General features: G+C 41.2%; 6 protein-coding genes across 10 annotated transcripts; 4 read left to right on the forward strand and 2 right to left on the reverse strand.

The window, feature by feature from the left end:
• Positions 1–3,855: 3,855 nt before the first annotated feature.
• Positions 3,856–17,376, forward strand: LOC137187769 (ceramide synthase 2-like). 3 transcript variants are annotated; one of them, XM_067596921.1, is made up of 11 exons: positions 3,856–3,961; positions 4,754–4,930; positions 7,657–7,774; positions 9,386–9,504; positions 10,858–10,915; positions 11,122–11,172; positions 12,901–12,993; positions 13,827–13,955; positions 16,243–16,349; positions 16,758–16,914; positions 17,002–17,376. In XM_067596921.1, exons 2-11 carry the CDS (start codon positions 4,755–4,757, stop codon positions 17,200–17,202), a joined length of 1,209 nt encoding a protein of 402 aa, XP_067453022.1. In that variant the 5' UTR covers positions 3,856–3,961; position 4,754; the 3' UTR covers positions 17,203–17,376. The 3 variants fall into 3 exon arrangements, with proteins under 3 accessions (XP_067453022.1, XP_067453021.1, XP_067453020.1); XM_067596920.1 differs by having other exon boundaries at positions 3,914–4,058; XM_067596919.1 differs by lacking the exon at positions 3,856–3,961 and adding an exon at positions 3,970–4,145.
• Positions 17,377–19,031: 1,655 nt separating this feature from the next.
• Positions 19,032–21,397, reverse strand: LOC137187768 (kelch-like protein 23). 2 transcript variants are annotated; one of them, XM_067596918.1, is made up of 4 exons: positions 20,351–21,397; positions 19,801–20,212; positions 19,474–19,636; positions 19,032–19,165 (listed from the first exon to the last, which is right to left on the reverse strand). In XM_067596918.1, exons 1-4 carry the CDS (start codon positions 21,318–21,320, stop codon positions 19,055–19,057), a joined length of 1,656 nt encoding a protein of 551 aa, XP_067453019.1. In that variant the 5' UTR covers positions 21,321–21,397; the 3' UTR covers positions 19,032–19,054. The 2 variants fall into 2 exon arrangements, with proteins under 2 accessions (XP_067453019.1, XP_067453018.1); XM_067596917.1 differs by having other exon boundaries at positions 19,032–19,636.
• A 141-nt stretch (positions 21,398–21,538) lies between these two features.
• On the forward strand, positions 21,539–23,687 carry lsm7 (LSM7 homolog, U6 small nuclear RNA and mRNA degradation associated). Its single transcript, XM_067596922.1, has 4 exons — positions 21,539–21,666; positions 21,926–22,016; positions 22,134–22,205; positions 23,174–23,687. The coding sequence occupies exons 1-4, from the start codon at positions 21,661–21,663 to the stop codon at positions 23,314–23,316; spliced, it is 312 nt and encodes a 103-aa protein (XP_067453023.1). The 5' UTR covers positions 21,539–21,660; the 3' UTR covers positions 23,317–23,687.
• Positions 23,688–24,593: 906 nt separating this feature from the next.
• On the forward strand, positions 24,594–32,992 carry tmprss9 (transmembrane serine protease 9). Of its 2 annotated transcripts, none has more exons than XM_067596916.1 (16): positions 24,594–24,742; positions 25,979–26,205; positions 26,386–26,513; positions 26,595–26,662; positions 26,753–26,928; positions 27,080–27,124; positions 27,379–27,492; positions 27,584–27,749; positions 27,927–28,201; positions 28,806–28,948; positions 29,431–29,716; positions 29,827–29,940; positions 30,016–30,184; positions 30,376–30,641; positions 31,292–31,428; positions 32,076–32,992. In XM_067596916.1, exons 2-16 carry the CDS (start codon positions 26,061–26,063, stop codon positions 32,235–32,237), a joined length of 2,394 nt encoding a protein of 797 aa, XP_067453017.1. In that variant the 5' UTR covers positions 24,594–24,742; positions 25,979–26,060; the 3' UTR covers positions 32,238–32,992. The 2 variants fall into 2 exon arrangements, with proteins under 2 accessions (XP_067453017.1, XP_067453016.1); XM_067596915.1 differs by lacking the exon at positions 24,594–24,742 and adding an exon at positions 24,768–25,167.
• timm13 (translocase of inner mitochondrial membrane 13 homolog (yeast)) lies at positions 32,852–35,260 on the reverse strand. The gene is made up of 3 exons (XM_067596923.1): positions 35,012–35,260; positions 34,558–34,626; positions 32,852–34,190 (listed from the first exon to the last, which is right to left on the reverse strand). The coding sequence occupies exons 1-3, from the start codon at positions 35,129–35,131 to the stop codon at positions 34,092–34,094; spliced, it is 288 nt and encodes a 95-aa protein (XP_067453024.1). The 5' UTR covers positions 35,132–35,260; the 3' UTR covers positions 32,852–34,091.
• A 4,005-nt stretch (positions 35,261–39,265) lies between these two features.
• On the forward strand, positions 39,266–51,407 carry enc3 (ectodermal-neural cortex 3). Its single transcript, XM_067596924.1, has 4 exons — positions 39,266–39,572; positions 40,849–41,883; positions 41,986–42,761; positions 49,857–51,407. The coding sequence occupies exons 2-3, from the start codon at positions 40,861–40,863 to the stop codon at positions 42,730–42,732; spliced, it is 1,770 nt and encodes a 589-aa protein (XP_067453025.1). The 5' UTR covers positions 39,266–39,572; positions 40,849–40,860; the 3' UTR covers positions 42,733–42,761; positions 49,857–51,407.
• Positions 51,408–55,555: the final 4,148 nt, after the last annotated feature.

A 55,555-nucleotide genomic window follows, 5' to 3' on the forward strand; every position in this document is an offset into this window, starting at 1 on the left:
TTGGTACAGACTGAAATATCTAAACAGATGTTCGATGGATTGCCATGAAAATGTGTTCAGACATTCATGTTCTCCAGATGATCCTTACTGACTTGGTGATCTCTTGACTTTTCCTCTTTTCCTCCTTTTCTCTTGACATTTGTGGCATTGAGTGAAAACTTTCACTTATTTTAGATGGATTTTCATAAACATTTTGTTTGAGACATTCATGTTCCCCATAGGATGTGATCCCCTGACTTTTTATCCATTATCGGGTCAAAATGACAATGTGTCCAATACTCATGACTAACACACTGAACTAAGGTGGTGATCATAGTAAACATTGTATCTGCTAAACGTCGGCTTGTTAGTACTATCATGCTGATGTTAGCATTTATCTTATCCTCTCACATCTGTCTCAGTCTTGTTTCACTTTATTTACCAGGGATCACTCTGTCTTGCTGTATTTTTAAACACATTGTTTTTGCATGTTGTAGCTCCCTTGTTGCTGCTGGTCACGCCAAGAACAAACTGCGTACACACAGTGTATAAAGCAGAGGTGAGCCAAGGCCAGAATTGAACACAGGCACAAAATAAAGTTGTTAAGGACTCCGTAGGGAACAAGAAAAAGCAGAAGGAATTCAGTGTTTCTGAACATGTACACAAATACTTTACCCATGCAGACTAGGCAACTTTTATAAACACTTTGAACGAATTCAAAGGGTTGTTCTGTATGTCCAGTGTTGATTAATATTTAGCACGTTACCTGCTGTGCAGTGTTTGTGCATTTGTTTTTGTGATTGGCTGTAAAACAAGAAATGAACTCATTGCTTGTCATACTTGTTGGTTTGGACACCAATGTTCCACTCATTACAACAGTTATATTGCAGTTATCCAACACATACACACACACACACGCACACACACACACAAACACACACACACACATACTGACACCAACCTCCATGAGAAAACAGCCCTATAAAATCATATGATGTCATTTCAAAACCAACACTGGGTTCACTTTTTTTTTGCATTACTTTGCAATATTCATTAAATTCAAAGGGTGTCTGTTCTATGTTGTGCTCGTCTAAATGCAGTAACCTGCTCTTACTCAAGACAGCCCACATTTCATCTCTGGTGTTAATAACAAAATTACATCTCACTGACTTGCTGATACTGAACTTTAATGAAATTCATTATCTTGTGGTGGCAGTGCACACAGTGAAAAAAGGTAAACCGAAGGACGTATATGACAAGGATGTAAAAATGTGTTGCATTTATGCATATACATGCATGACTCCATATGTGTGTTTGCGTGCGCATACACATTTATACAATCAAAACATGTTACAGGCCTGCACGTGTGCTTGTGCGAGCATGTAGGAAAGCATGTTGTCCCTCAAGTATAAAAACATAAAAAAGCACTAGCTCTAGCATGTGAGTCAAGCTGGCCAACACAACAAACATGCAGTGATAACAGAACACACCCAGCTGGAGGAGGTGGCGAGGGGGAATGTCCTTACCCTCACTTGATGATATCGTCATGGCAACATAGTTACACCTGTCAGCCAGAGTACTTATCAGGGTTTCCGTGGTGCAAAAACAACACACATTGAATTAATCATTTTCCTGACTGTAAATCTCTGACTGTAAATCACTCTCTGAGGCCAGATGAGCTGTGTGTATTTGTGTGTATAGAGTGTACGCTCACTGGTTGGCGCCAACATTACAGTATATTATCGATTTCTTGCAGGATCTGTCACACTTATCTCAAGAATTCCACCACGGCAGACAGAAAAATCTCTCCATCTCTCCATCATAGCTGCCTCTTCAGTCACATGTTCTGTCTGCATCATACTCAACCCCATCACATGTTTAAATGTGAACAAGTCCTGCAAACGCAACAGCATACTTGAGGGGGAAAAAAAGAAAGACATGTGAGGGTTTAGAGAGATCACAAATAGGGAGCCATGCATTCTAATTAAAGCAAATGTTAGACATTGCAACCATAGGTCTATGAGTCTACTTCAGAGTTGCCCATTCACCCCTGTGGGGCATTTCTCTGAAGTTTGAGGTGAATAACTTGGGTAAGTAGTGGTTACAGGATCTCTCTGTAATCACACATCTTGGGTTACAGGGCATATTCTTGACTCTACTTCCTTCAGGCTTTGCCCTCCAGGTTCTATACAAAGTAGCAAATCGGGCAGAGACGCAGCAACCTAATGTTGCCTGTAAAGAGATTTATAGCAGTTTAACTGACTGATCCCCGGGATAACTAACGGGAGAACTGTATCAAGGGGTCAAAAAGGGGTCAAACATTATGTGACATAGGGCTTTATTTCGTAAGATCATTACATCTACACATTCATATAGACATTCAAGTGAATGGATTGAACAATATGTGACTCTAGCAAGCCAGGACTATACCTGGCAAACAGGAGAGTATATCATCTATGTATCTATGTATGTATTTTATCTACATAAACAACTGCTGGGTGTAAATTTTCCTCCTTCCTTCTTCATGTGTATGTGGTTGTGTGTGTGTGTGTGTGTGTGTGTGTGTGTGTGTGTGTGTGTGTGTGTGTGTGTGTATGTGTGTGTCATGTGTTGGTGTTGTTAGAGTATGACTGGTATGAAAGGCAGTGTCATGTGAGCACGACTCTAAATCTTATCAGCTTTCTCAACGTAATGAATGACATCAGTGACAGGAAATATCCCCATATAGTATTTCTTTCTGCCCCAACTTTGGGCTTGTTTTTGGAAACCACCCAGTACTGTGAAAATATGTTTCCTCTATGGTGATAAATACTTTGAACAAACTTAACTTTACTTGTTGAAGTGTGTGCCAGTGTTCCCTACGGCCATGAATAACAATAAATTAGCTGGCTATGACAAGCATGGTTGTTAAAAGTTCCATGTCCTTGTAAATGTTCAGGTAATATTTCCTATTGTCATAAATATGTCTATTGTAAGTGTACAATCTATCTACTGCACAGCTAAAAGCTCTATGTCCTATTATGTTCCTCTCTGTTACTTGTATGTTGGTTCTGCAAAACCCTAATACACTGTGTCCACTCTTTGAAGGGTGAAAGATATTCAGAGTTATTAAGAGTTTTCCTACATCTGTCGGTGCACCATACAGTAAGGAGAAGCTTTGAGGATGGGCAAACATATGTTGATCTTTACTGTTTCCTTTATATTCTTGCACTCCAATTTCTCTGTTCATCTCCGTCTGCTCACCTTAGGAAGTCGAGCAAGAAGAAAGCAGGACATAATTCGGGTTTCTGTGATTTTCTCAAGAAAATTCCCAAGGTATTGCAAATAATCAAAAATACGTAATTGAAATAACTTTTTTTTTAAAGGGAAGGGTGGGGGGGGGGGGGGGGGGGGGCTTTGCAGCTCATGCAGTTTCAGCAGGTTAAAACACAAATTAGTGATTCACCTAACACGGATAAAAGTGTCTTTAAAGAGGCGGAAAATCTGCAAGTGGTGTGAGAAGCCTTACTTCACTGCTCCCAACCAAAGCAGCTTCAGGAGATTTTTATCAGGCCTACATTCAAATGTTCTCTGGAAAATGACAAGAAGAATTGTGCAACTGCATTAATGAGCCAAACACTTTTTTTTTCTTTTTTTCAGAAGACTGTGATTTTTTGTTTATAACAAACTATTCGGGGATTTTTTTTTTTGCTGTAAACACCAGCACATTGTCACATTTTACGCTCTAACTATTAAACTTTGCCTATTGTCATTATCATGACGATCGGCTCACAGATTATGTTTTGGCGGGGAGGAAATAAAGCCATTCATTCTTATCTCACGCAGGGTGCCATAAAATCTAATCAGATGATGATGATGATGATGATGATGATGACAGCGCGTCCCTCTCTCCGCCCTCAGCAGGAGCAGGTTGCGTCAAAACGCTCCTCCTCTCCCATTTGTCGCTGTGCGGTTCCCATCCCCATCACTGGAGCGCGGACAGGTAACCGCAATGTCGCACTTATATTCTCGTATAACACAACAATGAAGCGTTTCTACTGGATTTCCGGAGTATACAATAGATACATTTGATTAAAAAGGTAGGCTGTTTGTTGATGGAGCTGTCCAGTCCGAGGCTGTTCGGCTGTAGCGGGATGTGAGAGGTGCTGCGCGCTGCCAGACTTCATGTGATTATTATTACTAATATGTTGCGTGTTGTTAATTGATAACGTCATTATTTCTGTCTGTAGAGAGGTAGTGTTTCCACTGTGTTTCTGGCTGCACCCAGGGTGTTTTGGTTTATCTTGCCAGAGGCTGCATGGAGGCTTTGACATACGCTATCATGCTGCACCGCTATAATCAATATGTCAATCAGTGTGACGCTATAGGAAGCAGCTTTTAAACTCAAACCGATCAGCTTTGAGCATGTGATTTCATAATTGAGGAAAGAAGTGTGTGTTAATGTGTATGTGTGTTTATGGATGCATGTGTGTGTGTGTGTGTGTGTATGTGTGTGTGTGTGTGTGTGTGGCTGTGTGGTTCAGGTTTTGTTGGGATACACACAAAACAATCCCGCTTAGATCAGAGCCCATAATTCTTGTTGGATTTCCACAAGTCATTTAGATGATTGTTAAATATTAACATTCAATATGCTGCCTCATTTGTCTGTTTTCATTTCTAATCTTGAGGGTCTCAACTGCTGTTTGGCATTAATATGAATAAGGCATCAATGATTTAACAGGTCAGGTCTGCTCCTGACAAAAACCCACATGAAACACTGTTCTCCTCTCCTCAGGATGGAAGCCCTGTTGAATGAGTGGTTGTGGCAGGAGGAGTACTGGCTTCCTCCTGGCATCAGCTGGCAGGACATTGAGATGAAGGAGGACGAGGGCCGCTTTCCTCTGCCGAGAGATCTCATCTACACCTTGCCGCTGGCCTTCGCCTTCATAGCCTTCAGATATGTCTTTGAGAGGTGAGAGGAGATATAACCCAGACTCCATCACAGTTGGACCGTGAAATCACAGATGCAAGATCTGCTTTTTCATTGTTGCCATTAACTTTGACAACTACTGCTGTGCTTGACTCGCTGGAGCAATACGTTTTCAATATATTCACAGCAGACCTGCAAGTATGATGTTAAATTATATGGTTGGAGTCTTTTGTTGGGTCAGAGCAAATGTTTAGAAATATTGTGTCTCGTTTCCTTGTTGACTTTCACTGGTCATGCTGTCTGGTTTGCTGCCTGCTATGCTGCCTGCGTAGCTCAGGATAATGGCTTAATTAGTGTTCCTAGTAGATGGAGGGTGTAGATCAGACATGCAGTGGCAGGCAGGCATTACGAGTAGGCAGTTTTAGCTGCTGAATGTGTGAAAGCTGTTTCTCCTCCTAGATGGACTGGGTCCAACCTTATAAAAATGTGATGTGTTTGTGTTTTTGAGGAAAAAGAGGATAATAACAGTGATATGGCAATGATGGTGGTAGTTTCTTTATAGTGGATGAAGGGCTATAGCAAACTCTAGTTAGTAGACTTAACTGAACTTTCAGATGTTGCTCTAATGTGTTACTGATGCTGTGCGGATTCACTTTACTAATTGCCAGAAAAACTGATGGCCTCTGCAAGCTCTTATAGAGAGACACCAGCCACTGAGTGCTGACTAGAGAAAAAAACAAGTGATGGGAAGGTTTAATGTATATTCCCAGTTGTGCTTATTATAAAGATTCTGGTGAACCATCTAGAGACTGCTTAGAAAGGTCAAAACATGTCTGTGGTGACGGCAAGAGGGAATTGAATCTTGTCCTCTGGAAGAGATAATGACATGACAGGCATACCTGATAAAAGTGTGTTTGTTTGGTTTTTGAATATTCGAGCGACAGGAGGTGGATTTTATTCATTTTATGAGGCACTTAAAAGCCTTTTAAAGTTATGCTCATATCCAGAGTAGAGATGAAACAATAAGTCGATGTGTTAATTGAGAGAAAATCAATCAGCAACTATTTGATAATAGATTTGTCATAGTTCCAGCTTCTTAATTATGAGAATTAGACCCTTTTCTCTCTTTTATATGATAGTAAACTGAATATTGCACCTTTGGTTTTATGAAATTGAGAAGGCCAATTTTCATTTCTTTCTGACATTTCATAGACCAAACCATAAATTGATTTGAATTGATTATTTAGAAAATAATCATCAGATTAGTCAATAATGAAAACAATGGTTTGTTTCCCTAATCCAGAGCTACTTAAAATGGGTAAGCATGTACAGGTTCATTGTCCTGCTCACACATGTTAAGACAAAATCACAGCAATCAAATATGTGATCATTTGGTTTCAAGACACTTTCTGCTCAGGCCATGCCACATTTCTGCACCATTTAACTGATAGAAGGTGCTGTCATATAATATGTAACACAGGAAATAATGCAACATTTGTCATGTCATTTAAATTATTCATCACATACTCAGCTGCTCGCTTTTCTTATAAGTAGCAGCAAGTGTTGAAAACAGGACCAAGTGGCTTTGGAATTCACATAGATTCTAAATTGGCAGAAAACAAATGAGTTAATGCTCTCTTCTCTGTTTCTCAAGGTTCAGAAGTTCAGAAAAAAGTTCAAGCAAGGCAGCTTAACAGGGAAACTCGCCTGGACACTTGACTAGTTCTGCTGGTTGATCGCTGGTAGCAGGACAAGAGTCGAGGATGACGGAGGCAGGATGTAAAGACATGTGATGGATGAACTGATAGGAGTCCTGTTTTTGCATGCTTTTCCTTATCAGCTACTATATTATCTGTCCTTATGCTCACAAGTTTTGTGAGCTTGTTTGACAAGACCTGTCTAAGATCGGTACGATTGTTATGCTCAAGCTTTGTTTGAACCTTCATCAGCTATTCATTAGCAGAGTAGTAAGTTTAACATGAGATGTATTAGTAGCAGAGGAGGAATCTGAATACCAGCATGCACCTGCATGTGTGTGTGTGTGTGTGTGTGTGTCTGTGTATTCTGTAGTATTACTGTTAGTTGTTGTTGTGGATGTGCAAAGTTGAGTTTGAAGGTGTTGCTCACGTCTGAGTGGCTCTCAGTCAGCTGGAAGGTGAAAAGGTGTGTCTTCATTTGATCGTCTCGGGCCGCAGCTGTTTCCTATGTTGAAGTGGTGGTGGGGGTGTGTATGTGTTTTTATGGTTCCTGTAACCAGAGACTGTTTGTGTCTCTGAGTAAAGCTGTACTGACCTTCTCATTCTCTCTGATCTGTCCCTCCCTGCCCGTTTCAGGATGATTATCTCTGAGATAGAGTTACACACATGTGTTTATGCACGTGCATACACACACACACACACACAGACACACACATCTATCAAAGCATCTCTCCTGTGCTCATACTCACATTGTCCTTCTTCTTCTCTGTCACTCTGTCTGACTCCATCTCTCTGTAACACACACACACACAGATCAAGTGTCTCTTGATGCCGTATCAGCTAAAGACAAAGGCTGCGTGGCCAAATGTCACAATGCACCCATGGGAGCAGGTCTACAGGCTGTCAGGAGCAGTATAATGAGTTATCTTGTTGCCACTGTTCTGTACTGTACTCTGTAGGATCACATTGGACAGTTGTTGAAGTCATCACACTTGAATCCCTTTGGAATTTATCATATTATCAAGAATAAAAGTTTTTCTTCCTTGTCTCTTGTGTTCTGTGTCCTCTCAGGCTCATCGCTGTCCCATTAAGCAAACGTTTAGGTGTGAAGGACCGGATTCGGATTCGAGCTGCTTCTGTCCCAAAGCTGGAGACCTTCTACAAACAGAAAAGTCGGCAGCCATCACAAGTTTGTATTTCCGTTCTGTCCTCTCTTATATCAAAAATATCTAGGTTCAGTTGATTGCAAGCATCTTTTTTTGACAATGAAGTCACAACCTTGACATCAATGTGTCTCACCACTTCTGAAACCAAATCTACGCCCTTCATAACAGTTCTATGTGTGAAACTAGCACATGTTTTGACAGATATACTGTTTAACTTTGTAGAACAGACAGGCAAAGCCCGAAGGGAGTTCTCACCTGTAGAACTCTTGAGCCTCACACTCATGTGCCAAGTGTTTTTGTAATATATGAGAACACTGACGGAAGAAGGGCGAATGCATGTGGAAGTTTGCATAAATTTGCAAAGACCATGATTGATTGGGAGTTTTATTTGGATGAGTTGTCAACTTTCTTGGAACAAGGAACTGTTTAAAAAAGTCTGTATAAAGGTCCCAGAGAGATAAAGTGCTGGATACAGGAAATTAAAATGTTTTTTGGAAGGTTTGTTTGCTCTACAGGGTTGAGAAAATATTTCTTCCTTTAAAAGTCTATTCTCAGTTTTTATCATCACATTTCACATTTCATTGCCTCCTTTAATGAAACTAATAATCAGAAATGCTAGATAACGTCTGCTTCAAAAAATAGCACAACAATGTACAGCAATTACTATATAATTGCAATTGTTCCTTTGTGCAGAGATAGTTTTGCTCTTGTCCCTCGTCAGTGAGCAGGTGCAGACATGTAACAGAGAAGTTCAGGTTCACATGGAAATTCTCACCCTCCTTTTGGTTTTTGTCTGATGTTACGACATTGATGTTCTTATGCAGACAAGCAGGACTTGCCTGTCAGGACAAGACATGACTTGGCATATCAAATGAGAATGCACTAATCCATTTGCACTTATCTATGTCATGTGTCTGTGTATGTTTCATGCATGTGTGCATGTATACATACCACCATGTTTGTCGCTGTGTCCTGACTTACTTTATTTGCAAATTTCTTTGTGGCCTGAACAACCTGCAGCAGTAGCAAAAGGCCAAATACCAGGTCACAGTCTTCCAAATGATTGATCCTCTAAGAATTGATTGTGCTAAAATAACCACCACCTAATTTTTTAATACAATAAGCCAGCATAGCTACAAGAAAGAATGTTGTTTAGCTCTGACTCAGATTGACACACTCTTAAGTAATTAAGTTTCTACCAGCACAAGGATCTCTTCAAGAGAAACACAACCCTGTATAAAGTATCAGGGTGGAGAAAGAGAGAGCAGGGAACATCAGACAAACTGTATTATTGTTACAGACTCATTGGTGCAGAACAATTGGTTGGATTAAGCACATTTAACATTGCAGGAGTCTTCCATTTGACAGGTGGAACCTGGTACAATCTGCATTTTCCTCTAATGAAGAAGCAACATAACTGTCAGAGAGATCAGCAAGTAGTTTGGGCTTGTAATATATCAAATCTGAAATATTGTATCTCAGACAGTGAGAGTGCAGCCAGCAGCAGGCTGTAAAAAAACTACTTTGCCAAGAAATGAAGTGTTGTTAACTTAATCATAAAAATATTCTCAAGTGTGAAATTCATTTGAACCCTGCGTTTGTGTAAATATGTCTTTGTGTTTGTGTGTATTCAGAGTGAGGTGGTGAGTTTGGGGAAGCAGTGTGGACTCTCCCAGAGAAAGATCCAGACCTGGTTCAGGCACAGACGAAACCAGGACCGACCCAGCAACACCAAAAAGTTCTGCGAGGCCTCGTGAGTTGTTTTCTTTGTTCTTTTTCCTCAAACGTTGTTTTGCACGTGAATAAAAGCTGCAGTAGGCTAAATGTTTCGGAAGAGTTCATATTTCTAGGCAACATTAACTGGAGCTGTAGCAGAGCAGAGTGCCCAACCATTCAGTTTGAGATGGTGTAGATTTGCACTGTTTGGCAAAATGCCATAAAACTAAACAGCTTGAAGTGAGAGCTTTGTGCAATGGAAACTTTGTGCTTTCCTGTTACATGATGTCTCTCTTCAGTTTTAAACTCATGCTGCTACCTAGTTTGCCACCAATGTGCAAACAGCCTACTGCACATTTCACATCACACACTGCTTAAAGCAGCAATAATCATTATATTTGACGGTTGGTATATGAAAGGGGTCACTCATAGTGAGAAATCCTACAGAATTATCACCCAATTCTGCACCTTCCCTCAGCCCTACAGACCCTTTTAGCGACTTTCAGCTCATTGTTTTGGGTTTTCTGCCCCACAACTGTTTTGGTTTACTCTCACCACTCTTAAATTATTGTTTTTGGCTGCAGCAGGCAGCGGTTTTTAGCTCTAAAAATCAACTGTACCGTACGTGTCCAACCCCAAACAGCAGACAAACAAAGTTAGTCGCTAGCTGGTGAAGATAGCAAAGCAGTTAATGGCTGAAGATTTACAGATATTTCCCTCAGGTGTTGTTAGAGAGCAAAACAGTAAATATGGGACTTAAATTCATCAGGAAGACACAAACATAATTCCAAATAAATGCAAATGTTGCTCTGTATCTGCTTGATGTGTGAATAGGCAGCTGTTTGCTAACAAGTTTGTCATTTCAACTTCAAAGGTGATAATATACTTAAGTGTTGTTTCCATAACTTGTTTCGTTGCCCCAAAGTGGTCAAAAAAATCTGTTATCGGAGGTTTAATGTCTCTTTCATTCATTTTACACAGTGGATGGTGTATAGTTATGTTTTTACTAAACTTGGAACTTGATTTAACAAATTGAACAAACAATGATTTATAAAGTCACATTCTGATGTTAGAGGCTCTATTTCAAAGTATGAGGTTTACTTTTACAGAGTGACTGTTTTAATAAAAGCAAAGTACACAAATTTCTGTTTGAAGTTTGAGCCATCTATTGTTTGATGATTTTCTATTGTTTAAAGATTTTCAGGAAGTACTTTATTTCCAAAAGGGAATTACATCAGTGAAAGTTCAACATGTTGGAATGAAACCTTTCATGTTCATGTGAATATAGTACAGATGTAATGTACAACATGCATCTTTAATATTTCTTCATGTGTTAAGTTAATTTATACTGTTGCCACTAACAAATGATGGTTTATTTTTATCTATGCAGCTGGCGTTTTGTCTTCTACCTTGTAGCGTTCACAGCAGGGCTCGGCTCTTTAATCAATGTAAGTCTGTTAATCACTTTATTATATTTTATTTTAAACAGGCCAAACAATTTATACAGTGTGTGATTGGGTGTGAATGTGATAGATTCTTGTAAGATGTGAAGATAATGAGTATTTATTTCATAGTCCTGTGTGATATCATTGACACACACTGTATTATTTCTATTTGCTAAGACTCTGCTTCAGTTTTTCTTTTGATCTTCTAGACGCCATGGTTCTGGGATCACAGAGAGTGCTGGAGGGGTTATCCCAAACAGGTGAGGAAGAAACAGTAAGTTTTTGTCATTGATTAAAAAAAACTGCCATGTCTTGTTCAAGGAACAATCTAACCTCAAAAATGCTTTTCCAAAAAATTCCATTAAGAGGCGTCAGTCATTTCAAATGCTTGATTATTTGTTGTTGAAACTTTTTTTATGTAGATTCAACAGAATAGGGTGAGATACAAAATTACGTAGTTATACAAAATTGTGCTGAAATGACTCATTGATTAAGTTAGTCAGCCAACTGACAACTATTTTGATACTTGATTAATCCTTCAGGTTATTTATCAAACACAAATACCAAGTATTTGCTGTTCCCAGCTTCTCAAATGTGAGGATATGCTCTTTTTCTTTGTTTTATATCATTGTAAGTTAAAGATCTTTGGCTTTGGATTGTTGGTCAAACAAAACAAACAAACAAAAATCACCTTGGTCTCTTTGAACTTGTGATGGGCATTTTTCACTATTTCCTGACAATTTATAAATCATTTGTTGATTAATCAAAAAAGAAACTACAGATATATGATTATAGAAATATTTTTATATGCACGCCTAATACAAAATAGATTCTACATGGTCTCTGCTATCTAGCATTCTGGGACAACACCCTTTATGAAGCAGTGAGTAAAAAAACAAAAAAAACAATAGCTGCAAGGGGAGAACAAAACAAAGCCTTTAGTCCATGTAGAAGAATTTGTCCTCTGCAGATTTTGGCTTTCTAACACAGATTGGTCAGTACACTCCACCCACTTGCTAACTTTCATCTCCTTCACTTCCTTTACAGCAGAGTTTGGCTGCACACTTCTGTGTTTCTTTTTTTTTTTTCCCCTGAGTTTGGCAAGCTAATAACTCTGCTGTGTTGATGACAGTTAGGTATGCCTGCAGGTCGGCATTCCTCCGGGGAAGCCATCCTTTGCTCGCAGGGTCTCGGCCTCAAACGGAAAACACTAGAAAAAATGCAAAGCTCCGTCTCTCTGTATCTGCAGTTTGACTGATTACAGCTCCTGCAGGCAATATTGCAGCTGACCTTTTCCCTTTTCTGGGGTCATGTGGCCTCTGTCAGAGAGAAAGGATGTGTTTTTAGAGTTGAAATTCTTCAGTCAACTTCCTTTCATTGTGTTGCTGGAGACTTTGTATTGTTTGTGTGTTTTGATTCCAGATAGTACACCACCACTTTCTCTAGCTTCCTCCTTTTGAGAGCAGATTGACAGTTTATTGATATATTTACTATATGGGAATGTACAGGAGTTTTTACAGTAAGTGGCCATCCAGAGCTTAGGAAACACAAACATGTCCTCAGACAGCGTGAGACTGTAAATGCTCAGCCGTGTGGAATAGTTTGAGGACAAAGAGGCTCTTTTGGGGGTCCCATTAACTCCAAGGCCCCAAATCTTCAGATCTTTCTTAGCACACACATGCAGCAGGGGACAGTCAGTCTGCAATATCAGTCCACTCTACATGTTAAGCTCTGGAACCGTATGCAGCTGAACAACATATGTTTTTGCAAAATAAATATTTTATCACAGTAATTTACTGTTAAGGCGCCTGGCAAAAATGTGTGTTTTTCTTTGTTATCTAATGCTTCAGCATATGTCTACAGTATGTTTTCCTGAGGCTACTTCAGATAAGCAGCATGATGGAAATGCTTCTCTTGCAGTCACATACCACTGTATGTATCTGCAGTAAATTTTGACTCCTTGTTTCTCTCTTCCTCTTACCTTTTAGCCTGTGGCCGAGGTTCATCACTGGTATTACATCTTGGAAATGGGCTTTTATTTGTCGCTGCTGCTGTGTGTCTCTGTGGATGTCAAGCGAAAAGTGAGTGTGAGCCCCCCCCCAACCCTCACCCCCACCCCAAACACACACACACACATGCTTTTCAGAATGGAGGCTTTTCACATGGTTTCCTCTGCATTTCCCCTTATCTTGGGACTTAGATTTGAAAGCCAAATGGTCAAAACCAAAAGCTAAATGTCATCACTCAACCACTCAGTCTTGTTTTTTTGTTCCCCCCCGCTAGTGTAATCCAAATGTTGTTTTTCTCTTGCACGATTAAACTCAAACAGATTATGCACTGGATTATCTCCTGTTACATCATAACTTTGTGTACTTTGCATTTGCTCTCATTTTAAAACTGAACGTTGCAGGATTTAGAATATTTAATACATGTTAGCACTTTGTGCAAAATTCACTATTTGCATTAGTTCTATACACATATATCCAACAAACTTTTATGTGCTCTAAACGGACCAGTTGGACTTTACTGTATTGCTAAACTGTATTTTTACAAATAAATTACAATAAATTAGCACTGTAATTCACCTGTGTTCCATGTTTCATGCTTGATCCTGCAGCTTTTTTAGGCTCTATTTCCTAAATTTTATCCCAAAAAAAAAAAAAATGTTTTACGCAGCTGGGGACTGATTCACTGATTTGCTCCAAACTCCTGATTAATGATATTTGAGCTTCGAACGTAACAACAAATTACTCCAGACAGCATGTCCAGACAAATCTGTCATTAAAATCCTTGCACAAAACTGATTTACAGGACCACAGATGGAGAGCTGCTGAAGTTTGGGTTATGCTACTGAACATGTTTCTCATACTGTGTGGTCTGTGTGTGTGTGTGTGTGTACTCATGTGTGTTTCAGGATTTCAAGGAGCAGGTAATTCATCACATTGCCACCATATTCCTCATCGGTTTCTCCTACTGTTCCAACTATGTGAGGGTTGGCACACTTGTGATGCTGCTGCATGACTCCTCTGACTTCCTCCTTGAGGTAAAACACAACACCTGAAATTAAATATGTGTGAATTGATTCTTTCAACGATGTTGAGTAATATTTAATGGATTTACCCAAGCCGCCTCTTTTCCACCGTACACCTCCTCATTCCATTGCTATGAATGAGTTCAAGGAAGAATAAGGGCAGCAGGGCGGAATTTCACAAATCATGTGTACATTTCAGGTTTGGGAAAAAGGAAGGAGGAAATACAAAAAAAAGAAAACAAAAGCAGAATATGTATTCAAAGTTGAATGAAAAAACATTGCACTTGCTGTTCTATAGTCTGATTCTTCTTCAACTCTCCTGATAGTCATTTTGCACAAAGGTCACAGGGAACCTGACTTGAATACAGGCATTGTGTATTTATTGCGGAAGTATTCCCATTCTTACTCTAACACTTTATAACCCCTCACTCAGGGAACTAAGCTGCACATAGAAAAGCATTATGGTCCACAGTAAACATAAAACCTGCCCATTGTGGCTAAAATTCTTACCTGCAAGTCCAACAGTGAGACAATAGGTCCATTGTCCTTGTTTTTCAGGCTGATTTTCCTTGGTGTCATGTTTCACTGATAAAGGCTGAAAATCAATCTTGTCACTGTCATCTCAGAGTTAGAGGAAATATGTCGAGCCAGTCATGTGACCTCAGGCGTGACTGGGTGTCGGCTGGCGTAATAATAATAAGAATAACTATTTGTATAGCACCTTTCATACAAAAAAATGCAGCTCAAAGTGCTTTACAACAAAAGCAATTACATGCACCAAGTGCTGCACATCAAAAAAGACATAAAATGAACATTAATCATTCGTATTCAGCCAGTAACTCATCACAGCCAGGCATGTGTTTCTGTGAAGAGTACTGTTTGGTAGATGATAAATTAGTAACCTTAATATATTTAATAGTTACTGATTATTTATCACATTTGGCCTTTGAAAGTCAATTCTGAAACCAGTTGTCTAAATTAATTAATCTCTGTCTTGGCATTAATTTTATAATCACATTCAAACAATGGACGTCTAATTTTGAACAAAGATTTTTCAATTTCCTTTTTTTGTTAACACTGCTACTCTGATTTCTACGGAGCCCCCCAGGGGTCAAGGCAAGATTTTTTTTGCATTCCCTTGCAATATGTTTTGCGTTCTCTCACAATACTTTTGTGTTACCGCGCAATACTTTTCTTCTTCCATTCCTTCTGAGCCATATGTCTACTATTTCCACTCGCAACGCCCCAGTATGGATCAGCTCACTGAATTTTACTTTGAACTGGGCAATGATATGCTGATATAGTACTACTGCTCAATAGGCATGGTTATGTAATAAGTGAAAGTAAACTTAAACGAATTCTTAGATCAAGAGGTCTCTCCAGAAGAAAGCAGCACAGTAATCTGCAGGATGCTTTCGGTTTCATATGTGACCAGTTACTGTCCTCAGGACAACTGCACGGATACAGATGGATATATTCTAAATGTAGAGAATATGGCCTTCAAGTAAGAAAAGAGGATGTCCACCTGATTATGCTGGATCCCAGAGGGGTTTCACGGAGGAAAAGGAGATGTCTCCAGAGATAAGATCAAGATCATAAGAGTCAATATAGCAGATGAAATTTGTGCCCTTTGAGAAGTAATTCCGCCTCTTTCTGTTCAAAGTAAAATTCAATGAGTTGATCCACACTATGGCATTGTGCTGAGAGAAACTGAGCGTAAATAGACATATGGCTCAGAAAGAATGGTAAAAGAAAAGTGTTGCAAGAGAACGCAAAACATATTGCGAGGGAACGCAAAACATATTGCGAGGGAACGCAAAAAAGAAATCTCGCCGTGACCTTTGAGGGGCTACATAGATTTCGGCAGGCATGTTTGAAGTATATTTTATATTTAGAATAAAATGGTCTCAGTCCTTACATTTTTCCTTTGAACATTTGAACATTTACGTAGTTGAGTTATTGCCAGACATTTTCTATATTACCACAAATCAAAATTGATTAAATACAGTCATCATACCTCAACTGTTAAGGAGACTATCCAGCCCCTAAAAAGCTGTCCTATCCATTGACTTCTCTCAAAGCATCGTTTAACAGAACACTCTCTTTATTACTCACTGTTAGTTGCTCTGAAAACAGCACCAACTACAGGTCTTGTTTAACTATTATTTGTCATATGTAGAGATTATCATGTGTGGTGCTTGAAAATAGTTAATTATAGATGTAAGCTTGAGGAGTGTTTGTCACTAATATTCATTAATGATAACTAACAAGGACTTTTTGTTCCTTTTTCTTTCAAAAGTCTGCTAAGATGTTTCACTATGCTGAGTGGACGAGGACGTGTGACTCACTGTTTGTCATCTTTGCTTTGGTCTTTTTGGTCACAAGGCTGGTGGTGTTTCCTGGCAGGTAAGGCATTGTGGGAAATGTGGTACTTAATCTGTGGAGGGGGTTTTCAGATTTATGCCCGGTATTCCCCTATTTGGAATTGATGTTGTGCTACCAGATGTTGGAACTTCCCAGCAACAAATCCAGTAAATTCCACATAGGCTCAAATTTAGGAGTCACCAATTGTTTGATTCAAAATACACTCTGTTTTTTGTTATATATCCAGTGCCACGTTTTGAAAGTTGTTTTTGTTGTCCATTTAGTCTGTGCTAATGTTTTGTTCGACCTGTCAAGGATCCTTTGTGTCGGATCACCCAACTGTGTCCATGTCTTGTATTACCTCAAAATGACCTAAATCTTTCAAGAGTCCAGAGCGTTCAACTAACGCCTGACCTGCGTGAAAACTGTATTACTGTGTTTGTTTTCCAGAGTGGTCCATACAACCCTGGTGGTGTCTCTAGAATTCTTCCAGCCCTTCTTTGGTTATTACTTCTTCAACACACTGCTGTTAGTGCTGCAAGCACTGCATGTCTTCTGGGCTTACCTGATCCTGCGCATGGTCTACAAGTTCATGTTCTTGGGCAAGGTGAGAGGAGTGCATTGTTAAACCAGCAAATGAAGGGGAGCAGGGAATCAAACATTTTCATTTAATGTTTTTTTAATTTCTTTATAGGTGGAGCGTGATGAGCGCAGTGATGAGGAGAGTGAGGTGGATGAGGAAGAGGAGGAGCCTGAGGAAGAAGAGGATGAGTGTAGCTGGGAGCAAAGGAAGGGTGCAATCAACTCCAAACTGGCATCGCTGGCTAACAACTGTGTCCTGAACAACCTGACCAACCAGAGGAATATAAACAGCAGACTACCCAAAGCCAGATAGTGGAGAAACCCTCTTCCACATCTACCAAGCCTCACTGGAAGAAAAAAAGTTGTTTTCCCTTCTGCCTATCGAAGATGAACTAATTTCTGACATATGATACATACATACAGTATGGCTTGTGTACATCCAACACGGTCCATTGATGATTTCAGATCAGGGTAAGTTTGCATTCTGCTTTTCTTTAAAAAAAAAAAAAAAAAAAAAAAAGAGGGTGAAGAAGCACAAATGATTGTAAATCCACACACTTAGTGTGAGCTTAGGAAGCAACGCTATCACTACTGTCACCAACTCTACTGTGTATTGTAAAAATAAATTTGGCAAAACATGGAGACAGTGAAAATCCCATTACATAAAATCATGTTTTGTTTTGTTTTTTTGATTTTGTATTTATGCTGTTTCTTTTCATTGTATTATAATAAGTTGTTTGTAAATACATAAGGATACAAGTAGCCGGACTGTGCTATAATACATTTATGCTTTCTTAGGTCAACAAGAAAAACTGAATGTTTTTTATACAGAATCACAAAACTATCATCTAATATATTGTATAATATGTGTTAAACAAAGGAAACTAAAGCTAGAATTAAATAGTAATTCACTCCCCCAGCTTTGTATCCACATACACTGTATGATTGACTGTACATAGACTATTAATAACCTTGATTGTAGGAAATCTGTTGATAAACCACTTTATAGACTATTTTTTATGAACCATTTAGTCAACAGACAATTTTTATGTTATTATCTGTGACAGAATACAAACTTCTACTGCAGAAACCCCTTAGGGATGATAGAAGTTATATTTTTCCATTGACAGGAGCTGGTTTTGTCAGTTAAGCTCACCTCTTAGAAGAGATATGGTGCCCCCTGGTGCACAAAGAAGAACTTGTCCTTGTAGAGAAGGCCCTCCCTGTGTCTGATAAAAGTGATGCCTTTGCAGAAAATGTGTTGCTCCTAGAAATATGTCTGTGTGTTTGTTTGTTTCTTTTTTTTCTACTTTGAATATCATTTGGACAGGCAGCATTATTTCTCCACGAGGTTTTTGGTGAGGTTTGCTCTACTGGACTTTTGTTTTGTGCCTTGGCTGCTGTTTTCTACACTACTCTGTGACTTTGATATCAAGCTCTGTGTGCAAGTAGGATTAACTTTACTTAACAAACACATGGGCCAGGCCTTACTGTGAGTGGATTTAATGTTTTGCTGAAACATTTGGTGAATTGGGTAGTGCCCAGGTAAGCCATGAAAATTATGCACATATCTGCAGACGGGCATTAGTGAAATGTGAGATATTTTAAATTTTAAGGTCAAATGCTTTATGGCTCAGATGAAGAAAAGTCTTATTGAAATGTAAAGATGTAACATTTTCATAAAGGTTGATGGCATATTTTCATATGAATAAACTAGACTCTACTACTTTATTAGGAACAGGAGGTAATTAGTGAAATACTTGTATTTTACTCAGATTTAATATGTATTTACCCAACAAAGTGTACTGGTTAGTGTCTGTAAACTGTTGTTTTCAGGTGGATCACCATACGTTTGTGATTGTCAACAGTACAGCACAGAGATATTTTTCAAAAACAATCATAAAACACACTACACTCATGTCATTCACTACCAGAAACTAGTGTTACATTTTCATAGGTTCTCTTTAAGATAATTGGTTGCTATGTCCACATACTGCATCTATTCATCTTTTATAGACAGACAAATGTGATAGGAGTAGAAACACTGTTTTGTCTGAACAGGCCCACAATACAAGGTAGGATTTAAAACAACAAAGTTATAGAGCACTCAAAGGGCTGATCCACAGAATAACACACTTAGACTCACAGTAGAATAGTTTTTTTAATCAAAAAGAGATATAAAACTCATAGCAGGAAAAATGTGATGTTTCCATTGAAGTAACACTTGACTGTTCTCTCAAGAGTGCACATGGATGCTTTGTTGATTGTGTGGTCAGCTGAAAAGTTTTAATAAATGAAATCCATTAAATAACACAACAATGTTGTCTTATTTAAAGTGGAAGATAAACTAGTCTTGAATATGTGTTCATTCAATTTGTCTCATCTGTTTATATGTTTATATTTCATCATTACATTACTTTTCATTCAGTTACATCACACACCATCATGTGACCATCCTCATGGTGACACACCCTCTGAGGGGCACTGGACAGGGTATGGCATCATCCACCTCAATGCAAGTGTCTATGTAAGGGTCCAGCAACACCATATTTGGGAATGCTTTGTTACTCTTTTTCTCACTGACCAGGTATATCTGTCCGCTGACTGTGGTGCAGCCACAGAAGAATTTTCTTCTTAGACATTCCTCCTCCAGCGCAGTCCACTCATCTGTCTCCTCATCAAAACGCAAAGCTTGGTCTCCAAACAGGTAGAGGGCACCGTTGAGTTCAGTAGCAACCAGGTCATATCTAGGGAAGGGGTTAATAAAAAGATTACATTTTCACATAATTTCCCTGCAAACTGAGGCTGAAAGATGAATGTTTTCCAGACATTGATATCTAAATAATTAAATGTCAGGTTTACAGTGAAGCTGAGAGCTACTCATAAAGATCTGGTGCTGAGACACACTCACCGTGGAAATGGAGAATAGGAGACCACATCCCACTGATCCTCCTTCACTGCGTACTTCTGAATTCCACCGTACACCTCCCCGTTTTCATCCAGACCGCACGCTACATAGATACACGACCCCAGAGTGGCAGTGGCTGCCCTCTCCACAGCCATAATCATGGGGCTGACCCCCTCCCAACCCTCCTCTGACCCCAAGACCAGCCTTTCTACATCATCCACAAGCCCTTCATCCATACTGCCCCCAAAGACATACAGTACTGAATCCAGTCCTATGGAGCAGTGGCTGTGCCTGGACTTCTGCAGGGCCGGCCCATCCACCCACCGCTGGTTCCCACATTCATACATCCTGACCCAGTCCACACTGAACCACAACACATCACGGAAGTAGCCACCTGTCACAACCACACAGTCTCCTAAATGATGAGAAAAAAGAAAAGTTAATGGTAATAAAACAACCACATCAAAATTCTAATGTCCATTCAGCCCCTAACTCATCATCATCTTAATTTTCATTATCATGAACATCATAATTAGCAATATCCAACCATTACCTACTGCAGCTACAGAGTACTGTGTGAGGTTCTTCCTCTGCAGAGGTGCACAGCTCTGCCATCTACCACTGACTGGATGAAACTGGTACAGTGCCTGTTGCTCCTGATCGTGAGGTCCACCCAGGACAAAGAGTGTTTCTCTGGCCCTGGTTCTTGGTATTGACCTGCCTACTGACCAAGAAGCTGGAAAATGTTCATTCATCTTGCAGATGAGCTTGGCTCTGGGATCAGAGCTTTTCATTCTGGTCAAAAGTACAGTGATAAACGGTAAAGACAGTGACTCAGGCCTCACCAGCTCAATGAGCTCCAGAAAGTGCTCCTCTCGTTTAGGGTCAAATGATACCCAGCGTAGGGTCGCCTCAACAGCCAGATCATCTTTATGGATGGCCAGGTCATCACTGGCAAGAAGGTGTGCCACCGTCTCCTTAGACAGGTACACAAAGTCCTCTTCAGCGACAATAGCAGAGAAGTGTGTGAGCACCACCTGTCGTGCTGCGGCGTAGAGCTGAGTGCAGCCCAGCTGCCAGGCATACGCCATCATTCCCAAACAGTTACTGAGGTGCAGCTCACGCTCGAGAAACTTGCAGCACAGCAGTCTGGCTCGCTCTAGTTGGAGGAAGTCTGCAGTCTCAAGGATCCCCAGAACGTTTTCTCTGTCCAAAGCTAGACTGGATGTCTTGCTGTATTCCATCAGGACCCGGAAATGCTGCAGGCCCACACCTTTGAGCTCAACATGCCTTTTGTTGCTCTCTACGCCACAGCCAAAGAACAGAGCCCTGAAGTAAGGACTCTGGAGAGCAAGCTGTTGACGGTTGACATAAAAAGACTCTCCCTCTACCTGTAGCACGGCATCAGGGATTACCTCAGGCTCAGAGTCTTCCTCGAGTAAAGCAGATTCATCCTCCTGCTCTAAGGGAACTGTAAATTTAAAGCTTTGAGGTTTCAGCTCGGTGTCTGCTCTGCAGGCCATGTCACAACAAACTGCACCTCTTTCTGGTTTACAGCACACCAACTAGTGTTATTAATAGATTTGCCCCCGGCTGCCTGCTGGCTGGATGCAATGCAGGGAAAGGTCGTCAGTTTGAAAACAGATGCTAATTATAACACAGAGAGCATCTGCTGGGCAGGGATTCAAAATGAGCACACATTGTCTTATCAAATAAACTAAGATCATTTTACTTTTGTCGTGGGGGCAACAAACTAATAAACTACAAACTAATCACGTCATTCTCACGGCGATAGGCGCTCAACGATTTGATTGGTGGAACATTTCTGAGGTCAAAGTTTAACTTCCGTGTCACGCAGCTAACATGGCGGTGAGTTCGTATGGTGTTCGCTTTCATTCAAACATCACATTACCACAGTACTTATTAACATACCCAGTTATATTCTTTACTGGCAAGTGTTTACTCTGAACATAAGTTGATATGTACCATAAATGCTTGTGTGTAATTAACACGCGGCTGTTCTGTAATTCGCTGTTTAGCCATCAAAGCTAACGTAATGCTAAGTTAATGTTTGTGTGCGGCTAGCTTGCATGTGACTTAAAAACAATGTCGCTTTACATGTTTTTAGGATAAAGAAAAGAAGAAAAAGGAGAGTATCTTCGACTTGTCAAAATACATCGACAAGCCGATTCGTGTGAAGTTTCAAGGAGGACGAGAGGGTAGGTGCATCTATTGTGATGGCTTAACCAGATGAAACGGTACAAACACCAGCGACTGTTTGTTTGGGGTGAAAGTTTCCTAAATGAACCTTTACACTGTGTATTTTTCCCATCTAGCCAGCGGTGTCCTGAAAGGTTTCGACCCTCTGCTGAACCTGGTACTGGACGGCACCATCGAGTACATGCGGGGTGAGAAACGGCATGAATGTGTCTGTTTAAAATGAGAATAGAAATACACTAAACACCGCGAGGGTTCATTCATTTCGACAGCTTGTCAGATAAAAAAACATGAAATTGTTACCACCTACTGCTCTACATGAATCAGAAACAGGTTTATTGTCAAGTAGGTTTACACATACATTGCCTTAGTGTTGTGGTGCATAACAATCAAAATATAATATATATAAATAAAATAGAAATCTACAAATAAAGTGATTTAGTTAAAAATGTTTCTGACTGAAATTAATCAAGTTATATCTTTAAAAAAGTGTCCTCATCTGATGGAAAGATGAACAACAATAGTAGCAAAAGCAAGCAAAGTTGAGAGATTTTATTGAACTTTATAGTCTGCGGCTAAAAGCTCAATGTGTATAAATGCTGAATTTGTGAATCAGCAGCATTCTGAGACTAGATTGATTTTATCTGATGATTGATAATACACTGCAGCTCTGCTGTGTAGACGTAACAATCATCAAGAACAAAAGCTTCAAGCCGCTAGCCTTAAGCAGAGATTAGGAGTGGTCTTCAGAGGTCTGGTAACCTCATGCCTCACTAACATCATGGTCCCACTTTTTTTTCCCTTCCAAATTTGTTGTCTACAGCCCCAACTGACGCTGACTCTAATTTCGAGCTGCTCCCTCTGGAGCCACAAAATGCTTTATACAACTTTTTACACACATACAGTGGTACTCATCAAGACCTGTAATCAGACTCTGATGCTTAAAATGCGTAAAAAAAAAAACCTTTAATCATGCAGAAAAAGCCACGTTTGGTAATTAACCCAAAGTTTGCCTTCAGATTGTCTCCTTTTGAACACATGGTACAGTAGGAGATGTGTCTGGCTTGGTTTAGGAGCAATTCAATGACAATTGATTGATTTGAATAATTGTTCGACTTGGAACTTTAACTGTTGTTGTCTGCAATCCTTGTCCATCCAGATCCAGATGACCAGCTAAAGCTGACAGAAGACACCAGGCAGCTGGGACTGGTGGTCTGCAGAGGGACCTCCGTAGTGCTTATCTGTCCTCAGGATGGCATGGAGGCTATACCAAATCCATTCATACAGCAGCAGGATGGCTAACACACAGTCTGTCACTCTCTGAGCCACAGACACACACACACACACACACAAATACAAACATGCACACACTTGAATATTTTGCAAGGTTTTTTTTTCTTATTTTAATTTTTTAAATTGTAACAGTAGTGATGTATAAAACAAAGCAAATTTCTGTTGTTAAAAATCATAAGTTGATCAGCAAAAGGACATTTGAAAGCACTTTTGTTTCTATCTGTGGTGTGCAAATTTGCAAAGATTTGAGTTGTAAAGAGCCCACAAGTTTGGAAAGTGTTAACAGTACCGTTTTCTTTTTATCCAGAATAACTGAACTTTTTACTCCTCTTTGTTTTTGATAAGAAAATAAAATGAAAACGTATGTTGGGTCTTGTAAATGTTTGTCTTCTTTGCACTTGTACATTTTGGATGGACAAATTGAGGACTGAGTTGCAGAAACTACACTTATTTTAAATGTAATTGAGGGAACCCTGAACGTCTTGATTCAAGACTTTTCCAGCTGGATTATAACCTATTCAGCAGTGCGCAGTGGCCCCTGGTGTATGATATAGTTATTCAGTCATTGCTGCCTAATATGGCCAGGAAAAAAAACAATCATCTGGTTAAATAAAAGCTCAAATCTAACTTTCACCTGGCTTAGTCACAGCTAATTTGCACCAATGGTCCTTTTACAATCACACACATTAATAGATTATGTCATGTATCACAGGCCACCTGTCCACCTAATCTGCGGAAAACTGGCTACAGCTCCATCCTCTTTTTCAAACAGTAACAAAGGTATTTGTCACCCTCAAGTGTTCATAGGGATAAAGGGAGTGTGTGTTGTGTGTGATGATAAGCCATTCAAGCCTGTCGGCACACTGACAAAGACACATTGTGGTATTAACTGCTTTAAGTCAGGAGCGCTTTTAACAGGGTGGGGGAATCATTTAAGTAAACTACATTCACTTTAGGTAGGATTGTACCTTTTTTAAAGGGAAGTAAGACAAGGAAATGTATTGTTTTCTTAGTCCCAAGTAATGTAAAATGAGGGGTTTACATCTCACCTGTGAACTTTGTATTGGTATTTTTCTTGTCAACATTGTGTCCTGAATTATGTTCCAAATTTCACTTAATAGATTCTTGAATATAAAATATATTTTTGTATAATATATATTGTGAATTTTGAAAAATCTCCCTAAAATGGAGTTTTATATAATGTCACTTCTTCCCTCTAAATTTAAGTGCCATAGGCTAATAAATTCACAGTAAAGGCACCTGAACTGAACTGATTGGAGGTTAAAAGGTTTGCCAGGTGTGAGTCCGGAACTTGCAGCCAAAAGTAAAATAAATTTCCAGGAGTCCTCGCCCCTCCTCTGCTGCTCAGTCACTGTGTCAGTGGAGCACAGACGGGCAGCAACTTGAGGGAGTACTGGGCTGCACTGAAGAGCAGGTAGATTTTTTTATTCCCTGTTTTTTCCAGCGTTACTAAATTTGCTTTAATGTGAGTTGCGTCAAGGAGCACCGGATGTTTACCTGGATATAATGGAAGCTCTGAGGTGACAGCAGAAACGCTTGTGCATATCGAGGCGTAACCTAAAAGCGTTTTTTTGCGCTCAGAGGGATCAAGACCGAAGGGAGGAGGGTCGGAAGGGGATTTCTGAGGCCGAGTCGACTTCCTAAAGTAAACTGAAAAGGGGAGTTACTTTCGCGGGACGGAGGCGGCACGCCCCTTTGGCAGGTGGAACAAATAGCGGACCTCTCGGTCTTGTCCCTTGTCTTCAATCCATGTATGTATTCTTGTGCGCGTCAAGTCATGCACTAAGAGCGGCAGGATATCGTAAATGTCAGTGTTCAGGGGAATGAGAGAAGAAAGAGGTGAGTGAGTTTACCTCAGAACATAAAGCCTGTATTGTTTAATGCTCCGCACAGGTGCACCTGGAGTCACGGTGCGTAAATGGCTGCTGCGGGGAAAATTCTCATCGAGTCTATTAATTCAATTAATTCTTGTTATCTGTAAAACTTTTGGAAAGTTTTCTTGTTTTGTGCTGTGACCTTATTCCACATCTGATTTGTGATCACGAAGTAACATGGCTTTAAGCACGCCTGCACGATCCAGGAGCTTGATGTTTTTATGTAGACTTGACGAGTTAATATTCCTCAAAACAACAGCAGGCTACCTTCCATTGGTTTGGAACATTTTATAACCTTCTTATCCTATTGAATACCCATCATTGGTGAATATTGTATCATGAATTTATGCAGGGTTATGTGTGTGAATCGTCAAATGGAGTTTATACTACCTATAACAAGGACTGGGGAAAAATAATTATTAAATATTATTGACTTTCAGTGGATTCCTACCTGATGATAGGAACATAGTGTAATCATTTCACATATTTCTGTTGGTCAAATTTACATTTTTTAAAAAAAATAGCTATCTAAGGTTTTGGTTTACATGTGTAAACACTTGTCTGGCATAAGGCCATGCAAATGAACACATACTGTAAATGTGATTTGACATAAATATTCCATTTTGTGATATATTTATATCAATGTCATAAACATATTCTTATTTATAAGGTGTCACCATCTACATCTCATATTATATCCCAGTGTGTCATCAAACATTTTAGGTCATACTGAATACGGTGAATTACAGAACAACTGCTATTGTATTTTTTCCCAGGCTTGGATAATTTTGTCTATTGGGCAATATGATACTGGAGACAGTGGAATGTGAGTTGTGAGGTTGGTGCTGTGAATCCAACATGGAGGTGAAGAAGGATGGAGGAGGGTCGTGGTCCTCTCCAGGACCTTCTTCTGCTCCCTCCAACCCTGCCTGCTACAGGAGTACCCTCGTGGCTTTCCTCCTCTTCTTCCTTGTTATAGGAGTCTTTGTAGGCCTGCTTATTGGTGGGTTTGCAGACAGTTAATGTCACATTCACAACACAATCACATAACAATAATTTGAGATATTTAACGTACCATAAAAGCACAAAGTAACATGTTCTAAGCTCTTTAGGCCACTTAACAGTTTCTTAAGTTGATCCATTTTTGTTGCCATCTGTGTTATTTCTCCTCTGTCGCTGCCAGCATACCTGGTGCAGGAGCAGCATTATTTCATGGAGACAGTGGAGCTGAAGGGTCTGAAGTATGACCCTGTTCTGCAGGATGAGAACTCTGGCTTCTCCATAGTACTGTCTTCAGTTTTAAAATCAAAGGTTGGTCCTGACAGTCACTGTGATGAGAGCTTAATATTTCCTTTAAAATGTGCTAAATTGTTCATTTTCACTTTCTTACAGATTAAAAACGTCTTCACTGCCTCATCAGTATCACATCACTACATTGACTGTAGTATTGTTGCCTATGGGTGAGTGAGAGTTGAACCACAAATTTAAAAAAAATCACATCTGAGGTCTTTGAAACAACCACATTGTGTTTTTTCCCCTGTTTTTTCCAGTAACATTAATGGTGACGTGATGGCGACATTCAGACTGGTCTTCAGGGTCTCCAGGGTCCAGCAGTATTCAGACAACTTTGTTCAGGACTTGCTGAGAGCAGGGCTCAGTTCAGTCATGCACGGGAAACCACTAGAGGTGCCTGAGTTTGGACAGATCAGCGCTATCATCTTACTGGGTAGTAAAACAATACTGTCATCAGTTGACTGTCTGTGGCCTTACAAGTGGATGTGTGTAGTGTGAGTTATGAAAATAGGCCACAGCAGTGCATTGTCTCAAAGCTGCAACAGTCTTCACAGGATCTAATAATGCTTTCTCTCTATTCCCAGGGGCCAGCGGGAAGTCATTTTATGCGATTGGAGATGATATGATAGGTGAGTGTATGTTTTTTGACCCACATCCAATGGTATTTGAAAATATTTAATAAGCACAGCCATCCTTCTTGCACCTAAACACCTTAAACAATTACATCTTAAAGGAATATTACCTATATATTGTTTAATACATATCTTAAGTTTCCTTTCAAAAGGTTGTTCTAATTCTTTGTTTATTTCTCTGAGTTATTTATGACTTGTTTACATCATCCTTTCTCTAACTCTCATCTCCATTTAACATCTGGACTCTCCAGCCAGATGTCCTGACAACACCTTCACTTGTGACAATGGAGAATGCGTCACCAAATTAAATCCAGGGTGTGACTTCATACCAGACTGCGCAGATGGATCTGATGAAGCTCGTTGCGGTGAGTGACTCTTCAAACTATAAATTATTACCTAAATCCCTCTTTCTCTCCCACCCTCCATGTTATCCACTCATCACACTCTCCCTCTCAGTCTGCGGTACACGTCCTGCCATGGGGAGTCGGGTTGTGGGTGGTGAAGATGCTCGGCAAGGGGAGCTGCCATGGCAGGTCAGTCTGAGGCACCATGGACGCCACACTTGTGGAGCCTCCATCATCAGCGAACGGTGGCTGGTCAGCGCAGCACACTGCTTTGAGAGGTATGTCGCAATTGTCAACCAGTGAGCAAGTTGTATTTCCTAAGTGGTGATTACTAACAACCTGCTACATTAGTAATCAGAAGTTTAAGGACGATTTCATTAGACACTAAATTGTGAAATTCATGGAATTACATATAATAAATTGAAACCACGATTTGTCTACCTCTCTGTTTTTAGGGATGACGACCCCAAAGAGTGGACGGCCCTTGTAGGGGCCAGCCTGGTGAGCGGCGAGGAGTCAGAGTCCAAAACGATTAACATCAAGTCGCTGGTTGTGTCTCCAGACTATAACCCCATGACCACCGACAATGATGTGACTGTACTGGAGCTGGAGACCCCTCTCACCTTCAGCCCTTACATCCAGCCTGTGTGCCTGCCCTCCACATCTCACGTCTTTGCTCCCGGCCACAGCTGTGTGGTGTCGGGGTGGGGCGCACTAAACATGTTTAATTGTGAGTCTGCCTGCAGGAATTCACCTCAGAACAACAGATGAGGGATTTAGACTGAAAAGGAGCTCATTTACAGAGTTCTCATCCTTTTTTTTTCTTGACCCACTATGATGTCAATTGAGTGCCAACATTGTCTGTTGAAGTTTTTAGATGATATTTTCCCATAAGATAATAATGAAAAATAAATCATTCATAGTGCAGAGACAAGGAACAAACAGGATAATTAAGGCATTCGATGTTTATTTCATGGCTCAGCTACAACAGTCAGTCGTATGGGAAAATTGTATCCATTAACAGTAATGCAGGCTTTTAGACACATATTTAAGCTACATCATGACAGCTAAAGTCCTACATAACATCCTCTCTCATATTTCAGAATTGTATTATCCAGCTCTATATGCAGTTATTCTAGACTTACAGTACACCCTAATGTTCTTGAAAGCTGTTGTCCCTTGTCATTGAAAAGTACATGAAATAGCTTTTGTGTGTATACTGTATATAATTATAATATCATATTAAAAATTTCTACTGCTGTGCAGCTGGACTTCAAGCTCAAACATGATCAATAATGAATAATTCAGTTGTCTTGTGCTCTTCTGTCATTCAGCTGAAGTGCCTCCCACACTGCAGAAGGCGGTGGTGAAAATCATTGACTCCAAGGTTTGCAATAAATCGTCTGTGTACAGAGGAGCAGTTTCTCAAAACATGATGTGTGCTGGATTCCTGCAGGGCAAGGTGGACTCTTGTCAGGTCAGTGCTGTTTTTATGTGGTTCACATAATGTAGCTACAATAGTATGAGCTATCAACTTACATCTTCTTACAATAGATTCTTGACTTGGGGCAAAGTTTGTGTACGTACAATGATGATCTGGTTTTCTTTTGCTATTTTGAAACTATACTTGGTGTTGAAACTGTGTGATAAAACTGGTCCCACCCTAAAAATAGAGGCCTGTAGGCTGTTGCTGTTATTTTCAGTCCAGCTTAACATGATGATGTGTGCTGTTAATATGACAAGAGGAAAACAAGGCATTGCTCCCTAGTGAATATTATATCATATGTGGGAACTTGAAGCTTTGTCCCATTTGTTTTCAGTTTGACCATCATAGACACGTCAATTCATTTTCTAAACTGACACACAGAGTTGAAAATCAGCAAAATGACACAAGCTTTCTGCAGAACAACAGCACTGCCCTGAGTACAGATAATCAGAGGTGTTGTGTTTTTCTTGCAGGGTGATTCTGGAGGGCCTCTGGTGTGTGAGGGGGCCCCGGGGAGGTTCTTCCTGGCTGGAGTGGTGAGCTGGGGTGTGGGCTGCGCCCAGATCAACAGGCCTGGGGTTTATTCTCGGATCACCAGGCTCCGCAACTGGATTCTAAGCCACACAGATCCCAGCTTGGTCCACGATTACTCCCAGTATGTTCCTACTGTGCCAGGTACTGTTCCAGGAGAGACCTTTAATAACCCACCGGCACCCAGGACAATAGCCATGGATGTGTCGCCTGCACCAACACTTCCTGGTATTGTCCTAATGAAAGCAACTTCACTGCTAAAATAATTTATAAATGAGTTGCTCATTCACCAGTTAGTAGCCTAATACCCATGCTCCTCTCTTCATCATGTCTTTTAGTCTTGAACTGCAGTGGGAACTTCCAGTGTAGTGCCTCTTCCTGCATCGGCAAGGTCAATCCAGAGTGTGATGGAGTCCCTGACTGCCCCAACCAGGCTGACGAAAGAAACTGTGGTTAGTTTATATGCGTAAAGCAGAGAACGTGACTTGCTTTAAAAGAAATGTTTCTGACATGTGTTTTTATTTCAGACTGCGGTGTGCGCCCTGCGTTGGGTTCCCAGAGGATTGTGGGTGGAGTAACAGCTCGTAGGGGGGAGTGGCCTTGGATTGGCAGTCTCCAGTACCAGAGACTTCACCGTTGTGGCGCCACACTCATTCACAGCAAATGGTTGCTGAGTGCAGCACACTGCTTCAAAAGGTTCCTCTGTATTAGCTAAATTTTAAGAGTTACTTTTTAAAACATGGAGTCACTTCACACAACCAGAGGCTATGTGATTTAGCACAGCAGCAAAATTAAAAATCACACCACTAGCACACACAGTTATATACTCAATAACTCTTCTATTAGATCCAGAGTGGTCCTGACCCTGTTATAACCTACACCCACAGTGACTCGAGCCCTACTAACTGGGCTGTGAGCCTGGGATCTGTGCTGCGCTCAGGGGTAGGAGCACTGGTCATACCCATCCAGAGGGTCATCATCCACCCAGCTTTTAATGGCACCAGCATGGACCATGATGTGGCTCTGCTGGAGCTAGCAGTCCCAGCCCCGACGTCCTACACCATCCAGTCTGTCTGTCTCCCCTCACCAGTGCACCGCTTCCTGAAGAATGCAGAGTGCTACATCACAGGCTGGGGATCCATGAGGGAAGGAGGTGAGAAATGTAGTGTTGCTTCACACTGATGATATATAATTTTCCAGAAAGCATTGCACAAGTGCATTAATGATATTAACATGTTAAAACAAACTGACCATTTAGAAATCATCCTCCATATGGAATTCTATGGTCACGCAAAAAAAAAAAAAAAAAAAGAAATTATGAGGAGCGTCTTGGTTGAGAAATATGGGTAGAGGCAAGAAAACATCAGTGGAGCAAAAGTTCCAACATTATTATTACAATAAAAACAGGAAAACAGACTTAACTTTAAAGAATCCTTCTTATTTTACATTTACAAGAGTTCTTGCGCTCAGCAAATTATCCCTGGGCTGTAAGGCCATCCACTTATCCTCTTATGAATGAATATTACATGAACTATGAATGGGCACTTAGATTACAGTACATATGATATTTTCTCATTTAACTCTGCAGCCATGCAGATAGTTTCACTCTCTTCTGAATTATCTTCCCACTGAAACTTCTACTGCTTGACCAGCAGGATGGAGATGAATGAAATTAGGTTTTTAGTGCTCAGAGTAGTTAAAAATGACAATGTTAAAAATGTAACAGAAACAGTTTTGTAATCAGGCTTTATCTTAGTGAAAATGCATAAGCCACTAATATAGATGTCATTCTCCTTCCCATAGGTTCATTGACCAACCTGCTGCAGAAAGCTGCAGTGAACATCATCGACCAGGCAGACTGCCAGCAGTCATATGGAGACATACTGAGTCCTAACATGATGTGTGCTGGATACATGGAGGGAGGCAGAGACACTTGTTTGGTAAGATGTAGTACAGTATACTGTGTGACACAAAAACTTTTTTAAAAGCCTGGGAATGGGCCAGACATCTGGGTGGTACAGTCTTGGCAGCGTCTGAGCAGTAAGATTGTGGGCCGAGATTAAACAAGTGCTCAAAGACTCTGGGAAATAGGGCCATGGCTTTGATAATTCTTTTTACAGTGGCTGGTTAACCAGGTCAGAGCAAAGTAAGTGTTGCCCTTTTCCTCCTTAGAGAATTCTAGGACTTGTCTCTGAAAAAGTAAAAGCATACAAATAAATTGTGGTTTAAGAATACTTTGGGTATTACAATTATAATGCTAACATGACGGAGAAAACAAGTGTTGCTAATTCAAAAACATTATTACACTTACTGTATGTGAGAGATGCAAATCTCTCTAATGGGAAAGAGTGGAGTTTCTTTCCTAAAAATACAGAGCTCCCCTTCTCACCTGCTCCCTCTCTGTAATCTTCTTATGTAAGGAAACCCACATGCATTCCTGTCTCGGTCAAAGCACCTGGCATCTCAGCAGCTATCCAAGTGACATTCTCTTTGTACCCACTTAAGAACATAGAAGAAATTATTACCTTTAGCAAAATAATAACTGCAGATCTGTTGGTGTTTCTTGCCTCTCTTCTCCATCATTCAGGGAGACTCTGGAGGGCCACTGACCTGTCGCCAGCTCTCTGGCCAATGGTTTATTGCTGGAGTGACCAGCTGGGGACATGGATGCGGGCGAATAGGTTTTCCAGGGGTTTACACTCGAGTGACATCTGTAAGGAAATGGATATCTACATACCTGCCTTTCTGAAGTTTGATAAGAAGCAAAAAAAGCAGCTGTGCCCAGAGAGATGATACACCAAATGGACAGCGGATTTTCCTTTTCTCCACAAAATTATACTTTACAAGGACTGAAGTCATGCTAACACAGTCAATACACTCACACTTACTGTTGTATTGACCTGTGTGACCTATTGGGTCACGGGTGCTGTTTGTAATACTGTGCAATCATCTCAACTGGGACCATCCTCTTTCAACATGTGCTGAAGAAATATGGAGAATTCTGATCTTTGGCGAGTGGACATTTCGCAAGCAAATGCATGATTGAAAGTATTTATTTCAGTTATTTATTTTCCTGACTGGTAAACATACATGGTGCAGTGTATTTTTTGTCATTTTGTGTGGGGTTCTGAATATATGTGGTTCATTTATGGGCACATTTCCTTGTCTGTTTTTGTGTTTTAGAAAAATAGTAAGACTAGGGTGCAATGTAGTAATGGTCACTGAAAGGAGGATTTTCTGGAGAAAATATATAAAGGAATTCACCTTTTGCCTGAGTTCCATGAAGGCAACACAACAGGTTGCTTCATTGACAAATTTTCACTCTTTTTGATGAGAAATTTAAAACCAACACAAGAGGAAAAAACTGATTGACATGATTTATTTATTTTTCAGGAAAACCATTTCACTTGCTCACATGCACACCTCCAATCAAACTGCAAATAATGTTCGCAGGCTTATTTGGCTTGTACTTCCCCACAAAACCTCAGCAAGATTTTTTTTTTTTTTAAAAAGAAATTTGGTTCCCAGACATCTGACAAACCGCACACACAAAGCTGAGAAAGATTCAATACCACATCTACAGCATGGCAGACCCTGCTGAAACAAGCCCACTACTGTGGAGGGCGGCAGATAGTGTGACAACTAGAAAACAGGTCAGACAAAACAGTTTTGTTCTCCAGGCGTACTTTGATATAGGACTGTTTGGAGGCTTGTGAATGTCAGGTTCACGGTTGTGAAAACACAAAGTTGCTCCTCAATTCTTTCTGTTGGTTTTAAGTAGGTCTACAGAGCAGGTTCACCTCACACGGCGTGTTAAGGAAAGCTGTGTTGCGTTTCCCCTTCAGGGCTCCGGTTGTGCTGCATGTTTGGTAGGCACAAATATTCTGTATGTACACATTAGGAAAGAATGAGAACACTGCTGACACAGTATTTTAAGGAGCAATTTTAGTAACTGAGAGACTCAAGTCCCATTAACCCTTATCAGTATCATGTGTCCTAATTATACAGACTAAAGCTTAGTCTGTTGGCAGGAAGATGTCAGGTTAAATACAGTGTTTCTATTGAAGTCACATTAATAAACTCTTATAATTACTCCAAACAACAAAGGCCATAGTTCTGCTGTTGACTAATCAATGACAGCCCCATTGACTATATCAAATATTGGGATACAGCCAGAACAATTTGTCAATCACAGGGCTAACACACACACGCAAACACAGTCACACTTTCATTCACTCCATTAAGCAATTTAGAGTTTCCAATTCTCCTGACCTACATGCAGGTCCATCCCGCAGCTTTTATCATGGCATGTTTAATGGTTAACCAGAAGATTAATTATATATATATATACCATAAAAACACAAATAGTTAATCTTTGTTACTGAACTTTTCCTCAGAGCAAAAAGAAAACGTCCACACAGAGACACTGTTATGGCTAGAGTCCACAGGCTCTGCTAGCCTGTCTGTGAGGTAAAATGACAAAAGTTGATGGTGTGCTGCTGCCGTGACACACCCGTGCACACCTCATGACCTCTGGTGGTGCACTGTGCTCCTCTGTGGGTAAGCGGTGGCCCGAGGAGGGAAAGGGCGAAGAGACCGATGCTCACATGCGAGCTCTTTCTCTCTGTAGTCTAGAGTTGTATGTTCGGGAAACAGTGTTCCAGGCATCCATATACCGGTCCATACACATGGCAATGCATTTCTGTGTGGATAAAAGCAGTGAGGTGAAGTTTTAACCCTGAAACTGAGTAAAAGTGTCTTTTTCAGTGCTGCCATTCATTATTTGCTCTACAAAATACCTTAAAATTCATGCAAAATGCCCATAACAAAAGTTGAAATATTCATATTGCTTTGTTTAGTCTGAACAATAGTCCAAACCCCAAATATGTTCAGTTTACTAAGAAAAACAGCAAAGCCTAACATTTGGTAGATACTGTAACTAGTGGATTATTGTAATTTTTGCTTAAAAATGACAAACATATAAGCAGTCATTAAGGCGGACTAATTGTTTCTGCTGTAAATTTTGCATCTGAAAGCAAACTTGTCATTTTCTACGGCCCAACACATACCTGCTCTGAGTTGTCCAGCGTGCTTCCAGGTTTACCTATGCACTTCTTGAAGCATTTATCTGTCATCCTCTGGAACATGAATGGAGAGATTATTATATTCAGTATAACTAACTTATAACTGACAGCTAATTTCTAGTTACAACCACAAGTTCACAACATCACCGTGTGCACATTTATATGACAATTTGCGAGTAAGAAAAACTCAAAACACCAAGTTGCAGCTGTTTGAAAAGTCAAGGTTTAGTATCAACAGCACTTCAGTGACTAATGTTGTGTTTGTATAAGTCACGTTTCATAAATGTGAGAACAAATCAATAACCATATCTGCGTGTAACGCTATGACAGGATTAACAAAGGTCATATCATCCCTAATAAACGCCACTCCAGTTAACTCTTACATGGGCTGAGTGTCAGGTTAGTGCTGCTAGTTTAGCAGCCGTGTCCATTGATTTACCTGCAGCAGCTCCTGAGCGTTAGCTACCGCGATCTGGACCTTGACCTGCTCCATAATCGTGCCGGTGTCCATTTTGCCTCCCGATCCTCCTGCTGAGAAGTCAGAACCAAATCCGTCCATTTCTACCGGAGTCGTTAACTAAACTCTTAAGATTAGACGATCCTCTGTAAACACACGTGTGGTGCGCCGCTGCTAGCTTTAGCTAACGTTACGTTAGTGGTCTGTGCCCTTGAGAGCGGCGGAAGGGTGCATACGTCATTTCCGTATGCAGGATCCCGACATGGGAAATGTAGTTTTTTTGGTGAGTGGATACAGTGCAGTCAATATACTACAGCCAAAAACACTTTCTGGGATATATATTTTTTGAACTCATGTGTTTATAATACTTAAAGATCCCCTCCAGACATATATTGATACATATAAAAATACTCTTCTTGGAACAATAATGTTTGTCTGATATGCTTTTTCCACAAAAAAATACTAAAATGTTAAAATCCTGAAAACGGCATCTCCTCATTAACAATTCCAGAAACTATGAATATGTTAATTTTGTTCATTTGTAAAGTTTAACTGCTGGACCCAAGAGGTCTCATATTTCACTGTGATGTCCATTCTCAGTGTATGTGCACTAGAGGCCTCAGGTTTCCAAGCTGAATATTGGACCAGGATTGGCTCCAAACTAGTTGTGATGTCACACATCTTGCTTGTAGGCCCACCCCTAAAAATCTGATTTCCAATGAGTACAGAGAAAATTTCCACTTTCAGTAGATGAATGTGGAAACAGACTTCATGGGTCAAACTCTGCACATACATCATTCTGCACAGTGAAGCTCAACCCTCCAACTGTAGGAACGTGAAGAGAAACAGATATTTGAGTGGAAGGGGACTTTAAGAGACATATATGGCTTGTCAGCATTTATGGTCAGCACACACAAACACACACACACACACACCCTCCTTTACAAAAACCTGCGTGTACACGTTTTGCCACAAGGTGGCGATATGCTCTACTTAATCACTCTATCAAGTTTTCTAATGGAGACTTTTCTTGAAATGTGCAACCAACAGATACATATAACAAATGATGAAAGTATATTTTCACTACATATGATCATCCATCCATCATTCATCCATCTTCCATTAACAGTTTCAACAAGTAGTCTATAGCATATTCAGTCATTTCATTGTAGCAACAATAGCATTTGGTTATGTCCAGCACTTATTATTCAATTACCCTTTAAAATTAGATTGTATTATTTTAGTGAAATTACTGGATAGACTATTTTGTTTGTTTTCTGTCTTCCAATAGAATAGAATAGACTTGATTGTCCACAAAAGTGGAAAACAGAACAACCACAGAACAACACTGACAGTATGAATACTCCAAGTACAGTAATAAAATACAATATACAAATTATATTTTTTTTAAAAAAGAGAGATTAGGATTACAGATTAAGATTGAGTCTCTAGGAATTGAGCAAGCTAATTGCATTTGTGATAAGTTACCTCTAATACATTCTTTACAGCCAGAGGTTAGCCTTTCAAATTTTTATGTTTTTGACCCATCTTTTTGTGTCTTGTTTATTTTGGCTGAATTTTTGTTATAATAAAATTAACAAATAAATCCGCAGCAAGCATGTATTATATTCTGATTCTCCATGGCAGGAGAATTTGAAGATTTGAAGATAAATTAAATAATACATGCAGAGACAGTACATAATTTAAAATATGACATATTTTCTTTAATTCATTTTAAATGTATACTTACATAGTCAGTCATTCCAAGTTTGTTATTGTACGATTGCTCTGTTTAAATGGATGAATTAGTTAAAATTTCAGTAGAGACTAAACTTGTCTACTAGCTCTGGGTGAAAGGGTAAATAAATAAAACATTTACCTCAAACTAACATAACAGGAAGAGCAGGAGTTGACTACAGAAATAGAAAGACATAAGAACCTCTGCATTGTTTTTAGTCATGAGGCCATGAGGAGGCATGAGGATGACCCCCTCTGAGGACCCCTCTCCTTATGTTTCAGATAGGATGACCTCACTGAGAAGACCACCTGCCTTGAGTAAAAAAAATATGTGGTACAGTGAGTCTGCAGGCAACAATGGAGTGACGGTTACCGTCATCTAAACAGACACTGTGAGTGGCTTGTTGCGATGCAGGGGGGCACTGAGGAATAATTGTGGGGGGTCTGATTAGTGGCGTGCCGGCCTAAGAGTAATTAATGACCGGTTACACAATGCTCGCACCCACTCACATGCAAACACACACACATACACATAAGTCCTTTGACCAGTTTGGCTTCAAGCCACAGGGCTTGAAAGGAGGGAGGGGAGGGGTTGGGTTAAAGTGCAGTAAAATGAATTAACCCTAGATTACAATCATGAGTTCATTAATCTAATCTTCTTAAATTCTTAATCTCCTTTAGGCACACTTGTGTGTATGAAAGCATTTGGCCCCATCAGCTTCATGGGAGGCTTAAATGAGCACCGGCAACAATGGTTACGAGAAGGTGAATTACCCATGAGTGTGTTTATCGGTGTCAAATTTGGAGGTTGGTTGAGTTGAGTGGTTAGTTCAAGTGTAAGAAAAGACATTTGATAACTTGAGATATAAGAAGCTCTCAGATTTAAATCTCTTTTAAGAAAAAAAGAGCAAATAGTAGATAAAAAGGAAGCCTGACTGTCTCTTTTGCTCTCAAACACACACACAGCAGCACCTTTTAATCTTCAAAAGCAGCTGTTCATGACCCCATCAAACCCTGCCACCCCCAAATGTCCTCAGAGTCTCTATTGTTTGAATAAAAATGAGACGTACAACATTACAAATATCTGTGATCCATTAAATTATATAAGTAGATCTGTGACTTTTCTGACTACAATTCTTTCTTGTTTGCTTTTTAACAACAGAGACACTTTGACTTGTCACAGCAGGAAAAGCACAGGTGCAACCAATAACATTAACCATTGCTCTCCTCCATTTAAGTGTCCTAGTACCCCAAAAAGCAGCCTGCACAGACATTACCAGAAACTGGTTTTGTGCAATTGGCACATCTAAATGGAATACAGCCATCATTAATGTTATTAATTATCCCTGCAAGACATGTTGACATGTTGGGACATGTCTCAACAAAGAACTCTTTGCTGTATCTTTCACAGAGAAGACATTTATTTCTTGAGTCTCTACTTCTTTAAATTCTACTTTCATTACTAACTTTTATCTATTACTTAGATAAAAGTTACATACACAACTATTTTCTCAAATTTCTACTTCACTATTGTTATCCTGCTGTTCATATCTTCTGTGTTATACCTTTTTAAGCAGCCCATGAAGTTCATTGTTTGTGCAGGCTGACTTGGCTGATTCTTATTCTGAAGCGAGGAGCATTCTTGATAAATTCCTGTAAACCTCACGAGTACATAAATCCTACAGAAAATGTGAAGAATTCAGCTGAAGAAACAATCTCATGGTCCCTCAGATGGACTTTAACCTGCCATCATATGATCATTAAGACTGTTTGTTATGTGGAGCTGGCACCCTGAGCTGAGCAGGGGCAGCGCTGATCCTGGTGCTTGGCAGAGCAGAGATGCTGATCACTTTGTTGGAGGGACCCATGACCTCTGTATTTCTAAAATCCTGACCACGACCCTGCACACAGCTACAGAGCAGACCGTTAGAGATTCAATCAGTGTTCGACACAGTAGATGCTCGCCTGCGTTGTGGGGGCTCGAACCCGAGACAAGGTTGTGACAATGTTATGTATTCTGAATATAAGGAAATATATTCTGTTTCTGATGACAGAGAAGCTGACATTCGGGGCTTTTCATTCATATCTCCCACTGGACTTTTTTATTCTTTCTATTTTATCTCATTACCATTTAGCTTATTTTCTATTATACATACTAATTCTATTTATATGTGCCTTTATATACATTTCTTTTCCTTTATATGTAGTCTTTTTAATGTCAAGGCTCTGTAAATTACCTTCCTGTTGCCTTGACACCATGGTGACAAATGAGACAATTTCTTCTGTGAGCTCTTTCAAAAGAGAAACAGGTGAAACATGGTGACAGGTGTTTTTGTGTTTTTATGGCAGTAATATGTGACACTACTGGCTCTGCAGTGGGATAAAGAATAAAGCAATGTTTATGTGTTTGAGCTCATTGGGCAGCAGCAGCAGGAGTAGGAGGAGCCACACTGAGCTCTGTGCTCTCTCTCTCTCTCTCTCTCTCTTTCTCTCTCTCTCTCTCTCTCTCTCTCTCTCTCTATGCGCTCTGCTCAGCTCGTTGCTCTGCTGCAGGCTGCGTGGCTTCCAGAGAGCAAACACAGCTCACCAACTTTTTTTTCCTTTTGTTACATTGTTTTGATCGCGTAAACTCAAAACTCGCCACGGAGACAAATGGCTCGTCGGTTTTCCAGCGGTTTAGGTTAGGACAGTTTTGAACTCGGGAGGCGGATTTGGTCTAAATTGTGCCACAACTTCAAACAAAAACCAACGGCTGAACAAGTTGAAGCCGAGATAAAGAATCCGGATCGGCTTTGCTCCTATCAAGGTAAGCGCTGATTAATTAATTACATGTTAATTAATCCTGCTGAAGCATCGATCAACGACGCTTGTTTGACATTTGTGCAACTTCCCGAAATGTGAGAAGTTTGGTTACAGACTGAAACACGGGATCCTTTGATGTTGTGTGTGTGTGTGTGTGTGTGTGTGTGTGTGTGTGTGTGTGTGTGTGTGTGTGTGTGTGTGTGTGTGTGTGTGTGTGTGTGTGTGTGTTGTAGCAGCCTGGATGATGTTTGCAGGCTGCTGCTAACTTGGGAGGAAAGCTGAGCGCATGCTGAAGTGCTGACCGTAGTTTCACATTTACTGCACAAAACGAATTGGATTTCACGCTGAGTCCCTCCACGGAAGTCCCCCCCTAAACCCCAACCCCCCCTTTTCAGTGGGATTGAATAGCCGACTTACATTTATCTGCTATGAAACAATGGAAGCCTTTAAGCGAATATATTTATTTGGTCGTTTTCAAGTTGTGCACAGTATTTATCTTCAAGATGCAATAAAGTTAATCTCATTGTAAATGTAGCATGAATGTTTCTACCCCCAGATTAGCATCCCACACAGCCTGTCAAACCCCACTGCAGATGATCAAAAGAAAGATTTTTTTTTTAATCTGTTGCACAGTGGTTACATAATTTTTATCCTTAAGGAGATGGTCTGAGGTGTCAGATCTTATGTGGGCTTGAAAGCTTTGCCTTTGGCACCATCTTGTATGAGATCCAGCAAGGGAACAGAACAAGCTGGCAAGAATTTATTGGCTCTCGCTGTGGTTGGAGGTGACTCACAACCCTGAAATGTTTATAGGGGTGGAAAGATGTGATATGGGGCAACACACCCAGGTGTTGCTTCTTCGCCTGTCATTAATAACAGTGAGCTTGTATGAATGTAGCTGATTTGTTCTCACATGCTTGAATACTGACTGACATTGATGTATGTTTTATAGTTCGAAATGGCTGTGTCACACAGTGTGCACCCAGTGGCTTTCTGTGGGTGTGCTCCTCATCTGATCTCCTTTCATCTCCCGAAAGTCCGAAGATCATTTCCGTTGTAAAACAGCGGACTGATATGAGTGTTTTATTTGTGAGCAGACCATTCGCCAGCTGTTGGCATACTATGTTGCTAATGTGTTGTTTGAGTGTTCACATCAAAAGAAGGGTGTGTGACGTTCATAAAATGTCTTCCTCAGGTTCAGCCATCATAAAACAAATATGAAGCAGTGGTGGCTCTTCCCACTTGTTCTTAAATATATTCTTTTGTATTACCTTCCCCAGGTCAAAGTCAAGATGTCCGTCAGTAACCACGAAAACCGAAAGTCTCGCTCTAGCTCCGGCTCCATGAATATCCATCTCTTCCACAAGACGTCCCACGCTGACAGCCTGTTGACCCAACTCAACCTGCTGCGCAAACGAAAAGTCTTCACGGATGTTTTGCTGAAAGCCGGGAACCGGGCTTTCCCTTGCCACCGGGCCGTCCTGGCCTCCTGTAGTCGATATTTTGAGGCCATGTTCAGTGGCGGACTCAGGGAGAGCCGTGATGCTGAAGTCAACTTCCACGACTCTCTCCATCCGGAGGTGCTGGAGCTCTTGCTTGACTATGCCTACTCAGCACGAATCATCATTAACGAGGAAAACGCAGAGTCACTCCTCGAGGCCGGTGACATGCTTCAGTTCCACGACATCAGGGACGCAGCGGCAGACTTTCTAGAAAAGAACCTCCACCAGTCCAACTGTCTGGGGATGATGCTGCTGTCAGATGCCCACCAGTGCCAGAGACTGTATGAGCTGTCGTGGCGAATGTGCCTGGCAAACTTTGCTACCCTCTACAAGACAGAGGACTTCCTGAACCTGCCCAGAGATAAAGTCCAGGAGCTGATCCTCAGTGAGGAACTGGAGGTGGAGGATGAGAGCCTGGTGTACGAGGCGGTTATCGATTGGGTCAAGGCAGACATGGAGCAGAGGCACAGCGAGCTGCCTGAGCTGCTGCGCTGTGTCCGTCTGGCGCTGCTCCCCGAGACGTACCTGCTGAAGAACGTTGCTTCAGAGGAGCTGGTCATGTGTCACAAAGTGGGCCGGGAGATCGTTGAAGATGCTGTGCGGTGTAAGATGAGGATCCTCCAGAACGACGGTATCGTAACAGGGTTCTGTGCCCGACCGAGAAAGGTCAGCCAGGCCCTGCTGCTGCTGGGAGGACAGACGTTCATGTGTGACAAAGTCTACGTGATCGACAACAAGACCAAGGAGATCACCCCCAAAACAGACATCCCCAGCCCCAGAAAAGAATGCAGCGCCTGTGCCATTGGCTGCAAGGTACGCATGTGATCTGGATATGAAAATGATTATATGAAAATTAAAAAATATATATTACAGTTGTACTTATAATGTGATTTTTTTTTTCTCCCTGTGTCTCAGGTATATGTTACTGGAGGGCGTGGCTCAGAGAATGGGGCCTCCAAAGATGTCTGGGTCTATGACACGTTACACGATGAGTGGTCCAAAGCTGCACCCATGTTAGTAGCCAGGTTCGGTCATGGGTCCGCGGAGCTCGACCACATGCTGTTTGTTGTGGGAGGACACACTTCTCTTGCAGGATCCTTCCCTGCCTCTCCATCTGTGTCTCTCAAACAGGTGGAGCAGTACGACCCTCAGACAAATAAATGGACCCTAGTGGCTCCGCTCAGAGAAGGCGTGAGCAACGCTGCCGTCGTTGGTGCGAAAAACAAACTCTTTGCCTTTGGAGGGACCAGCGTAAACAGAGACAAATATCCCAAGGTCCAGTGCTTTGACCCTTGCCAGAACCGGTGGTCAGTACCGGCTGCCTGTCCACAGCTGTGGCGCTACACAGCAGCGGCCGTGGTCGGCAATCATGTTGTTGTGATCGGGGGTGACACAGAGTTCTCAGCCAGCTCTGCGTACCGGTTCAACAGCGAGACATACCAGTGGTCAAAGTTTGGTGACGTAACGGCCAAACGGATCAGCTGTCATGCAGTGGCGTCAGGAAACAGACTATATGTGGTCGGAGGTTACTTTGGGGCTCAGAGGTGTAAGACATTAGACTGTTATGATCCATCATCGGACTCTTGGGACAGTGTGACCAGTGTGCCCTACTCACTCATTCCCACCGCATTCGTCAGCACATGGAAGTACCTCCCAGCCTAGAGAGACACTGACTCTTCAAGGCTTCATCGGTGAGTAATTTCAGTTTCTTTAAACTGACGCAAACAAACAAGATGTCAATTATACGTGCTATTCATAGTGTCCCTCCTATTTTCAGATAATACTATATATGGGAGCTCACTTATTGAAAAACAACAGAATATTTTCAATTAATTCAAACCAGGCTGTCAGTTAGTTAACAGACCCAGACGAAGGTCAATCCAAACTGGACGAGGCCAGTTTGAAACCCCCGACTGTTTTCAGCGTTGCTAGTGGTTACAGTTACACATTATCTAGCTGCTGTGACGGCTGGGTGTTGGATAAACATGGTGGAGTCCTGGTTTAGAGCACAAGAGGAATGTCAGCGGTGCTGGTAATTACAGAGCGAGAGCTACAACATAAGACCTCTGTCACTGAGGGGAGCGAGGTGGAGAGGCGGGGATCAGGTCTGTGCTTGTAGCACGGGGAAGGCAAGAGGGAAGGACGCTCCACAGGGTTAACTGTAATGAGTCAGTCAGTACCTTGAAACAGTTGCAAGGTATATAAGGGGATGTGACACATGGTGTTTGACATATGAAGGAGCTTGGAGCCAGAGGAGGGCGAGGAGGTTTTGGTGAGAAAAAAAGAACCTAAAAATATGTTTAATTGGCTTTTTATATCAATAAAAATAATATACTTTTACACTAAGAGCACCTGTTCTTAAATTATGTTTACACAGTGCTTTACAGGATAATAAAAACTTATTTCAGTACCATATGTTCAGATGGAAGAGTAATCTGTCCTGCTTGAAGTAAAAAAAAGTTAGATCAGATCTTATCAAGAATTTTAGGGGGGGGGGTCCATCTCAAGGGTATGAAAACATGATTGACTGAAATGTAACATGCCATAACAGTGAATAAATGCTCGGCCTAATCTGCCTGAAGGAACGACAGGTGGCAGTTTTCACAGCTTCTTGTTAGATAAGAGATGATACATTTTTCCTGAGGTGTTTTCACAGGGTGAGCTCGGCCAGAGGGACGGAGGGGCTAGGAGATTAAAAAGGAACTGGAAATTCACTGATATTTTGAAGATTTGCTGGTTGTTTTTAAGTGAGCCCGATGGTGTTAGAGGAAGTTTTAAGTTTCATGGCACAAAGCCCGTCCTTTGATCATATTTATATATTATCTTATAGCCCTGATGCAATCAATGGAAAATAATTCATTGCTGCGCCAGTCATTGGATTTGCTTTTAAAAGCTCAGACTCTGTTGCATCTTTATTGTTGGTTTATGGTTTTATCTTTATTAGAGCAATGAAATTTCAAAGAAAGAACAGGGCAGGGTTTTATTACACCGACTATATTCACTGAGCTTTCACAATGCACGTCTGTCCTATTATTTTGTCTAATAGGGTCACTGGTCTAATGCAGTCTATTTGACATAAAGCTCCAGTCTGTTCACTTTTCTACTGAGAGTTGAGAAGTTTAGAGTATCAATAACTCACCAAGAAAGCAAAGAAGTGAATTTCCCAAAATGTCAAAGTGTTGCTTTAAACTAGACTGGAACAACCTTTGTTAGCAAATGTTCTCAACAACATGAATACAAATCATGAATGTGAACCAAACACTCATGAAAACATCTGGCTTGCAAATTCATGATCATATTATAAAAACTTGTGGTGTTTGCATTTATTTCAGTGCCCCCTTAACAGTTGACTTTCAAAGGCTTTTTAGTTATCAAGAAATAAACTCCATCAGTGACGCTGATGTAAATATGAATATAGAAGTAAATTAAATACCTTTCTATATTGATCCATACTTAGTTTGGTAGATTGGTCAGCGTCCGTGACTGAGATTTGAATAGATCACTGTCCTCTATATTGCAAAACAACTGCTTTTTCTGTCTGGCAAACAGGAAAGTGTCTCCAAATGAGCTCTTTGTTATGCTGCCAAGAACTCTGAAGCTGAGCGGAAGCAAGTGAGAAGCTGAGGGCTTATGTGTGACTTGTGTCTACAGTAAACAGCTGGATCTGATGGAGCTGGGGACTTAGTGTTACGAGGCTGCTGGTATGGACCACTGTCTCCATGGTAGCCAAGGTTTTTGGGGCTGGGATGGAGACAGACAGGCTGGCTATGAAAGATCAAGGCGCTGCATCCCTATGAACGCTTGCAGTTACCGTAGCTCCCATCCCACTGCCGACTGCCTTTATGTTTAATTACAGCAGAGATGGAAAAAGCTCAGATTTCCACAAGTCTCGCTTGTTAAGCAGGCGTCCTACCCTGACGCTGCTTGTTTCTCTCTCGCCCGCAACAGTGGGACTTGAGAGGAGGGCTGAAGTGGCAAAAATCTAGGGAACAACAAGACGTGCGCACACACCCACACACAGAAAGAGAGAGAGAGAGAGAGAGAAGGAGAAGAAGTGGAGGGCGAGTAAGACCAGAAGAAGCTAAGCTATATTTTGCACCATTTGGCAGCCGAGACTAACGCCTGCCTAAAAATACTTTGCTCCTGAGGCTGTCAACTTTCAGCTGGGGTCAGAGAGGAAAAATAATTGCGAGTGTGTGTGTGTGTGTGTGTGTTTATGTGTGTGCATGCACTCCTTTTACGTGTACAGGGCCGAAAACCACCAGTCAGCTGTTCAAGTATTCACTAGTAGTGTTTTGAGTTTTTACACAGTTGTGAAACCACTCGTTTTCCACGCATACTATTTAGTCTCTCTCACACACACTCACACACAGGCAGTTGCATTGCTGGCATTGCTTGTCCTTTAAACAGCCAGCCATCCTTACTCTAATTTGGGAGGAATGAAGGTGTGGCCTGCATTCCCATTAGTAAAGATTTGTTAATGTTGCCTTGCGGTTGAGGCATTTCAATCCTGTATGGGATTACCAGCCTTTCTGGTCTTTTTGTCACCACCTACTGTAGTTTGTAGCCCTGCTGTGCTATTCCACCAGATGTGACTAACCACAGACTCCAGGGCCAAGCCAGAACCCGCTGTTGATGGAAAAGTATTTGTAAAAGTAAAAGCATTATGGTTCGTATTTGTTATGGTCAGGAGGGGAGAGGCAAATAAACTTTTAACATTCTCAAACGCACTAAAAACATGCGGATTTAATTTCCATATTTTGACTTTTTCCTTTACAGTCTTGACAGTTGCCAGCAAGGCTTCAAATTATATTTCAGTGTGTGTTTTGGAGGTAGTTGGCAGAGTAGCGTCAGGGTGTAATCTGGTCAGTTGTTGGTACCAGGATGTAACCGGAGATCCCTGCACAAAGTTCAGCACAGTCTCTCTCTTTAAACCACTGAACTGTGGCGGCCCCAGAAATGACTATTATATATGCTTGAGCCTTTGTTTTCTCAGCGCCCCCTCCTCCTCCTCCTCCCTTCTCCTTCTCCATCCCTCCCTCCTCGTCACCTCTCTCCACTCACAGACATAAGCAGCATTCTCCTTTTTTTTTAACGGCTTCAACCGAAGCCCTCACGAGGTGGGCACGGCTCTGTGTGATAGGGTACACCTGGAGAGGGCATGGGTCACCGAGGGAGTCCTTGGCGGGCTCTCTGCATCCCCAGACAGCTGCTGTAAAATGAAAAGGTCACGGTGGGATCATGGAGGAGGAGTGCAGAGGCCCCAGTCACTCAATACTAATGTTTTATTAATGCCTCACTGTGAGGGCCACCAGGAACACAAGCTGAATGAAGCTTTTATTGTGGCATCTGTGTACAACAACGACACACACACACATACACCGTTAGAGGTAGCACGTGCACACACACACTTCGTCTCCAGTCCCTCGAGTAATCAATCTGCCACATTACAGCCCTCGGCGCGACTCCTTGAATATGCATAAACTTAATGGAGTTTTTATTGGTCTTTTCTCCATGCTGCGAGTAACAAAAAGGAAAAGGGGGAAAGATGCTTAAAATGGCTGAATAATCACCCAGACTAATTTGATTACACTCTCAAAAAGAGACGAGCTGTCATACAGTTACAGGGGCCTCTTCAGGAAGCCAGCTGGGATGGGACAGAGTGTGTCTGCCTGGTAATTAATCTGAATTACGTAATATTTGCGCCTCTGAAGTAGTACTGAAGTGGCGCGTATTCAGTTACAGAGGCCCTCTTTGTTCCAGTCTTAAAACCGGAGACTAACGTTTCTGCGAGAATTCATCAAGACGTGGCTCATTAGGCTTTGCAGCTGTACCAAGACGCTTGTGTGTCTTTTATTTGTCCCTGAAAATAATACAAGCTCATGTAAATGAAGTGACTGTTATTCACACATGAATCAATACAGTGGAATTCTAGGTGGTCATTAGTAAACATGGCACAGGCCATGTTGGACACAAGGGACAGATTAAGAAAAGGGGAGTTAGCTTTGGTTCTGTGTATCGTGGGTAATTGGGTCTCTGGAAGACGCAGATGCAGTTCCACGCCGCGACCGAGCTGAAAGAAAATGGAGATGAATGGCGCGATGCACGTGTCATTCATTTGATAAATGTGATCTAATGTCATGGTCTGTGTGCCGTCTCAGCTGGACGGTGTGTAATTTTTAAGTCTTACAAAAGCTTAATATTTGAGGAGAAAGATATATGATGGGAGCAGACAAGAGTGAGTCAGGTTAAATCTCAGAGAACCAGATCCAATCACTTCATTCCCAGACCATCTGTTCAGTCTGCTGAAGGACACATGGACTCCCTCCGTCCCTCCCAGCAGCACACTGTGGTTCCTGCAGCGGGCCAGACCGAAGAAGCACACAGGGCATCTGGGTGACAGTTATTAACCCCGCCACCTGTTCACATCCAACTCTTATTCACTCAAAACATTTAATTTGTGAAGGTCAGTTTACTTACTTTGCTACAGCGAGAATGTAAAAACACAAAGTTTCAATGTGAATCAGGATGAGACGTCTATACAAACCGCCGTCGTTACTAATATGGGTGAAAGGTGAACAGTGTGTCCAGTGTATAAGTGATGTTGACATGACGGGTAGTAATGAAGGAACGGTGAGACGGGCCGGAGATCATTTCTGGTGACAACAGGAGCCTTGTTGTGGCTGACAGAGCTGAAGTATGATGATGTTAGACAGGGATGGTGTTGTTTGATGGATGCACTAGTGATGACAGACATATAACCTTTGTAGGTCATAGTGTATCTCTGTGGAATACTTTTTGACAGTCCGACTTTTTGTTCCTCTCTGGACTGCCATTCATGTTGAAGAAGTTCAGTAATGCACAAGAAATTACAGAAGAAGTCTTTTTAATCTGTGCGATACTGACTGTAATAAACTCTGCACCTTCTTCACATCGTTGACCTGAGTTCAGATCATGCAGCTGGCTCGACGGCATAGATGTAGACAGAGAAAGACGACTGAAAGGTAAAGCTGCAACTCTTATGAGTGATATTGCGATGGTTGGAGCTCAGCAGAGAGTATTTAAGATTCAGAGGCATGCTCCTCATTATCTGCACTTCAGAGAGATTAGACCAGCAGCAGCAGCAGCAGCAGAACTGGAGAAGAGCAGGCAGTGACCCATGCTTATGTACACACAGAGCAGCAGTGGAAACTTCCATCAGGCTTGCAGTTGCACGTGATAAGTGCTGCTGCCTCACTCGGGCTTTGATCAGAAAGGGTGAGCAGAGTTTGTCTTGCAGTGAATGTATGCTAACCGGTCGCTTTTAGGGCCGAGTTTCAAACTCGAATACCTTTTCTGAAATGTTAAGTACTGAAATATGACACTGAATGGTCAGATTTAAGTTAGAAGTTAGTTTATTTGTTTTGTTTACCTTCATCAGCCAGTTCCTGCTTTAAATAAAAATGTTGCCAAATTTAGACGATTGAATTTAGGCGAAGTTCTTGTGCATCTGCTTTTGTTAAGACAATTTGGGACTTGGACTCTTTTGTTAAAGGAATGGGATTGGGTTGGGGAGTTCAAGGAGGTAAATGATGGGATTTTGTCATGAAAACTTTTAGTATTAGTACCAAAACTGGAGTAATGCATCGGGCCCTAGTTCAAAAAACTACAGATTATATCCAGCCCTAGTCTGTTTCTGCCGTAAGGCCTTTCAACTGAAAATGTGCAACCTTCTTTGCATTTACAATGTACAAACAAGTCATGCAAAGCTTAGCAAGCTGGTTTAATGCAAGATCCTATATTTAATTCAACCTATATGACAATATTTCACTTCTGCTGCTCAATATGAAGCTTGTTTGTTGCCTCCCTGTTGTGGTTCCTGTAGTGCGGTGCTCTGGCTGTGTCCTACTGTTAAGCCTCGGGCGGTGTATTCACAACAGCAGCAGATGCATATGGATCAGTGAAGGCTTCTGTAGTATCGGCCGGCTTTGTCAGCCATGGAAATTAGAGCTCATTAGGTTATCCAAACAAGCCCCGAGCAGAGGCTGCCTGTAACTGTCAACTCTCTTCCCCTCTGCTCTACACACACACACACACACACACACACACACACACACACACACACACACACCCACACACACCCTTAGTTATCATCAAAAACATGCAAATCAGAGATAAACATCACATTCACATTTCTTTCCAAATATCCACCAAATTAGACACCGAAGTATCTGAGGTTGCAGAGAAAGCCGGAGACGAGAGATTCCAAAGAATTCAGGAGTGTTTGTAGCATGAAAAAAAAAAAAAAAAAAAGGTGCTTAACACATGCAGGAATTTGAAAATTGAACCATAAGAAGGCCTCATTCTGTATGAATTATATCCGGATGAAGCAGATGGTTTAGGAATGTCTGTGTTTTTTATCACCGCCTCTTCTGAATCCAGAGAAGCTTATTTCTACAGAGAGGAGTCCTCTCCACTGCCACCCTCAGATATTTATTACCAAGCGACATAAATGGCTTGAGCAGCTTAATCCCACATGCCAGGAGGACTTTGGTTAAATAACGGGCCGTCCTGGGGCATTATTAACGCTATGTGGGTAAGCCTGATAAAATGGCATGGTGATAAGCTGATGTGTAGCCCGGAGGACAGAAGTCTCTGCATTCCTTTTTCTGTTCCCTGAGAATATCCAGGCCGCCCCTCTGGTCATGTGATCGGCCTTCACAGGGTCCTCATACAGCAGTTCACAGGACTTGAACATTAAGGACTGGAGCATTAATCTATCTCTGTCACCCTGTCTCTTTTCCTAGATCAGCCGTGGTGTCTGGTATGCAGGCATGTGTCTCCCTACACTGGCTGCAGCGAGGAGGAGGAGGAAGAAGAGGAAGGGTCTGTGTGTTCCTGCTGTGGGTCCATCCAGCCTGATTCACAGTATCTTCAGTGGACTGAAGGCTTGATTCCTGGAAACAGCCCAGAGACTGGAAGTCTCCTCGCCTGCCCGCCCCCGGCCTCTTTCCACCTGATCTGTTTACTCATACTTCTTGTGTAACTTTCCCATGTAGCCACTGCGGGGCCTTCACGGTCGTCTCTGTATAACATGCCAAGCACAGCCGGGAGACACAGCGATAGCAGAGATGTGTGCTCTGGGCATTAGGAATGTTTGGTCTGCCTTGGAGTGATCTCTGCACAGAAACTTTCTCTTTTTCCACTTCCTGGGGCGAATAAGCTACTGTGACTGTATGTCAGCCCTGTACTGCTCAACTGACTCACTCCCAACATCAAACATCATCCCGCCACTAGATTAGCAGTTTAACGACACGATGTTTTACAGTTAACTAAAAAGGAAAGTCAGCTGGCCTCCCGACACAGGGCGTGTACTCAGGTGTAATTTATTTGGACTGCTGATAGACTGAATTAGACCTTTGCTCTGCCAGGCGTACGAGGAAGGAGAGAAGACATTTGGGGAAGTGTATGATTTTGTGCACAGAAACAATCTTCCTGTCTGTATTTTTAAACTTTTGGACTTGGGCTTCCCTCAATTTTGGTGAGCTAAATTTGTATCTTCCTCCTCCACTTAAAATACACGCTCGCAAGAGAGAGAATGTGGCCGATTACGGCTGAAGAAGTTACTTTTCTGTTTCAAGATGTTATTTCAAGAGATGATTTTTGCCAGTCGTGTCATTTTTTCTTTCTGTGTTTTGTGTCTCAGGGTTATGTATAGTTTGTTTTCTGTATAGATGGGCATTGCCTGTATTTGTTCAAGGAAGGGTAATCTCTTAGTTTTCTGTTTTTAAATGTTTTTGTGAATATACTATTTTTGAGAACTCTTATTTTAGAAGACATCCGTACGTTGTATGATTGCGCTTCACTGCAGCGGTCATATTTAAAACACAAATATTGCCAAAAGCTGAATAGCTAACCTTAGTGTTATTCTGGACTGAAATAACACAAGTTAAGTGTGCCCAAAGTAGTTAAAAAATAATTTGTAGCTTCATTTCATATTTGAGTACCTTTTTTTTTTTTATATAGAAGTCTCTTGTGTGTAGTTTGTATATTTGCTTTGTAATTAATTTCTAGAAGCCTTTGATTTGCACAATTTGTACAAAGAAATCTCTTAATGGTCTTAATTTTGTATCTTTGTCTTAGCCCAGCTCGGGTAGTGTGAATAATCAAAGCCTTTTTGTAGCAAATAATTGAGTTATTTCTCTTTCAACAGACTTCATTTGCTCTGTGTGCAAGTCTCCGATGTATCAAACATTCTGATATATTAAGCTATTACTGATAGACCATCTGTTAGTTCACGTCTTGTCCATGTTTCCACAGTTCATCGTGTCAATAAATGGCATCTTGTTGAAAACGTACTCCGTTGTTTTTCCTCTGTTTTCCAGGGAATGATTGGAATTTGGCAGCTGTGTCATTAAAACAGCGTGGGCAGCCATATAATCACAGGTACTCTTAACGTGCCCTGAATAGTTTCCAAACGCAGGTTAGGAGTGGTTTTTTACCAGGAACACCCGTCTCTTTCCTCCTGTCTGTCTGTGAGCTGAGGACTCAGTCAGATGAACAGTCCACGCTCTATCTTATAATACCCCCTTGTCGTAGCAATATCACACATCATGGTTATGTGGTATGTGAAGTGCAAGCCTCTGCTGCTCACCATTTTAAGATGTGCACACACATTATAACCCTCAAAGCTTGAAGAATGTGATAATGCCACACAGTGTTAAGTCAGGTGATGCGCCTTCATACCTCTCACTCCACAGCTGCAGGTTTACGTGAGAAACCGCTGAAGTCCAGACTGGGCGTTGGATGGGAAGAAGTCTGGTTGGCGTATTTGTACAGACTGGCAGGGAGGAGAGCCCAGAGAGGAATGTACCCACACTCAGGTTCAGGGAGGTGGTTCTGGATGTGCTGCCTGCAGGCTCATAGTTTGGGAGATGTTTGTGACGTCTGAGCTGCTACTGAGCCATCTTTGCTTGCAGTGTTTAAACAAGCCACTTCCAGTCTGAAATCGGGCATCACTTGACGGCTCTTTCTCTCACTTTTCATTAAATTTGAATTTCTGGAAAGCAAAGCAAACTGCTGTTTTGGTCAGAGCATTTGTCCCTCAGAGGATCTGGCAACAGATTATTTAAAGTAGAGGAATCTTTAAAGGTCTGGTGAAGTGGGTATAAGTGAAATTATTGTTTTACTAATCAAAAGAGAAATCCACATGGATATAAAGTGCCAAATAATTATTACTAAAACAAGTCCATCACCAGTCCTCTTATGTTAATGGAGGCCCTGCACATGTTATAAATCTATTTTGGTGTTTGAACAGTAAGTTGTAGCTCTCTAATGTACTTTTAACTGTTTATTTAGGAGGTTTGCACTTCAAGTTTTAAGGTTCTTGTGCCTTTTGAGTTTGAATATATTACACTGTAACCACTTATTGTAAGTCGCTTTGGACAAAAGCGTCTGCCCAGTAAATGTAATGTAACATCGTTTACTGTCATGGTTTGATGAAATACAGACTGTTCTTTCAGTTTGGATTTTCATTCTTGACCTTGGAAACATTAAATTGACCAAAAAACAACAAAAACATCTTAACTCAGGGTCCGTTTACTTTCTTTTCGGCAATCTTTCCTCAGCAGATTGAGAAAGTTTAAAAGCTCAGTTGAGAGCTCCAAAAAAAGCTAGTAAGTGGACCTTAAATGGTTGATTTGAAAACATGTTATGTGGCTGTTTTGAGTGACTTTGGGCAAAGTGTGGTTTAAAAAAAGATGAGGGAAGAGGAGGAGGAATCTGACAATATGACTGAACGCTCATGAAAAACACTGAAACATCTGCTCTGGTAGACCTACACTTGTTTTTTATTACAGGATTAAAAATAAAGTTTAACCTTTACTAAAGGTTACTGTGTGCGTACTAACTGTCCTTTTAGGCCATCACTAACATTTTGAACCTCTTGTTCAGTTTTTCCTCACCACTCATCTCCATCTCCACTCACCACTGTGCTTTGGTCGGAAAAGATGAAGAAGAAGATGAGTTACCTACATCAGTGTGTATGTGTGTGTGTGTGTGTGTGTGTGTGTGTGTGTGATGGCAAGAAGGAGGGAGCTAAATAAAATGTAGACTGAGTGACTCGAGGGAAACAGCCTGCTGAATGTTTTGCAAGCTGTTTGCAAGTTGTGCTCTGAGTGATCTGAATATCAAATTAACATTTCAGTTGGCAGCTGTAACATCATGTTCTCAATATTTAAACATGGGGTACAATGATCTAAACATCTACATGTTTGATAAACAGAAAATATCCCACTCAAAAGTGCCTCACACACACAAACTGATTTGTCTATAAATTACAGGATTTGTGAAACAAATTACATAAAAATCTTGAGAGAGATGCCCTAAAACAAACACTTGAGTGACATAATGCGACGGCGTTATTGAATCTTTTCAAATCCAACCGCAAAAAAACTTCAAAGGATGCCGTTAATTGGATGTAAACAAGACGCGGCTCCAAAAATCCCCTTCTGCAGCCATGACATCATGCCTGTAACAGGCTATGTCCAGTCAAGCATGTGGACATGTTTGTGCCTGTATGAGTACAGAGATTCATCAAAGGTTAATTTATGGATTTTTAAATACAATGCAGAAGTGCATAAAAAGATGAAACACGCCTCTCTGAAAGGGGACCTGGCACTGGACAGCGGGATGAGCAGGCTGGTCAATGGCTCCTATTGTAATGCAAAATGTGCAAACCGAGTAATTTCAAACAGATCTTGCCGACAACACAATTAAACCACAGCGAATAAATAGTCATTTGAAAGTCGGCTGGAGACAAAAGAACTTCAGAGGCCGCCAAAACAAAAAAAAAAGGAGGGAGGGAGGAGAATAAAGGGAGCGAAAGAGGACAAACCGCCATAACAATCTGGATCCTGGATTGAAGGATATGTGGGGTCTCTGTGCATGTTTGTGTGTGTGTGCGTGCACGCATGTGTGTGTGTGTGTGTTTGTGTGGTTTCTGTATACATATGAATTTATGCTTGATGTGCATGTGTGTCTGTGGTGGTGCGGTTGTGTGTGTGTGTGTGGTTTCTGCGCCCATGTGAATTTATGCTTGATGTGCATGTGTGTCTGTGGTGGTGCGGTTGTGTGTTTGTGTGTGTGTGTGTCTCGGGGGTGGGGGGGCAGTAAGGCTTCTTGTTAACCCATAAGAAAGGAGGCAGCGAGGTGGAACAGGGACAGGGACGATGCACGCTGCCTCTCTACCCAAATATAGGCGTGTGTCTGCTGGCCTGAGACCCCCAGCTGGGGCCTCCGCCTGCTCTGGACGGGGACAAAGACTCCTGGATGAGGCCAGAATCGACCTCCTCTCACCTTCCCCGGGGGGCCTGGAGGACTCCCCTTCAGGCCAGGAAACCTCACAGCAAAGGGGAAGATCAATATGCACCTTCTGGTCAAATCAGATCAGTCCAGACAGCAAAAAACTGCTATTGAGTCTGAACTTAAAACACTATGCAAGGAGAAATAAACCAACAAAATCTTGAAATATTATGTTTGGTTTTACCACTGTAACTACAAACATAGAATATGTGGGATTGTGATCACAAATAGAAAGATGAGATGAGCAATTCAATTCTGAAATTTGAGTTTTTTGTGTGTTAGGATTGAAATACCAGGAGCCATATCTGAAAAAACAGTAGACTGTCTGAGAGTGGACTCTCAATGTTACATTAGTCTCCCGTGTTGCAAAGCTCTTGTCAGCAAACATCAATCTTCTCTCTGTCTCTTGCTTTATTGGTGTGAATACTAAGAAAGACACTGCAAGCCTTATTGAACAATGTTGTTGCCCTCCTTTGTGTCTATGCTGGTTGTGGCATCTCTCTCCTCTTTCTCTCCGACTGTGGGCATCTCTGCTGGCAGCAACTCTGAGGTTTCAGAGCTGACTGGGTAAGCAAATGAGGAGTAAACAGAGTGTGAGACAGAGAGACAGCCAGTCAGACAGCCTAACCATTGGAGCGAATGCAGAGTTTGTCTTGTCTCTGCTGTCTAAGCAGGAGGTGTGTGTGTGTGTGTTTGTGGGGGGGAGGGGGAGCACCAAGAAGAAAAAGGAGACCTGAAGTGTCCATATTGAATCTGCACTCACACTTTCCACCTTTTAAGACCATGAATATGTTGATTAAAGTTTGATGCAGCCTTTTAATTTAAATCTTCATCAGGTGACATTTAATTGCACCCTCTACACATGACAGAGTAACTATGCTAGTTCTGTGTGGTATTATAGCCAAATATCTATTGTAGTATCTATACCCTCAACGGTATTTGTACAATGAATTTAACTTTTAAGCTTCATATGACTACAGATGCTGCATGCTTAGTCCAGTTGACACTGTCTGTCCTCGCAAAGCTGGGATTTGATTTTGTATTGGATTTTTCCTGTTGATCATACAGTTTGATACCATGATCCTAAATTAAGGACATGCATCGATCCTGCTTTGGCAGACAACATAACAGAATAGCAAACAGA

This window comes from Thunnus thynnus, chromosome 8 (assembly GCF_963924715.1).
Source record: "Thunnus thynnus chromosome 8, fThuThy2.1, whole genome shotgun sequence".
NCBI classification, from domain to species: Eukaryota; Metazoa; Chordata; class Actinopteri; order Scombriformes; family Scombridae; genus Thunnus; species Thunnus thynnus.

Excerpts from the sequence above, each read along its gene's own strand:
- lsm7 (XM_067596922.1), top strand. Across the intron at positions 22,017-22,133 it reads GTTTCAAGGAGGACGAGAGG|CCAGCGGTGTCCTGAAAGGT; the intron begins GTAGGTGCATCT and ends TTTCCCATCTAG. Across the intron at positions 22,206-23,173 it reads CACCATCGAGTACATGCGGG|ATCCAGATGACCAGCTAAAG; the intron begins GTGAGAAACGGC and ends TTGTCCATCCAG.
- timm13 (XM_067596923.1), bottom strand. The coding sequence starts at position 35,131 with ATGGACGGATTTGGTTCTGACTTCTCAGCAGGAGGATCGGGAGGCAAA. Across the intron at positions 34,627-35,011 it reads ACGCTCAGGAGCTGCTGCAG|AGGATGACAGATAAATGCTT; the intron begins GTAAATCAATGG and ends TTCATGTTCCAG. Across the intron at positions 34,191-34,557 it reads CGCTGGACAACTCAGAGCAG|AAATGCATTGCCATGTGTAT; the intron begins GTATGTGTTGGG and ends TTATCCACACAG.
- enc3 (XM_067596924.1), top strand. The coding sequence starts at position 40,861 with ATGTCCGTCAGTAACCACGAAAACCGAAAGTCTCGCTCTAGCTCCGGC. Across the intron at positions 41,884-41,985 it reads CCTGTGCCATTGGCTGCAAG|GTATATGTTACTGGAGGGCG; the intron begins GTACGCATGTGA and ends CCTGTGTCTCAG.
- LOC137187768 (XM_067596917.1), bottom strand. The coding sequence starts at position 21,320 with ATGGCCTGCAGAGCAGACACCGAGCTGAAACCTCAAAGCTTTAAATTT. Across the intron at positions 20,213-20,350 it reads GTACTCTGTAGCTGCAGTAG|GAGACTGTGTGGTTGTGACA; the intron begins GTAATGGTTGGA and ends CTCATCATTTAG. Across the intron at positions 19,637-19,800 it reads TCCTATTCTCCATTTCCACG|ATATGACCTGGTTGCTACTG; the intron begins GTGAGTGTGTCT and ends CCCCTTCCCTAG.
- tmprss9 (XM_067596916.1), top strand. The coding sequence starts at position 26,061 with ATGGAGGTGAAGAAGGATGGAGGAGGGTCGTGGTCCTCTCCAGGACCT. Across the intron at positions 28,202-28,805 it reads CGCACTAAACATGTTTAATT|CTGAAGTGCCTCCCACACTG; the intron begins GTGAGTCTGCCT and ends TCTGTCATTCAG. Across the intron at positions 28,949-29,430 it reads GCAAGGTGGACTCTTGTCAG|GGTGATTCTGGAGGGCCTCT; the intron begins GTCAGTGCTGTT and ends TTTTTCTTGCAG.
- LOC137187769 (XM_067596919.1), top strand. Across the intron at positions 9,505-10,857 it reads AAAAAGTTCTGCGAGGCCTC|CTGGCGTTTTGTCTTCTACC; the intron begins GTGAGTTGTTTT and ends TTATCTATGCAG. Across the intron at positions 11,173-12,900 it reads GGAGGGGTTATCCCAAACAG|CCTGTGGCCGAGGTTCATCA; the intron begins GTGAGGAAGAAA and ends CTTACCTTTTAG.